This window comes from Leptidea sinapis, chromosome 8, assembly GCF_905404315.1.
Source record: "Leptidea sinapis chromosome 8, ilLepSina1.1, whole genome shotgun sequence".
In the NCBI taxonomy this organism is placed as follows: domain Eukaryota; kingdom Metazoa; phylum Arthropoda; class Insecta; order Lepidoptera; family Pieridae; genus Leptidea; species Leptidea sinapis.
Genome location: NC_066272.1, coordinates 15649913 through 15712522, shown reverse-complemented (window position 1 = coordinate 15712522; position 62610 = coordinate 15649913). Strand labels below are relative to the sequence as shown.

The window sequence follows — 62610 nt, the reverse complement described above, 5'->3', positions numbered from 1 at the left end:
TATATGTTTTACAATAATTAATTATATGTTTTGCAATTGTCTTTAACATACTTCCGTTCACACTGTGTTGCCAACAAGTTTTTAAACAAGTATAAAACACATTGCGTTCACATATTAGGTCTGAGACATGTTTGATCCAGTCTGATACATTGATAGCGTTCACACCAACATAAAACATACATGTTTCTAACAAGTATTGTTAATTTTACTGAAGTTTATGTATAATACTTATTTAAAACAAGTTTTATACTCTATCCATGCTTGTTGGATAAAGTTTTATGCATTTACCGGACAGACCGCATTTTTTTTTAAAGTGGGAAAGACGAATATAAATGGAGTGGTCGAAGAAACAAACTTTATTGCCAATATTTTAGTATATCGGCTAACGTGAAGATATACTTTCAATAATTTTATAATCGCTTCGCAAGCATCAGTAATGCATTGACTAATTTTTGCCTTTGTTATCCCATGTAAATACAATAAAGAATATGAATCACCAATAGCTAGAATTCTCAAACAAACAGCCAACAAAAAAGCGCGTAAGTACGCTTTCCTTAAAGACCGGCAACGCTCCTGTGATTTCTATAGTGTCAGTGTGTTGGAAGAGACGTGTGCGGTGGTGATCACTTATAACCAGGTGACCCATACGCTCGTTTGTCGTCCTTTTCGATAAAAAAAATAATTGCTGTGCTGGAGTGATTGCATCTCGATAATGTATGTGTATTCTGCTTAGAAATGTATAGCGCAACTGTTTGAAGCAATATCTACTGGAACAAAATTTACTATTGCACTTGAATTAGCTTCTGTCTTCTATTCTAAAATAATTGAATATGTCACGATGTCGTCTCCTCAAAAATGACCGTGACCAGTAGTTGCGTGTTTTTCTTGCATTTGCTTCATTTTGTATGATGTAGCTAGTAGTCAATTGAGCTATATTCATTAAACTTCAGGACTGACGTGTCTTAAGTATACAAATTTAGCCACAAATCCACAACAAGTTTAAAACATGATATCATAAATATGTAGACAACTAGTAGATGATGATTTCAACCAGCAAGTTTCAGACAAATTTTGTCTGCAACAAGTTTTATATTTTTGAGTAATGTAAACATTGTATAAAACTTGTATTTAAAATTTGTAGAAAACTTGTCAAATATATCATGCCAAGTGTATAATACCTCGGTGTAAGCGAGGGGTAATAATCAATTTAATATGTTTACGGACGAGTAAAACGAGGTGAATAGATTTTTTTTTAATGGAATAGGAGGACATTCGAGCGTACGGGTCATCTGTTATTAAGTGATCACTGCCGCCCATAATCTCTTGCAACACCAGAGGAATCACAGGAGCGTTGCCGGCCTTTAAGGAAGGTGTACGCGCTTTTTTTGAAGGTACCCATGTCGTATCGTCCCGGAAACACCGCACAAGGAAGCTCATTCCACAGCTTCGTGGTACGAGGAAGAAAGCTCCTTGAAAACCGCACTGTGGAGGACCGCCACACATCCAGATGGTGGGGATGATATCCTAACTTGTGGCGTGTCGTGCGAAGGTGGAATTCGGTGGCAGGAATCAGCTTAAACAGCTCTTCGGAACACTCCCCGTGATAAATGCGGTAGAAGACACACAATGAAGCGACGTCTCTACGCAACGCCAAGTGATCTAGCCGTTCACTGAGCACTAGGTCCCCGACAATTCAAGCTGCTCTGCGTTGTACGCGGTCAAATGGATCGAGCTAATACTGGGGTGCGCCAGACCAGAGATGACAGCAATACTCCATTTGTGGCCGGACCTGCGCTTTTTACAGCGCTAGAATGTGGGCCGGCTTGAAGTATTGCCGTGCTCTATTTATGACGCCCAGTTTCTTTGAAGCCAATTTGGCTTTGCCCTCCAGATGGCCACGGAATTGGCAATCGCTCGAAATTTCGAGACCCAGTATTCCAAAACTAGGTGAGGCTGGGAAGTGTTGTCGAAGAGCGGTGATACGACAAATGGGGTTTTTTTAGTGGTAAACGCGCAAACTTCAGTATTCTGGGGGTTAAATTGGACAAGGTTCAATTTACCCCATATTCCGCGACCTTTTCAAGAGAGGACTCGATAGAAGACGCAAGTTTCTCCCGGCACTGGTTGACGATTTCCCGAGAGAGACCTGCATGGCCTGTGTATACGGCATCACCAGTGCTGTCGTCTGCATAGCAATGAATGTTCGAGGTGTTCAACATATCATTGATATGCAGAAGAAACAGCGTAGGAGATAGCACACAGCCTTGCATAGCAGCCATGCCTATTATAGCAATAGGCCTGTAGTTTGCCGGATCCGAACTGTCTCCTTTTTTTTTGGATCGGATGGACAAGGGCTGACTTCCATGAGTCAGGGACTACGCCTTTGGAATAATAGTGCCGGAATAAACGCGTTAGCACCGGCGTCAACTCAGGGGCACACGTTCTAAGCACGATTGGAGAACTGCCATCCGGCCCGCTCGACTTCCTGACTACCAAAGAAAACAGAGCTCGCCTAACAGTTTTCTGTGTGAACTGTATTTCAGGCATAGAGCTCTGACATCGCGGGATGGTCGGTGGTGTTTTTCCGTTGTCGTCAAGAGTCGAGTTGGAGGCGAAAAGAGCGCACAGGAGATCGGCTTTCTCTTCTGCCGTATGGGCCAGGGTGTCATTCCTTATGTGCAAAGGCGGCATGGACGGCTGGCTGAAGTTACCAAGAGCAGCTTTCGACAACGACCGGAACTTGCGTGTTCAGGTCGGGTAACTGGAAAACTGCTCGCCGATTTTGACGACGTGTTTTGATTTTGCACGGGCGATTTGCCGCTTAAAAAATCTGGATGCTCGGTTGTATTTCCTCTTAAGAACTATGCAGTTCGGATCCTTTGTGCCCAGCGCCGCAACCCAAGTTCGATACGCCTGTTTTTTGCAGTCAGATGCTGCTTTAACTGACGCATCGAACCAGGGCTGTGATGTCCCACCGATCGGTACTACAGAGCTTGGTATAAAAATATCCATGCCCTGTAGTATCACATCGGCTACTGCAACGGCGCAGGCACCTGGATAATCTGAAGGGAAACAAACCCTGCCCTAAGGGTAGGATGCAAAAAACGAACGCATCCTATCCCAATCTGCTGGCTTGTAGTGCCAAATGCGGCGGGTCGCTGGTGGTTTGCGACGTGGGCGTCGGATAGGCACTACACTCCTAACCAGGCAATGGTCGGACGTTCTGAGAGGGGCGTCGACAAAGACCTGGTAACCATCAGGATGTGTTGTCAGAAGAATATGAGAGAACGTGAGATGATCGGTTTCTGCGTTACCACTATGGGACCTGTAAACACACGCATAGATGCGGACGCGGTCCTCTAAATCTACGCGGAGCAGTGTGGACCCTCAAAATTGCCGAGACGGCGACAGCAGATATCCTCCCTAACGTACACACATACCCCGGCATGAGGCAAAATATTGTGCTCAATTTTGTTCCCGGGGTACGTTAAATATGAAGTATCGCTAGGTCGAGATATCTGCTTCTCCGTAAGGAAACACAAGGCCGGCTTCTCCGTCTCAAGGTGGTGGTGGACGGCGTTTAAGAATGAGTGAATTCCCCGATATTGCAAAAGTCCACGTTGAGTGTGGAGCGGGGTGCCGTGGTTTTACTGCCTCGTTTGTCCTTGTTCATGCGCGGTTCTGTGCCCTCCCCAGAATAAGAAGGGCAGCCCGGGCTAGAGTGCTCGGGGAGGGATTCTCCGGCTATTCTTTTTATGCCCCGGGGAAAGTACAGGGCATTTTGTTTATTCCTGACTCTTAAAAAATATTCACTGAATAAAATAAAATTTACTTAATCAATATAATTATGCTAATGCTTAGTTTTTACTTTTAACCTCATTTAATCTAATAAACATTGGCAAAAAGTTAATCGATTTTTCAAGTGGAATTTTTCTCTACATCTTATAGCGAGATTGTTCTCAATTTCGTTACATGAACAGTTTACATCACGAGGACCAGCGGTACTATTTGACTGAGCATGCTGGCTACAAAATAAATTATTTAATTTAAATTACGAATCTTTTATGAATTTAAATCAAATATGCTACATTTTGAATACGAGTATTATATTTATTTTAAGTAAGTTGTTAATATAAATGAGGAAAACTGTATGGCCCAGAATACTCACTTGGGGAGCTCCTAAACCAATGTTAGAGTACTGACTTGTATACTGTTTACTTTAGTACACTAGTTTCTGATTGATAGGTAATCTTTAAAAAGTGCAAGAGGTGATCCTCTTATACCTATATATTCCAGTTTATGTTCAAGGATAGCGACAGACACTGTGTCGAAAGCCTTTTTTAGATCAAGGAATACGGTGAGGCATTTATTCCCTTTATCCTATTGATCAACTATTAATGTACTCAAAGCTGTTATTGCATCTTCAGTAGATTTATTTTGTGTAAAACTGAACTGATAATCTGATAAAATATTGTATAAGATAAAAGATAAGTCTTTTATTAATGATTTTATCTAAGATTTTTTGTAAATGTTGTTAGAACCGATATTGATCTATAATTACTAATATCATCTCTATCCCCACTTTTGTGCACCGGAGTAACAATAGCTTCTTTCCAGGCATTGGGAAAAACACCTTTGCCGAAGCAGAGGTTTATAAGATGTGTAATTATAGGCACTAGTTCGGTTTTCGCCAATTTGATAAATCTGGTGGGGAATCCGTCACAAGCACTAGAATCCTTTAAGTTTATGAGGGTGGGCTCAACCTCCACGACATCTGTGTCAAATAAGACAAACGAGTTTGTCGGACTGGCGTCAAAGTTTGTACATTGTTTCCTTAACGACATGGTATAGTAACTCGGTTGGCTAAGTCACTTCCAATAGTAGCAAAATAATCATTTACATAATTTATTGATTCAATAGGTGTTTAACTTTAAGTAGTTGCGAGTTGTCAAACTCCAGTGTTTTCGAATAGGTAATGTTATTAATAGTATTCTATAAATTTTTAGAGTTTTTAGCAGATATTTCTAGTATTTGTCTCTCATATATTCTTTTAATTTTTTTTTATTAGATTATTACAATAGTTACGGTACAGATCGTAATCTTATTTGCAGTTTGTTTCTATTTCGGATACAGCGTAATAAGCCCGGTGTCTTCAATGGTTTGATAGTACGTTTTGACATTATAGTTCACGATATATGATTGCTTTTTGCTTAAACGCTTCAAACATATCTGTTGGCTAGGAATTAGATCGGCTCCTTGCCAGTATCGACTTACGTAGGAGCTACGAACCCTCCAATTGTATTAGTTTTTCGTATAAGCACCTTATTTTGTGGGTGTAGTGATCATAGTCTTATAGTATACGCTCATTACATTTTGTATGATTATGGTGCGATAGAAGCAGACGTAAAAACGAAGCAAGAATATTTTGTTTTAGCAATAATTGAAATGTAATTATGTGGCAAAATCATTAAAAACATCAAATTAGTTACACAATCTTGTTAATATGCGCACTTACCTAAAATACGATACTCCATCATTTTTTGGTTTGGATGTGCTGTTATTTGGACAGATTTTCGCTTAGCACTTCGTCATTGCGTGGAGTTGTATTCAAAGCGCGGTTGAAACGCAACTGAATGAAAACTCTGCCTAATAGAAGCGTAAGCAGAGTTTGGCTTCAGAAAATTTTGATCGTGACTGTGAGTCTAGTTGTTTATTGTACGTCAGTGGATATCAAATTACAAACAGTGCCATGTCGCTACATATCTGAGAACCTAATATTTTTCATAAAAAAAATTGATCATTTATAAAAAAAAGTGATATTCATTAGTATTACAACCATAGAAACACACTTTATCTTGCACTGATTTACACGAAATTAGGGGAAATCATTAAGGGGACTTATAGTCCTATTCTCTAATAAAATCCCTAAAGAATCATAATATCAAAAACTTAGAATAATTGTATTACGGAAAATATGTCATAGAATATTATTTAGCAGATAAAATGCATGGGATTAAACAATAAGACGACCCATATAGCCCAGTGGTTAGTGACCCTGCCTACTGAGATAGAGCTCCAGGGTTCGAATCCCGGGAGGTGCAAACATGAATGTCATCCATATTTATATGATGAATATGTTTTTTTCCGAGTCATGGATGTTTATATTATGTATTTATGTAAGTATATTGTATTAAATATATCGTTTTCTTGCACCCATAGTACAGGCTATGCCTAGTTTGGGGCAAGATAAGTTGATAAAAAGAGTGTCAATATTTATTTATTTGATTATAAATAGGTATTACTAAATAGTTTTTAAGTTTGGCACTGTTGAGAATATAAGAAATTGTAGGTATTTTTTATGTCGTTATAAATGTTATCTTGTTATCCTATTTTTGTTGAATAAACTATTTGATTCATTTGAATTTACAATAGGCAAATAAGGTAAATATATATAACACGGAACTGGTAACAAATATGTATAATATAGTAGTCACGTATATATTTATATATTTTATTTTGGTTTAATGAAATATTACACGAAAAATTTGAAATACATTCTTTTTTTTTACAATACTTCTTCTTCTTTAGAAGACTGATTATCTTCACTATTGCAATCATTTCTAAATGTAATATATCATTATTACCTACTTGCATACACTTCTCTCAAATTATTTGTTTTCAATGTAATTAAATAGTAAATAATATAGCCAAAAACCCAACGAATACGCCATTTAAATGAATAACGTAAGTCAGTAACTAGTAAGAGACATGCGCTTTAGGTCCGAGTCCAGAAAATTATTATTAAAATTTTAAAGCTTTCTTTACGCCTGCGCAGTACCAAATTGTATCGTATTGATGAACGAAAATCAGTAGGCGAATATCAGTGAGGCAGTTCAGAAAAGGGAGAAATTGTAATTATAACCGGCAGCCATGGCCGGGAACGTAGGAATGGAACAATTGATTCCAATTGTTAATAAGTTGCAAGATGCTTTTACTCAATTGGGCGTTCATATGCAATTGGATTTACCGCAGATAGCAGTCGTAGGTGGCCAATCTGCTGGAAAAAGTTCCGTACTTGAAAATTTTGTGGGCAAGTAAGTAAAAAAAGACTCGCTTGAGTAGTATGTAGTATTATTGTCTTAAGATCCAGCAATTATGGTAGGTAGGTAGGGTTAAATTGTAGTTACATGATAGCAGTTTTATTATGTTGTGCGACATCTGCCAAAGAACTTAACATATACATGCTTAATGAAGTTAATGAACACAAATTTAATTATTTCGAGTAATAAATACATAAAAATTTAGAGTAAAATTATTTTTATAACTAAAGTGTATTATTGGCCTATATATGTTGCGCATGTCACAAATTATTGATTGGACGAACCTTGAAAACATTTGTTTCTTGAATGTACACAATTATAATAGTATTTAAGCACTAAAAGTACTTATACATTGCTGTAAGCAGTTGGTATATACTGAAAAAAAAAATGTTTTAAAAATACATGTGCTAGTAGGTACTAGGTATCATTCGTGGTTTAGGTACCTAACCTGTACGTAATGATTAGCTCGGCTTATATTTGATTGTAAGGCTCCTTTGTGTGTTTTACTTGTATTGAGATAGTATTATCATCTTCTATCTACATAGACAGTACCAACCAATGATAACTTAATCTTAATATTGTTGCGGGCATCAAGAAATAGGAAATATATAAAACACACAAGGATTGTTATTATTATTTATAATAATGGAATGGGATACTAGGGGAACTTTCAACGCATAGTAACATGGTCTACCTTACAGAACACAGAGTTTTATGGACTTTTGAGCACTAATCAGAAACAGATCCCTGAAAAATAAGCTGTCCTTTAATGTCGATTATTATTGGAATATTTAGAATTATTGTAATACGTCATACGTATTGGTTGCTTAAGCAGAAATGTTATGCAGTTGTTAAAAATATTATCATGGTTTTTAAATATGTCGTTTATTCTGAATTGCATTTCAAGTCAACATTCTCGATAGATTTGTGTATGTAAGTTACCGAATTTAAACGAGCTAAAAACGACCACTTAATAAGTTAATACTTCTATTTAAAAAAATATACTTTATATAGTTATTGTATATTAATTATAGTATATTGTGCATTGTTTTTGTTCGTATGGACTCATCAGTCATCAGTCAAATTATATTGTCGCTGTCGTCTTACGGGCCTCGAATCGATTTACTGGATTTATTATTGTCTATAGATACATACCTATTCTATAGTCTAATGACTACTCTCCTCTATGGTTTGCAAATTGACAAATTCAGATTTCAGTGATGATGAGTTGAAGTAGGATGAGCAAGTGCTAATATTATTCTTTGTGAATATTTATGTATATCAGTAAAAATGGCAGGAAATTTTGGAATGCAACAGCTAATACCCATTGTAAACAAATTGCAAGATGCATTTGTCCAAATGGGTGTGAATATGTCATTAGATCTTCCACAAATTGCGGTAGTGGGTGGTCAATCCGCAGGAAAAAGTTCGGTATTAGAAAATTTTGTTGGCAGGTGAGATATGATTGATTACATGGTTAGGCAATTAATTAATTGTTTTTACATTGCTAAATGTATAATTTATAAAATATGAAAATTCAGTGTGTACCTACGTGATATATTTGACAGAACTTATTGATCATTTGTTATGACTGTTTCCTGTGTGTGCAATTATAAATCAAATAACACATTCAATAATCTAATCAGATAAAAAATACTTTAAAATCGTAAGTAAACATAAAATCAATAAAAGGCCTCAGAAAAGCTTATTAAATGGGAGGTGACAGCTGTTTATGAAATGTCAAAGTACCTAAACAAAGAAATTATAATGTTAGGTCCACATTATATTGAAAATGAAGTAACCAAGAAGTAGCATTAAATTATCCAACGCATTTTTCTCTGAATACAAAATGAATAACTGTGAGTTGACTATATTTTTAGTTTTCCTGAACATCACTTGTAACAGATGTGCATTGCATTTTTTTGTAATGTTAAGGTAATTGTAATCCAGACGTAAAACACAGCATGTTTGGGTAAAATCATATAGAGTAATAATAATAGGCCAATCAAACATACTACTATTAATTGAAAGGTTTTAAACCCAGAGATGATTTAATATAAATGAATACAATTAATAACCTGGGTATGTCACTAACCACCTTTCACCTTCGCAAGACATGCCACAAGTTACAATATCATCCCCACCATCTGGATGTGTGGCGGTCTTCCACAGTGCAGTTTTGAAGGAGCTTTCTTCCTCATACTACAAAGCTGTGGAATGAGCTTCCTTGTGGGGTGTTTCTGGGACGATAAGACATGGGTACCTTCAAGAAAAGCGTGTACACCTTCCTTTAAGGCCGGCAACACTCTTGTGATTCCTCTGGTGTTGCAAGAGAGTGTGGGCGGCAGTGATCACTTAATACCAGGTGACCCGTACGCTCGTTTGTCCTCCTATTCCATAAAAAAAAACCACTGGGCTATGTGGGTCTTTTACTTAAGACTGAAGAGTGCTGTTCCAACTCAATTAATAAATAAATAAATATTATTATGTATGATAAAAAGGGAAGAGAAGAGCAGGATATGGTAAGCGATACCTCCTGCCCATTACAAAGCAGTGCTACTTAAGATTCTTGAAACCAAAATTCTGGGTGGCACTACAATTGCGCTTGTCACCTTGTGACCACCAACATTCGATGTTCAGTCTCATTTGCCAAGTGATTTTCCTAGCTACGGCCACCCTTCTGAGTGAAACACAATAATGCTTACACATTCTTCATTGCTTCATAGCAGAAATAGGCATCATACATTATTAATTAATTTCTATATTTTAGAGATTTTCTGCCACGAGGATCTGGCATTGTCACTCGGAGACCTTTAATTCTTCAGCTTATTCATGGAAATGCAGGTAACCCTACTACTTTTTGCTGAAATATATATATTGTATACAATCAAACTGTACATAGTAAACAAGTTGGGACCTATTATATTGAATGGAATTATTGCTATTCCAATGAAACTTGAGTTTCCAAACAGAATTTACTTCAGCATGTTATCTATTAAAAGGTTTTTAAATTTTTGGGATTTTTTATACAAATAACAAAATCTAACATTCATTGTGATTGAAAATGAATTTTAATGTCACCTCACTAATGTTAATAGAAGCAGTAATAATATTTATAGTATTAATTCCATTCCGTCAAACCACATCATTATTAATGTGTACTGTCTAACACTTAACAAATCTCAGTTTGTGCTCAATTTTATCTTCAAAACTTGCCATTTTACATATATATTATACAGTATGGAAATTAATCTATTTTAATAATAATTAATCTCTTTACTATCATTTCTTTTGAACAGAATATGCTGAATTTCTCCATTGCAAAGGCAAGAAGTTCACCGACTTTGCAGAAGTGCGTGGTGAAATTGAAGCAGAGACAGACCGTATCACAGGATCCAACAAGGGTATTTCACCAATACCCATCAACTTACGTGTATACTCACCCAATGGTATGTACCGTTTTTATTGTACTTCTTTTTACACAATAATAAAATTTTATGAATGTCCCACATGACTCAAACCCGCGTCCTCACATGTTCCATGCGAGAGCTCTTAACAACTGAGCCAACTGTTTGATTGACATATTGTTGATAAATGTTAGATAGTTAGATATTGTATGCTTTGTCCAAATCTCAGGTTGTGGCTTCATCTACAGGATCTACTTTACTGTTTAATTTAAATTAAGTTATTTGACAAGGGAGGACAACTCTTGCAATATCATACAAAATAGGCAACATTCACCAAATATAAATGTTACTGCTATAGATAATCATAATATAAAGCTCATAAATATTGTTCACCAGAATATACAAGGTATCTCAAGTAAGGAATTAGAAATTGAACTGTTTTTGAGCTGCTGTAATATAGATATATTATGTATTACAGAACATTGGCGTAAGAGTCATCAGCTCCAGTTTAGTTTTAGAGAACATAAAGTAGTCAGTTCGTTTTGTAGAAGTAGGGCAATACATGGAGGTTCCCTAATTATTATTAATAATAGATTAAAATGTAAAAATAGAAGAGATATTGTTAATCTCTCTATAGAACAACTAATTGAGATAGCTTGTATAGAACTAGAGCAATTTATTACTGTAAGTGTATACCGCCCCCCCACTGCATCATATGAACAATTCCAACATAGAATGGAGGAGGTACTATCAAAATTTAGCAAAACTAGCAAGTCAATTATAGTGTGTGGAGATTTTAATATAAACTTGCTTGAACCTTCGGCCAATTGTACTAGCCTTAAAAATTTATTTCAAAGTTTTAATTTGTTCAATGTATTTTGGGAACCTACTAGAATCACTTCTACAACAGCAACCTGTTTAGATAATATTTTTACAGATGTTACTATTACTAGTAAACTCATAATTAATAATCTTCAGTCCGACCATAGTGGGCAACTTATAAAAGTAAATACAAGATTGGACAATGTTAGACCAAAAAAGGTGACGATTATACCAGTTACGGGTAGCCGTCTTGAGAGGTTTAGAAATAATTTGGTAAATACGATACCATTTTTACACTGTGGTGAAACTGCTAATTTTCACTATAACTTAGTCTTCAATTCCTTCTGTGAGGAATTTGACAGGATTTTTACTCCAGTAACGGTGACAGTAAACAACAAACATAGTTTCAATGATTGGGCAACAATGGGTATCCACAAAAGTCGTAAACGCTTATATGACCTTTATTATGAGAAACATTACAATAATAGTGAAGAATTTAAAATATATGTAAAAAAATACTCCAAGCTTTTTAAAATAGTTTGTCATGAAGCGAAAACACGTTTCATTGCAGATAAAATTAAAAACAGTAATAATAAAGTAAAAGCGACTTGGAGTGTAATTAACAATGAAACTGGTAGATCGAATTGCCGTAACACCTCTATCTGTTTAAATATTAATAATCGCGTTATAAATTCGGAAATAGAAATTGCAAATGAATTTGATAAATACTTCTCCGAAATCCCGATTGTCACGACCAAATACCTTAACGCTTCGCCAAAAGCAGCATATGATATGCTTAAATTACACGTACCAGTATCTTCTACTGACTTGAAATTTAAGTATGTTACAGGTAGCGATATAATAAAAATATTCAAATTAATTAACCTAAAAAATACAAAAGACCTATGGGGCCATTCGACTAATATTGTTAAATACATACTTGACATTATAGCACCTGAATTAGCAATAATATTTAATGAATGCATAGATGAGGGTGTGTTCCCTGACCTCATGAAATACAGCAAAGTTATACCTTTGTTTAAATCGGGCAGTTCTTTTGACCCTGCTAATTTCAGACCTATTTCAGTGCTGCCTGTTTTTAGTAAAATTTTTGAAAAACTTTTGCTTCAACAGCTACAAATGCATTTTTGTAAATTAATGAACAAAAATCAGTTTGGTTTCACTAGGGGTTTATCAACAATTAATGCGGGTACTAGACTCATTGAGCACATCTTTGACGCCTGGGAAGAGTCACAGGATGCATTGGGCATTTTTTGTGATTTGTCAAAAGCATTTGACTGCGTCCACCATGAAACTTTACTCCTAAAACTAAAGCATTATGGAGTGAAAAATAGAGCCCTAAATCTGTTAAAATCATATTTAAGCGAAAGAGTTCAGATAGTCGATGTAAATGGCAAACGGTCTTCGGGTAAACCTGTGCGAATAGGTGTTCCACAGGGTTCTATTCTCGGTCCTTTCTTGTTTCTTATATATATTAACGATCTACCGTTTGTGGTGGATGATAGCCATGAGATTGTATTGTTTGCTGATGATACTTCACTTATTTTTAAAGTGAAGCGACGTGCGGATATTGATGACGAGGTAAGCAATGCACTCTCAAAGATAGTGCGTTGGTTTGAGACGAATAATCTGCACTTAAACAGTAAAAAAACAAAGTGTTTACGGTTCATTACACCAAACACAGCGGAGGTACAAACCAACGTACTTATAAATGACCAGAGATTGGAACTTGTGGACACTACGGTCTTCCTGGGTATCACGTTAGATAAAAAGCTTCAGTGGGGTCCACATATTACCCATCTAGCAGATAGACTCAGCTCTGCGGCATATGCAGTTAGAAAGATTAGAGAGTACACGAATGTTGCGACCGCTAGATTAGTGTACTTTAGTTATTTTCACAGCATCATGACGTACGGTATATTACTATGGGGTCATGCTGCTGACATTGATATAGTGTTTGCTCTGCAAAAGAGAGCTGTTCGTGCTATATATCAGCTTGGTTATAGACAGTCTCTCAAAGAAAAATTTAAAGAAATAAATATTATGACTGTTTATTGTCAGTACATTTATGAAAATTTAATATATGTTCACAAAAATCGTCACCTTTTTGCTCTTAATAGTGATTTTCATTATTATAACACTAGAAATAAGGGATTGCTTGTAACTAATTCTAGTAGGCTTCATAAGATACATAATAGCTTTAAGGGTAAATGTATACACTTCTACAATAAAGTCCCAGCCACTGTTCAGGCATTGTCTATAAATAAATTTAAATGTTTTATAAAAAAATGGCTCTGTCGTAAATCCTATTACTCCACTGCTGAATATCTAAATGATCGGACAGCCTGGGACTAGATTGTGATTATTTTATAGCAACTGTACAATATTGTATATTTTTATTGAAAAGAGCGCAAAAAAAAAGAATGCTGGGAGAGTTTCTTGCGCCGCTTCTTCTCTCTCAGAGCGCCATTTGTTTCCGAAGCGGTAGTAGTATCTAGTAGTATAAGAAATGACATCAAAAAGAATTCTAAAGGAATCAATTTTGAGAAAATAAATGCCTTTTATGCCTTTTTATGCCTTTTGTTGCTAACCTGCTCAACCCCAATATTTGCATATCAGGAAATTGACTTGAGAAGTGGCTCTTGCAAATCTAAACTATTTGTTATGTTTTAAAGTGATGACCTTCACTTCTGGGATTAATTACACAATTAACGTTTGAAAACAAAATTTTATGTATTATGTGGGACTTGAGCCCGCGACCTCTCGCGTTCCGTGCGAGTGCTCTTACCAACTGTTCAAGTGACTTCTTTTTCCAGATCGCAATAAAAAAGCTATTTGACTTCATCTTAATTTTCAATTTCAGAGGTAATTTTATATGGATATTTTGATTGTTTATACTTTTATGAACTGGATCCCTCTTAGATTTCTACTTATGATTTTAGTAAAAATAACTTTGTTTGTAACCAATTAGAATTGAACAAAAAATAAATGTTACTACAATCTTGCCAATATATAGGTATTTCTTAGTCAAAAAATATACGTTTCGGATAAGTAGTTACCAACATATCATATACATAAACCTTCTCCGAAACACGCTACAGCGTGTGCATACATAAGATACATCTTATGGTATAAGTATTATTCCGATTCGATCATTAGTTTTCGCAGTATTACCGAAGGAAAATACCGGCTCTCCATATATTAATATAGTATAGATTATCTATAATTTCTAAAAATATTCATTTATTAAAGATTAAAAACAAAAGAGTATATAATATTTTTTTTTGTGTTATATAAGTATGTCTAATGATAAAAAATTCAGGTACAAATAAAAATCTCAGTATATTCGCTAATCCGATGCCAGCAAATCCTATCTGTAATGTCTAGTCCAATCAAGCTACTCGTTACTACCATATTAATTAAAATATGTGAATTATAATAATTGTAAGAATCACCGGATGAAACCGAACAGGACATAAAACTATTTCCTTGCATTAAGATTTCTATAAAACAGTCTTACGCCTCATTTACGGTGACGGGGCGCGTCGGCCCGCACTGAATTCCAGTGGGAGGTTCCTTTCCGCAGGATGCTGGCTAGATTATAGGTACCACAACAGCGCCTATTTCTGCCGTGAAGCAGTAATGTGTAAACATTACTCTGTTTCGGTTTGAAGGGCGCCGTAGCTAGTGAATTAATGGGCAAATTAAACTTAACATCTTATGTCTCAAGGTGACGACCGCAATTGCGGCACTAGCTCAGAATTTTGGACTTTTCAAGAATCCGAAGCGGCACTGCATTGTAATGGGTAGGGCGTATCAATTACCATCAGCTGAACATCCTGCTCGTCTCGTCCCGTATTTTCATAAAAAAATCGACATTTGGCGTTGTATGAGTGCGTTTACGGAGAAGCGATTTTACACGCGTTTGCTTGAATTGGCGGTCGAGCCCGCGGATGGCATTAACACGTCTCACGCGGCGTTTATCGCGACAGCGCACGCAGCGGCAATGAATGAAGCGATGCCTGTGGCGGAATCTTCTGCCAGTCTTCTTTGGAACACATACGTAGTCACCGTCACATTTGAGAATGATATGAATTTTTTTAAAGAAATTTCTATGTTTAAGAGTTGATGATTTAATAAAAGAAGTGCCCTCCCATCCATTGCTAACCTAAAACTACTCGGTTTGATTCGGGATGATGAGTATCATTGATTTTTGAGATTTGATGATGATGAGTAATTCGGGTGCGCCGGAGCAATGCCCGCCGCGTGCCAACAGCGTCGTATATTACTATATAAGTTTGTGTTTACGCATGCGAGGATAAGGGCCGCCACACCGTAAACAGAAAAATCGTCGGACGCGCCTCAAGACGCCACGCCGCGACGCACGAATCCGTAAATGAGGCCTTAGAAAGCTGGGTTAATGAATAGTACCAAACCTCAAAAAAGAGTGTGTGTGTGTGTGTACTTATGTATGCACGCAAGAAGTTATACTTCTTTGGCCTAACGAAGCAAAAATCATTAAAATGATTTATTCCTCGTGCTATTCTACGTTTTTAGAAAGAACAATTTAGAAAAATCTTGCAAAGACGGCTTTGACACTTAAATATTAAGTAATGAATACGGCTGTATGGGCTTGAACCCTTTGCCTGTCCTAATAATGGATGAAGAAACTAAAAAAAAATAACGAATGACGCCAGCGTCAGAAAATTTTAGGAACCAACTTCAACCCGTTACTTTTATGTTTTATGTTCATCATTTTTTCATAATGCGCCTAAAAAAGTATAACTTCAAAACTCTTAATTCATTCATGTATCCAAAATGCTCTTTTTCTGGTAAATATGACACGCTTTTTATTAGCTTCACCCTGTATGTTTGTTTGTTTGTAACCGACTCATTTGGCCGCGATTTTGACCCACTTTAAACGGGCAGATTTAGTTGAAATTTCATAAATTTTCCAAAGATTTTAGCAACACATTAATTTGATTAAATTGTTCTATTTATCAATTTGCGAAATAAGATTTTTGTTAATTGAGGTTAATTTTAAGCTTCAGAATAAATTTTCAGATATTTTAGTTCGGTTTTCTATAAAAAGCATGTTTTTTAGTTTTTTTTAACAACTATTTATAGGCACTCATGATTGTAATATAATAAAAATACAATGTGGCATGATATGATAATAAAGGGGTATTGTACGGGCGTATGTTATTGTTTTTTTATTGGTAAACTAACAATGAGTGTACAGATAACACAACAAGCGCTGCGGAGAGTAATTAAATTAATTGCTATCACGGTCCTGATATGGGAGAGCATTTGTCGGAAGTCGGAGTCAAGTATTTTAATGGGGTCACTCAATTTGTCGCATTAAATCCGTGCATCACATTGCCAGCGGTTGAGAGTTTTTTTATTTTATGTAAATATGGGACGAGACGAAATGGACGTTCAGTTGATGGTAATTGATACCCGCTGCCCATTACAATGCAGTGCCGCTCAGGATTCTTGAAAAACTCAAAAATTCTAAGTAGCAATACAATTGCGCTCGTCACCTTGAGACATAAGATGGTAAGTCTCATTTGCCCAGTAGTTTCACTAGCTGCGGCGCCTTTTGGACCGAAACATAATAATACTTACACATTACTGCTTCACGGCAGAAATAGGCGCCGTTGTGGTATTCATAATCTAGCCGGCATCCTGTGCAAAGGAGCCTCCCACTGGTTTTTTAAAATATGTAATTAGTTTCACCATAGTATAATATACTCCGCCTGGTATTATCTTCCACAACGGCCTAAGACTGCTTAGGTCACAATAAGCGTTACCATTGATTGTCCATTTTAGTTAATTTAGGTTTTTTCTCATTGAGTTAGTGAAAATAAAATAAATTACTTAAGTCAAAAACACATTATATTCTATTCTAAAGTAACTGGCGTATCGCTAGTGTAAGACGTAGGTGTTAACTGTTATCCATGCTAAAGTAATAAACCTGGCCTGTTGTCATCCATCGCCTAACAACATGAGGCCTGGGTTACCGAGCTCTGCTCGTTATGAGAACTGCGAAAAACAGATTTGCAGAGACGAGTCCTAGCTCTATCGGTTTTATTCCCCCATGTAATATTTTTTATCTCAATAGTTAGAATCGACTGTATAATATAATAATAATAATATTGACACACTTTTACACAAATTATCTTGCCCCGAACTAAGCATAGCCTGTACTATGGGCCTGTACAAGACAACGATATATTTTATACGATTTACTAACTTCAACATACATAAATACATAAACATCCATGACTCGGAAATAAATATCCATATCAATCATATAAATGATTGCACCTACCGGGATTCGAACCGGCGACCTCTAGCTTAGTAGTCAGGGTCACTAACCATTCGGCTATGTGGGTCGTCTATAATATAATATATGCATTCGACCAACAGGCTTTTATAATCATAATGTTTTATATGATGATTATTACAGCCACGGTTCGCGTATCGCCCATCATAAGAGGTAGGAAATGACGTCATGTTCGAGGGAAACAAGTGTAATCTTGATAAATAGTTGTTGATGACGCATCTGACGAGGGATCTAACGCTTTTTGATAATTAGTATCGGACAAAGTACTAGAACATTCGATTTATTACATATAGCGACCAGAAGACGCAAGTTTTTTTTTATTATGAAAATAAGGGACGAGACGAGCAGGACGTTCACCTGATGGTAATTGATACGCCCTACCCATTACAATGCAGTGCCGCTCAGGATTCTTGAAAAACCCAAAAATTCTAAGCGGTACTACAATAATTATTGCGCTCGTCACCTTGAGACATAAGATGTTAAGTCTCATTTGCCCAGTAATTTCACTAACTACGGCTCCTTTCAGACCGAAAAACAGTAATGTTTGCACATTACTGCTTCACGGCAGAACCCTACGTGTGACATCAGGGTGTCAGTTTTAACTGAAGGTCTGTTGCCCACATAACAAGCATTGTATGACAGTAAAAAAAACATATTTTTCTCCATCTACATACATTTCTCTCGGTAAATAGTATTCTGTTATTTAAAGTACTATATTAGGACTCACTGGGCACAAATTCAAGAAGTATATTAACGTTTCTTTGACAAAGAAGGCTTTTACTATACTTAGTAGAGTAGTTATAATATAGAGGATAATGATGCATGATTCTTGTCGGGTTCTGCGCACGCCACGAACTGATGTATCTTCGAGAGAGAGCTTATACTCCCTTTGGTGCATATATATATATATATATATATATATATATATTTATATATTTATATTGTTCTTGAGTCTCGCTTTGTCGTATCCCCTCGATTCGAGATCACTCCTCTTACTGCCACAGTCTCTGTCTGTCTGTATACTCGGCGTCGATATATCGCGAGACGTTCGGCCAAATTGGCCTCTTAAAAGTACAGTCAGGCAAAAAAGTACTAAATTTCAAGCCATCTGCATCGCCTGGAAGTTAATAATAATTATTAGTATACTAATAATAGTAAAATATTTACCCAAAAGGGTGATACAAACCGTAGATGACAACTTAGAAGTAAGATAATTTTATTGTAAATTTTTTTGCTTGGAATTGAATAAAGCCTTATTATAAATAACTGTGATAATCAGAATACGAAAAGCAAACCAAATTGTTTATGTGATGCAAAATCCAAAGTACGTAACGAGATTGCGAAAGATTATGAAGATATATTAATGATAATTCCGGCTGCGATTACGTACACTATATTATGTTCTAGTGACCTAGATGATCAGTCTACTGGGAAATCATTAATTACGGAGTTCAAAAAATATACATAGTTCATTCATCATCAGCCGGAAGACGTCCACTGCTGGACAAAGGCCTCCCCCAATCATCTCCACGATGATCGGTCCTGCGCTGCTCTCATCCAACGTATTCTGGCGCTCTTGACCAGATCGTTGCTCCATCTTGTGGGGGGCCTTCCAACACTGCGTCTTCCTATACTTGGTCACCATTCGAGGACTTTTCTGCCCACCGGCCATCTGTCCGTCGAACTATGAGCGCTGCCCACTGCCACTTCAATTTTGCAATCATTTGGTTCTACTACGGATCGCCTCATTTCTGATTCGATCTCGCAGGGAAACTCCATCTGAGCGATCATGAGCTTTCTCATCAGGCCTATAGTAAGCGACCACGTCTGCGTACTGCAACACACACTGGTTGAAAACCTTCGTCCTCAGACACTGTGGTATTTGGGATCAGAAGATTTTACGGAGCTTACGCTATATAAGGTTGCTAATGATAATGAAAACAGTTAATGCCCACCGAGGGTATCGTATAATTCTTTATGAATATAATATATATAATAACAAATGTATAATTTTCAGACTTTTCCCTATAACTAGTAATATGAGTAAACAGTTAATTGTTGTATGTCAATTAATAAATATGGAATTCATGTAAAAATAAACATATAAACAGGAAAATGAAATAACAAGTGATGGATAAAATCACAAACACTTATATATTAATCTTTTTGTATTTTTTTTACATTTCTCGAGGACCGATGACAATACATTGATTTGATAAAGTTATTCATTTTTTCAATTTAGCAAATAAGATTTTTGTTCATATATATAATTTTCATGTATCGTCTATAATGTATGAATTGGTGTTAATTTTAAATATCAACCACTATCTTCAACCGATTTATCTATTTTTAGGAAATTTTCGAATACCAAAGAGAATTTTTGATTTAATAATGCAAATTATAGTTAAAAAAAAACACGCTTTTATAAATAAAGCAAACAAAAAATTATGTATTTTTTTGTTCGATTTTCTATAAAAAGTGTGTTTTTTTAACTACAATTTATTTTATTTTATTTCATTAAGCATTAGTATTATGCAATAGCGACACGTTTTTTATTATTATTTAAAAGACCAATAGCATAAATATTACAAATGAGTCTTAAAAATTAGTATGGGTGAATCAACTATTTTACCCACACAAATGATACGTCAGAGATATTGTTTTGAAAAAAAAATCACATTAATATTCCCCTATACTGATTTGCTTAGGACATCAGAAATATCATCTATTTAAATAACCTTGAAGTTAGCAGCGACGTGTATTTATATTTAAGATAGTTTTTTGAGAATACGACGACTCAAACTCTCAAACCTGTCACCTGAGTTACATGCATTCAATGTTACACAAATAGTAAATGAAACACCAAACCCTTAATCATTTTTGTCTTTTTACCCTGGGATGCATAATCAAACAATTTGGCATAATCTGTCTTCGTATTATTCTTAAATTAAAGTAAAAAACTAATAGACATTGGTCTCTTGCGTTACCTTTAGACAAATAATTACAAATATTTCTTAATAAAACTTAATACATAAACATTACAAATGCAAATGAATTATGTATGAAAGCTTGCTAATTGTTAGAATGACGGACTGGTAAGTTCAAAAATGTAATAGAAAAAAATAGAATATTATGATCGAATATAAAAATTTTATATTGGGGACAATAGTAACTCCAAATACAAATTTGAGTAACGCCTGAGACATAGTATTTAGCTATTGGTTTAACTAATGGACGACACATAATTGAAAAAACTAAACTCAATAATAGGGATAAAATATTACAATAATCATAACAAATCAACAATAACAATAATTTCAGATATTATGTCGCATTTCGAAAACATCAATCGTTGTTTCAAATTTACATTGCCCTTTTTCTAAAAAGGTCTTTCCCTATATCGCCTTTCTTTTTCGGCCGTCGTTAGTCGCTCTTTCAGGTAAATCTATATTTTTGAATATATTATTTTCATGTTATATTTATATGTAAAATAAAATCAAACAGACGATAAAAAAGTAAAAAAAAAATGATCTTTTTAGTCTTAATTAACAAAGGATTAAAGATATCATTATTCATTAAAAATTAAATAGTGTACTCATCATATCATCATAATCATCAAATCTAGCTGACATGTTTTAGGTAGATAGAGGTACTTTGTACCTGGATTAGTTGATAATGCAGGTAGCTTTCACAATATTTACAAAATAAATTCCATTTTACTTAATGTGCTACAAGCCAGTCTCACTCAGTACGTAAATGTCTTAGGAGTTACCAAGATTGTCTATGGAGTTACCACCAATGTAACTCAGTATACAAGTAACTCCGCAGACAATCGGCGTATTTTTATGAGAAGAGCACATAATAATTTGATTATGGTATTAAACGTTAGCTTTAATAAAAACCATGTGATAGGTACTACGAAAACATCTGATTATATTAAACAAATAATAAACTTAAATCGAGAAATCGCGGTCACTCAGCAGACGACACAAAAAGACACGCACACCCTGATAACGTTCTTCGCGGACTAGCGACTCGACGGCTCCATCAAAGGACACCGCCGCACCATGCGGGCAAAAGCAAACACAAATGAAGCTACCTGCGGCAAATTGTGCCATCTAAGTGTTTCCGCGTAAAATTTACAAATGTAACTCAGCATACGAAGGTAAAATTATTCGAGTAAGGGACACGGCTTAGAGATTTTTTTATAAAAAAGTAATGTAGTCCATCTCTATTTTGTTATGCACACATTAAACTGTTACTTATTGTCTTTTTGTATAATTAAAATTAACCGGAAGCCAGACGTATAAGTTAATTTAGAATGAAAGTTCAATGGTGAATGTGCTCTTAGGACAAGAATATTTTGTATGGTGCCAGTTTTTTGTGTACTGAGTTACCATACATTTTCATGCAAATAATATATTTTCGAGAACATAACCAAGTTCCCACTGTGCCGAATAATCTGGGATACTCTAGGTATACTTACTCATTATATATGTAAATATAATAATTTAGCGTATTTTAATAAGAATTGGTTGGGGACAGCAAAGTGTGGGTAAGATAGTTGATTCACCCGTATACATATAATAGCCAATGAAAGGTCTCTCTATAGAAACAAAAAATCAACTAATGAATTTTCAACTTAAATTACTTTAACTTAATTTCACTTGGGTAATGTCGGGGTGGAGTGCTAGTTAGTAGTTATTCAATACAGCACTTATAATAATAACACGGTGACACTTACTTTGCATCCTCAAGCGAATCCATTTAGCCTCAGATTGTTTTTGCCTCGTTTTCGGCCAATGAACTGTCTGTGTTCGAACATTCTCTATTGTTTGATGGCTGATGAACCACTCTTCTATGATCAATGAAGTAGGCATAATAATATGTTCGTGTAGTAAATAAATTTTTCAACACACTTGCTCGTAAAATGGACCTTATTACATCGTTTTTAGGGCCATAAACCGAACTATAACACACACTTGCATAATAATATGACACACTAGTGCATATAATTATACCTAAAAAGTTAAGTTAGTATCTAATTGAAAATTATATGTGAGTAAACAGATTCATTTACTCGTAGTACAGTTTTTTTTGTAACAACAAAGAGGTTTTATGCCGCTGAAATTCCATTTACACTTTTGAAATAAGTATTTGTACAAAAAAAAATCATTTTTTAATTTCAATTTATTTGTAATTCACAATAATTTGTTATCAAATGTATGCATTTTATCACTGGGCTATGAAATCAGGCACCTTACAATTGGTGTGTGCAAAAAAAATTTCCGCCCATTTCCCATATCCCTACTAATTATACACTTTTTATTAGCTTCACCTTTATGTTTGACCCACTTTAAACGGATAGATTTCGTTCAAACTTTGTAGATTTATCGAGGACCGATGACATTACACTAATTTGATAAAAAAAAAATAGTTTAAAAAAACTACAAAACACGCTTTTTATAGAAAACCGAACTAAAAAATAGAAAATAAATAATAGAAAAAAAAAGAACTAAAGAACACGCTTTTTATAGAAAACCGAACTAAAAACTAGAAAATAAATTTTAATAAATTTAAATTAAGAATAGTGTTCAAAATTTCAATAAATATAAAATATTAATGGTGTGAATAAAAAAATATTTTATTTTAAAAAAAGCGTGGGTGCTTTTTAAGATATTATCAAAATGATAATCACTCTACTCATATCTGTCAATAAAATATTTATAACTATTGACACCATGCACCCCACGCTTTTTTTAAAATATTTTTTTTTATTCACACTATTATTAATTTATAGATATTTATTGAAATTTTAAACATTAATTTAAATTTATTAAAATTTATTTTCTATTTTTTAGTTCGGTATTCTATAAAAAGCGTGTTTTTTAGTTTTTTTAAACTATTATTTTATACTATTACAAGTGTGTCAGCATGCAGCCAGCCTGTAACTATATAAATACATATCACTAATTATTAACTACACAGCGAATATGTACGAAATCTGTAGATATAAAGCATTTACACGATAATGGAAATTTTATACCTCAGCAACCACAATAGGTACAGACCCCGGCATATCATTAAGATAACTAGGCAGTGTCTACCTCGTTATGAACCTAAATGAATATAGCACTTGTGTTAATGTTAATGTAGTTTAATTCGGTTCCGTTATTTTATAAACAAACTTTTATTTAACACCCTTTCATAAAATGTATCCTTACACTAATTTCCAAATACCTACGGTAAGCAATCTTTTCATTATCCAAAACTCAACTACGACTAGTTAGATCTAAAGTCCTTACTTAAAAACCAATGCACGCCCCTGAGACCCCCATAATATATCGTTGGAAAGGTCTTGATGAGGAAAGCTTGTTGGGGTTTCTAGGCGGTCGAGATTAAAAGCTATTCATGTTCAAACATTTCCCAAATTGAAAATGAGGTATGTTCACTAGAAGGTCGCAACAATGGCGGCCATTTTGAATTAATTGCAGCATTTTTTCTAAGTTTTAACTACCATTGCATATGTTTAACCATGATGTATACATGGGCAGGAGTCACACGAGGGACGAGCAACACCCGGTTGGTGTACCCGTTGACATCTTTAGTACCCCGTCCGTCAGACGTTGGTAGGTCTGTCACCCCGTGGCACGGTCGCGCACGAACTTGTCTGTTATAGTATATTAATAAATTGCGTTATCAAACTATTATCGGTAGGTGGACTTGTCGATAGAAAAACTGGCTCATTAAACGGGCTATAAATCGTAGCCGGTAAGTTTTACAAAAATGTTTTAAAGAAATATAAGATGCGAAATTTAAATTTCTACTATAATCTTCTCAATAACTTTTGCCTTATAGTGCATAGTTTCCGAGAGATGGGCCAAAAACTTTTTTTTGAAATGGTGCTTAATGTGTAAAAGGGGTTTCACCTGCGCTATTACAGAATCTAAAATCTCTGCAGTCTCTGTGGCCTAGGTTTTTTTAAATGAAAATTAGGGACGAGACGAGTAGGACGTTTAGCTGATGGTAATTGATACGCCCTGCCCATTACATCGCAGTGGCGCTCATAGGCGCATAATCCTGAGGGATTATTGAAAATCCCAAAAATTCTGAGCGGCAGTACAACTGCGCTCGTCACCTTGAGACATAAGTTGTCAAGTCTCATTTGCCCAGTAATTTCACTAGCTACGGCGCCCTTCAGACCGAAACACAGCAATGCTTGCATATTACTGCTTCACTTCAGAAATAAGCCCCGTTGTGGTACCGATAATCTAACCGGCATCCGGTGGAAAGGAGCCTCCCACTGGCAGGATTGGGATGTGTTTTTTTTTATCTGCACTTTAAACGCTTCCGGGAATAATCTGAGTATGAGGTATTAGTCATGCGTTTACGCAATTAATTGAATACGTCATCTTTTTGTAAGTAGAGTTTGAAATATATGGACGGACTCGTTATTGAGATTAGGCATTAAAAGGCATTTATTTTCTCAAAATTGATTCCTTTAGAATTCTTTTTGATGTCATTTCTTATACTACTAGATACTACTACCGCTTCGGAAACAAATGGCGCTCTGAGAGAGAAGAAGCGGCGCAAGAAACTCTCCCAGCATTCTTTTTTTTTGCGCTCTTTTCAATAAAAATATACAATATTGTACAGTTGCTATAAAATAATCACAATCTAGTCCCAGGCTGTCCGATCATTTAGATATTCTCCTCCTATAGGCCTCCAACACTTGAACCGCTCAGCTAAGCGTACGGATAATGCAAGATTCAAAAATCTTTATAGTTCAATTCTACAGTTTCGGCGCCATCTACCGGATGCAAAACCTTAGATCTTTTATTTATACGTCTAGACAGACTGTAAAAACGTCGAAAAAAATTGAGGTTGAAACTTAACCTTTATTTTGAGCAATGTGCGCAGCGTGCGTGACACAAAGTAAAATACAAATCTCGAGTGTAATACGTAGCTTGTCACGCACACTAAAGCAATAAACCTGGCCTGTTTTCATCTAGACGTATAAATGATCTAAGTGCATATCATTGCTATGGATAGCTTCTCCATACCACAGTAGACATATATGTACCAGTATGGAAACTAAGCCTTATTGATAAAATACTTACCTAGACGTGCGTATGCTCAATTAAAGAAATAGGGCTGTAAGATTATTTTTCTAACAGACTTTAAAAAAAGAGGAGGCTCTCAATTTCAATGTATTTTTGGAACGAAGTTCCTTATTGGGCGTAAAAAAGAATCTACTAATTATAATATAACAATTAATCATTTATAACATACTATTAACCTTATAGTTAAAAAAACGATAGCTCCGGTTTTGATGGAGCCGAGTTCAAACAGCCGTATAGCCGTATAAGATCGTGCAAGACCGCAAAAACCGCTTAGGGGCCTCGCCGATGCGCATGTTTGTGTGAGTGTGTCATTTCGTACGTTTGTAAATTTCCGTATTGTGCTACATAATATGTCTACCGTGTACATACGTTAGTTATAGCTATTTGGCTCTAATATATCATTTAATTAATAGAACTATATATATAACATCGACGTTCACTTGATGGGAGGTGATCAACAGCTCTGCCCATAATATCAAGATCACGCTGAACGAATTAGTTTCATACACAGATTATTTAAAGCGTACGTAATGCGCTGATAATAACGTGGAATATAAGCGCGTTATACGTTTGTATAATGTTTTAAAAGATTTACACTTTTATTACGTAACCATTACAAGGGTTAACATTCTGTTTACCTTTTTTTAAATAATATCTAGCTGACCCGACAGACGCTGTTCTGTCAATAAAAAAAAAATTAACAAAAAAACAACCGACTTCAAAAACACAATTCCAAAACACTAGATATAATATGCACTGAAAAAGTATGAAAATAATTGCGTATTTTTATAAAATCTAATTAATTCATCTTCGTAACAATAATCGTTACTAGAACTAGATTAATTAATTAGATTCTATAAAAATACGCAATTATTTTCATACTTTATTACTTACTACACGTGATGTACCAGCTTTCAAATAAAAAAATCGGTTCACCCAGTCCAAAGTTATGACGTAACAAACATAAAAACACCATACCAACGAATTGAGAACCTCATCCTTTTTTGAAGTCGGTTAAAAAGATGATGTGCCTATGTATTCAGAAATAATGTAGTCTAAAGCCATTGGAAATGAATGATTTTATAATATGTATCAGTAAAATGATAAGGATTAATATCGTATTTGTGAGAACAGCTTTTACATTACCGCTTTAAAATTGCCAATTTTGAAAGTATTAAAATGGATATAGTTTCTTATCCTTAAGAGATAGACATATGCCATTGTGGACTTTTCTGTAGAACTACATAAGATACACAATTCCACGCTACATTATTTTGTTATATCTCAGAGGGTTCTAGATAGTGTTTTCATTGAAAAATCCCAGAAGGCAAATTTTTTTTGACACCTCTAACAAATATCGTTGTTAAGTTTTTGTTTACAAAAATGTGTGCAAAAACTTAACAATTATGTACATTAACCTTCTCCGAGAATCACGTTATCTATTGGTGAAAACACTATGAAAATCGGTGCAGTAGTTTTTGAGTTCGCGGACTTTGTTTTATAATATGTAGTGATGACACACCTTGACACAAATTATATTGCTCCAAACTAGGTATAGCTTGTTCTATGGGTACAAAACAGCTACATATTTAATACAATATACTTACTTTAACGTAAATACTTATAAAAATCCATGACTCGGAAACAAACATCCATATTTATTATATAAATGTTTGCACCTACCAGGATTCGAACCCGAGACTAGCTATGGGTCGTCACTATATGAGAGGGCGCATACGGGCAAGAGGCTGACGTGATACGAACTGGAAAGTTCGCACCACCAGGGGACAAGAGATGTGTAACCGGCTTTTAAGTTACCAGTAACTAATCTTTAAGGTCTCTAAGTCATATCGGTTCTGAAAAACAGCAGCTGGTAATTGATTCCACAAAGTGGCTGTGCGAGGCAAAAAGCCTCTCGCAAAACGCTCGGTTGTAGTATACCAGACGTCAACATGATGCACGTGGAAATCGCCTTTCGCCAAAATTGCAAAAAACTTAGCCATATCTCTACAATAAATTTATCTTACTTCTTAATTAATATTTACGGTTTGTATGCACCCCTTTTGGGTAAAACACTCATCCAAAGAATTCTATTCAGTTCTGATTATTGCTTTTTCTTACCAACTTGGCCCCGCCACCGGTACTATTTTATCTTATTCATATTTAATCAAATCAAATCAAAATCACTTTATTCATGTAGGTCACGGAAATGTCACTTATGAATGTCTAACAAATATTTTTCTTATAACCATTTGTTGGTCGAGATAATGAGAAGAAGTAGCAAGAAACTCATTGCCACTCTTTTATATCAAGATTTACATTTCATCTATTTACAAATCATTTCAATAACAATATAATATGTAAAATGGTGCAACAAACATCAAAAAGTCAATACCTTAGTTGAGTAAGTCAAAAAAGTAAATGTAAATTAATACAAAAGTTATTGAGTACAGTAGCTACATCATCCACACATAAGTAAATAAATAAAGGTATTCTGTGAGCATTTTATAAGCGATTATAATTCTTAATATACTCTCTAGACTCTATTAAAAACTACTTCAGCCACTTCTCTGTCGTCATCATCACTTATTTCTTGTTGTCTACCACTTTTCCTTTTACCTTATTTTATCAGTAAAGTAAGCGCTCCGTGTCTTACTCCAGTTCTGAACCTGACGCTGATCGACCTGCCCGGACTGACCAAGGTGCCCATCGGCGACCAGCCCGTGGACATCGAGCAGCAGATCAGGAACATGCTGCTGCAGTTCATCAAACGGGAGTCATGCCTCATCCTCGCAGTGACCCCCGCCAACACCGATTTGGCCAACAGCGATGCCCTCAAACTTGCCAAAGAGGTCGACCCGCAAGGTGAGTGCAGCTCATCATCATTTCAGCCAGGAGACGTCCACTGCTGGACTTAGGCCTCGCTCAATGATTTTTCCTTATGACAGTAAGGGACGAGACGAGCAGGACGTTCAGCTGATGGTAATTGATACGACCTGCCCATTAAAATGCAGTACCGCTCAGGATTCTTAAGAAACCCAAAAATTCTGAGCGACACTACAATTGCGCTCGTCACCTTGAGACATAAGGTGTTAAGTCTCATTTGCCCAGTAATTTCACTACCTACGGCGCCCTTCAGCTTTAACACCAGTGCTATATTTATTTAGGTCTATAACGAGGTAGGCACTGCCTAATTGCCTATATGATATGCACGCCCATGCTTATTAAGCTTACTAACACTTAGTTTTCCACTAGTGCAACTCACAGTTCGGTAATGACCTTGCCGTAACGGGGCTAACTGCTGATTACACGAACTCATAATAGTCTGCGTTTGGTAATTACTGTGCTCAGATTATGTGCATGTAACAACAGTCGTTGTAATATTATTTACCACATGTACTTAAAGTATTTATTTATCTTCATTTATTCGCAATTAGAATAAATACCTGGGTACATGGGTACCTTCAAGAAAAGTGCGTACACCTTCCATAAGGCCGGCAACGCTCTTGTGATTCCTCTGGTGTTGCAGGAGAGTGTGGGCGGCGGTGATCACTTAACACCAGGTGACCCGTACGCTCGTTTGTCCTCCTATTCTATAAAAAAAAAAACTCTGCATTACCTACTCTAATTTTATACAAATTCGCCGAACTTTAGAAATTTTAAATTAATAATAATATTGACACACTTTTTACACAAATTATATTGCCCCAAGGTAAGCATATATAGCCTGTGTTATGGGTTACAAGACAACGATATATTTAATACAATACACTTACTTAAACATACATAAATACATTTAAACATCCATGACTCAGAAACAAACATCCATATTCATCATATAAATGCTTGCACCTACCGGGATTCGAACCCGGGACCTCTAGCTTAGTAGGTAGGATCGCTAACTACTCGGCTATACAGGTCGTCACAATAATATAATCCAGCATTATATTAATAAATAATAATTATATATATATTAATTCCGCTTATTTTCACAAAATCACTTACACATTACTGCTTCACGGCAGAAATAGGCGCCGTTGTGGTACCCATAATCTAGCCGGCATCCTGTACAAAGGAGCCTCCCACTGGTAAATTAGGCATGCAGTGGTTACCCTTATAATAACTATGAAAGTATTTCGTAGGTCTGCGAACCATCGGCGTGATCACAAAGCTGGATCTGATGGACGAAGGAACGGACGCGCGAGACGTGCTCGAGAATAAGCTGCTGCCACTCCGACGAGGATACATCGGCGTCGTCAACCGATCGCAGAAGGACATCGACGGACGTAAGGACATATCAGCCGCGCTCGCCGCTGAAAGGAAATTCTTCCTCAGGTAAGTGAGTTGTAGAGACTGCTGATGGAAGTAAAACTTACAAGTTTTAGTATTCAAATGTATAAAGTCTTAATTACCACATTAAATTCATTTTAAAACTTATTTCCAATTTTATATTAATCAAACAAAAACAGTATTTCAACAATGCACAGGTATATACACACATTGTACTTTTCACTTCATCCATTCAATTTCACTTATAAGATATACACAGCCCTAATGTTGCACAATACGTCAGCTGTATAGCTACAAATATACTGCTATAAGCATTTCGGTGACGCGAACTTACGAGATTTCACCTATCCAAAAATGTCAAACGATATATGTACATTTATTTTTTAATTATTAATTTATCGCGTGCGCCAGTCATGAGCATGTCGCGAACCCATATGATTTTCCCCTAGCAAAAAGAGCCTATCGTGGCTAAAGAAGTTATCATTTCAATAAGTTAACACACTCGTAAGTTAAAGTCGGCAATGTATATCTTGACCCCATCAGTCGCTTCATAGATTCATCAGGCATCAATATTTGGATTTCCAAGTCGGTCAATTTATTCAGTCCCTTAGTCCGTACGCGTCGGTCCTTCTGTCTTAGGCCGTCGCATGGAAACACAATGTATATTTTTTTTATTAAATCACAACGTGTCTGACAAGTAATATATATTATATTAAATTAGATTGCTTAGAGCGATGGCCAAGTCTATCTCTTTATTTATAACCTAAAAGATTTTAATATTGATAATATATCTATAGGAAACTTTGACTAGTTATTATTCTTAAAGTACTGGTTCAAATTGAATGAAATTTACCGGGTGTATACAATGTCCATTTTATTAAAAACGCAATGAAAAGTTACTCTTAAGTTAAATTACTTCTCCCTGTCAAGACAAAGTCTTAAAATTGGAATAACACAGTATGTGTTTTGACACAGCCTTCTTGTTTACTAACAATTCAGGCTCCTAGTTTTATCCACAACGAAGTTAATAAGGGGTCAAAAATGGCCTGAACTGCTGCGAGAAAAGGATGGTACGTGTCGCATGTTTTTGCTCAACTTGGTTATATAATGAATATAATAATAGTGACGGGCGTTCAGAAATTAAGTTTCAAGGAAAGTTACATACAATACAATGGGTATGCAAAAAAAAAACTATAAGATTAATATACTTTACAATACAAAGAAAAGTACAATATGTATGATTTGTGTTAGCTGTTCGAAATGAATGTTTGCTTATCTGTAGATATAATAAATAATACATCACACTATAAATTATAATCAATCGAGTCGCTTGTGTATTAGTTGTTATATTTAGTATTTAAATTACGACCTAATTGATAAGGCTAATAATAGTTAATAAATATTTAAAAATTTAATGGGCACCCATTTTTTTAAGTAGTGAGATTTGTATCAAGGATTTTTTTTCATAATTAAAATTTTACAATACGTCTTTCTTGTTGATTAGTTTGATATTATTTCGTGGTGGTAACGTTCAAAGTTTATTTTATACGCTCATGAGAAGCTTATTGATGGTGGTGCGAAAGTGACGCACGTCTCTATTTGCACATTTCATTGGCGATTAATATTGTTTCAGCAATTTTAAATCGTCACGTTTGTTACATAATTTTGTTAATTTATAGGGCCACCTACCTGAAATATGACACTCCATCCTTTTAAAGTTTATAAATATGTGCCGGTATCTGGACAGTTTTTCACTGCACACTTTGTCATTGCGTGGCGTTGTATTAAAAGCGCAGTCAAAACACAACTAAACGAAAACTCTGCCTAATTGACGCGTAGGCAAAGTTTTGCTTCAGACAATTTTTGAGTTTGATTGCGAGACTAGTCCTACCTCCTCTACCTTAAGCATTTTTTATACTTAATCAAATACATTTTATTAATCACACCATTCCTAATAAAAAGTAAAAAATTAATTTTTATTTTTTAGTTTTGTTTTTAATTATTATTTGTTTATTTTGGTATTAATTGTAATAAGTATTTGTTACTTATTCAGTGTTTTGTATTTTATCAACTGATCTGTTATTATGCTCATATCAATGACTGATAACGGTAGCTGCAGCCCGTGATGTCGACCGCGTAGATGTTATAAAGCAACAAAATACTATGCCTGCATATAGCCTGATGTTGTTCCCACCTCTTAGTTAATCATAAAAAATTTGACAGACAGACAGATAAATATATTAGCTCCTTTTATGACTTCAACTCTGATTAAAACTTATTCTCTAGTTTATTTGTAATCTTTAGCGAATTTTCTCGAAATTGTGATATACATAATGTCATCATCAGTAACGGACATAGAATTGTTATGCCTACTACCCGGTAAGGGGGCGTGCATTAAATACGTGAGCCATTTTTGAGAATTTTTCGACCCCCCTCTTGATGAGATAACTTAATAATTTTCTCAACTCCCTCCCCCCTCCTTTAATTTCAAGCGACATTCTTCAAAATTTTTGTATTGGCTGTAACCGTGTTGGATAATTGAGAAAAAAAAAAACAACTAAATACTTTTATTGAATACTATCAAAGCCTGTGAATATTACCGTTATTTAAAATCACATTCATGAAATTTAAATAATTAATATTGAACAAAAATTAAGAAAATATTTATTCTAATTCAGTCCATAGAGACTCGTTTTACATTTTACACCGTTTGCTGCTAGAAAAATAATAACCTGATATTTGCCGGTCCGGGGTGTTCCCCAAAGTGAGATTTGGAAACATTTAGGTTGATTTTAATTAACTGACGACCCCTAAAATGGAGTTAGTAAGTCTGTTTCTTGGTTGCTTCTACAACTTGATCCCAGAAATATACAAAACAGAATGTGGTAAATGTTACTATTTTCATCCTTGATAAGAACCGGGCGTGGTTATCTCGAGTGTGGGGCTTATGTTATAAGTTGATAATGATAATAACAGATCATAATTACCTACGACTTAATCTCCCATCTAGTGTTATCAGCAACTATGTCATGATTCATTGCTGAGTTTCCTAACTGTATGAGTAGAATCTCCGGTATGTGATAACTCGCGCATTCGTCATTCCACTGACCATCAACCATTTCACCGGATGCAACGCAGAGCTGCTAAAATTGTTGGGAACCCAGTGCTCTGTGAACGGCTAGATTACTTGGCGTTGCGTAGAGACGTCGCTTCATTGTGTGTCGCACGTCTACCGCATTTATCACGGGGAGTGTTCCGGAGAGCTGCTTCACCTGCCTCCTGCCTGCCTCCTGTCTGCTTCGCACGACACGCCACAAATTAGGGTGTTCCTGCATATTACGGTGTTCAAGGAACTTTCTTTCACGTACAACAAAGCTGTGTACACATTTTGTTGATGATGTATTTTGTTTCAGCAATTGATATGTAATTACTTAGCAACTCCATCCTTTTTATGTTTGGATATGATATTATTGAAAAACCCAAAAATTCTGAGCGGCAAGAATAAATTTTCACTGTAAAATCTCTAAACGCACAGTTTGTACCAACAACATATCTAGACATAATCGTAGCTGTACTAACCTAGCTTACCACTCCTGTATCAATCGCATTTTGTTGCCAATTTAATATTCAAAATAATCAGCAACTCAATTTATTGAATTCTACGTCAACCTGCTTTCGTCGCAATGTCATTGACTCCTTGCGCAAGGGAGCTCACTTATAAGAAATAGAAATTATTATAATTTTTATTACACCAGTTAAAATAATCTGTATGTCTCCAAATATTTTGTACATGCCAGTTATTGATATTTTTGCTGTCTTTTAGTTGTAAGTCTCCTTGTTGATATTTTTACATTTGTGCATGAATATTGTTGCTTTGTCAAATAAAGTATAAAAAAATATACTATCGAATTCATATTCAAATATTTTTATTCAAAATAGCATGTGACATCACTTATTGAAATTCAACTACTACCACCCATTCCAAAACGAATGCCTCAGACCTGAGAAGAATGGGCGCAACAATCTCAGCGGGCTTTTTTTTCATAAAAAAAACATGTTTACTAAGTAGTATTGTACTATTAAATTTATTTTTTAGTAGCCTGAGGGCGGTCGCTCCATTGCCATCCCATCCTAATCGTGTTGTCGTGTGTCTCCAGCCATCCGTCATACCGTCACATCGCAGACCGGCTCGGGACCCCGTATCTTCAGCGGGTGCTGAACCAGCAGCTCACCAACCACATCCGTGACACGCTGCCTGGCCTGCGCGACAAGCTACAGAAGCAGCTACTGACCCTGGAAAAGGATGTCGACCAGTACAAGCACTTCCGACCCGACGACCCCTCCATCAAGACCAAAGCTATGCTGCAGTGAGTATAACTATTGTTAACCAAAAAAATAATCCCACACCCAGTTTGTTACTTTAAAGTGATATCCCTCACTTTTGGGATTAATTATTCAAATTTAATTTTTAACCAAAATTTATGAACGATGCGGGACTCGAACCCTCACTTGATGAGTGAGGGATATCTCTAAAATAACAAGATTTTTAGATTTGAAAGAGCGACATCTCAATTCAATTTCCTAATATGCAATTATTGGGGTTGAGCAGGTTATCAACTACATAACTAGTAAAGTAGATCCTATAGATGAAGCCATAACCTAATGGTTGAACAAGAAGACGTCCACTGCTGGACAAAGGCCTCCCCTAACGATCGGATATTCCGGCGATGTTGACCATATCATCGGTCCACCCTCAGGGTGCGGGCTACTAACACAGCGTGTTTCGGTACGTGGTCATCATTCGAGGTCACATCAGCTGTCCGTCGACCTAAGTGTCCGCTGCCACTTCAGTTTCGCAACCATCTGCGCTATGTCGGTTACTTTGGTTACAAATTTTATTCTATTGAATTCTTATCTTCTATTCTTTATTTTTAAATACAGAATGATCCAGCAACTTCAGACGGATTTCGAGAGGACCATCGAAGGTTCTGGATCAGCGCAGATCAACACCAACGAGTTGTCCGGCGGTGCCAAGATCAACCGGCTCTTCCACGAACGGTTCCCTTTCGAGATCGTCAAAATGGAGTTTGATGAGAAAGAGCTCAGAAGGGAGATAGCCTTTGCTATTAGGAACATTCACGGTATCAGGGTAAGTGAAAAAAGCAATTGTGTGGTTATGTGAAACTATAATGCATATTAAACTTTTTTTCACAAAATGACATATCAGAAATCAGCATAGAAAAAAAACAAATGTATGTATTATGCGTTATATATTCATGAAATAAAAATATAATGTGACAAAAAATACTTGTCAGGTGTGGGGTTCAACCTACTCTTTCGGGAACCAGAGCTTAAATATGGCACCTCAGGCCGCGCGGCCAGACTGATTTTAAAGCAGTAGCAGTCGAAATTAATGATACAACTTATATATACGACGACCTATATAGCAGAGGGGCAAGCGACCCTGCCTACTAAGCTAAAGGTCCCGGGTTCAAATCCTGGTAGGTTCAAACATTTATATGATGAAAACGGATGTTTGTTTCCGAGTCATTGGTGTTTATATGTATTTATGTATGCTTAAGTAAGTATATCATATTAGATATATCGTTGTCTTGCAACCCATAGCACGGGCTACGCCTAATTTGGGGCAAGAAAATTTGGGTAAAAGTGTGTCAATATTATTATTAACTTCATCCCTACTTCACTACAATCGGCCGCGGTAATGCGATTGCGATCTCAGACGGAGATACAGCAAGATGAAAAGGAAAGAGAATCTATTCTGACTGAAGCCGATTTTAATTTTCAAGTGGTAAATTGTTAGCCACGCATGGAATTAGCGTTATTTTATGACAATAAGGGTCGAGACGAGCAGGACGTTCAACTGATGGTAATCAACTCGCAACAATCCTACAATACAGTGCCGCTTAGGATTGAAAAACCTTGAGCGGCATTACAATAATTGCGCTCGTCAGCTTGAGACATACGATGTTAAGTCTCATTTGCCCAGTAATTTCACTAGCTACGGCGCCCTTCAGACCGAAAAACAATAATGCTTACACATTACTGCTTTACGGCAGAAATATGCGCCGTTGTAGTAGCCATAATCTAGTCGGCCGGTATTATCCCAGATCCTAAAGAAGCGTTGAGAGCAAAATTTTAAGAAATAAACATCTTAACTGTTGCCTCTTAATATATTCTTGATAATGTTATGATTGTAACACGTAAGTGAATTTTCTTGAAACTATCTTAATCATAATGTGGACACTAACAAAACATAAACTTATAATTCCTACGAAGTAGAGTTAGTATGGCTTTTGTGGGGCAATGTATATGCTTTCAAAATATGATTCCAGAATCTACAATATAAATGTATTTCGAACTCCAAAAGAATTACACAAATAAAATTTTAAAAACAAACTTTTATGACTATACGTCACTCGAACGGTTAGCTCAGTTGGTTAAAGCACTGGCACGGAACGCCAGAGGTCGTGGGTTCGAGTCCCGCATAGTTCATAAAACTTTGTTTCCAAATTTTTTTGTGTTTTAATCCTAGAAGTGAGGATTAACTTTAAAAACATAATAAATTGTTCAAAAGAAATGTTAAAAAACGTTTATAATTTATATTATGGTACTCTCTTAATGATGCCACAGAATTTAAATATCTATGTGTTTCACAGGTTGGTCTATTCACTCCCGACATGGCGTTTGAGGCCATCGTAAAGAAGCAGATATCACGTCTGAAGGAGCCCTCACTCAAATGCGTTGATCTTGTCGTTCTGGAGCTTTCGAATGTGGTCCGCGTTTGTACGGAGAGGGTACGTTAGTTTAAATTTTAAAAATACATAAAATGTTAACTGTAGCGTCTCAATATATTCCGGATAGTGTTTATGTTCAATAAAGTCATTTCATATCCTATTTTGAATAATAATATTTGAATTTGAATATGAAGGCGAAATTACAAAAATCCAATAAAGTGGCATTATATTTTTGAAGGAACATACTTCCAACGATATTGACTCGAAATACATTTAAAGTAAATAATTATCAATTCACGGTAGTTATAACGTAGAATCCTAAAGTCTGTATATTCGCAATGCAAACACTTTAATTTACCAGCTGAGGTTAGTGGGCGTGGTGTATATTCGCAATGCAAACACTTTAATTTACCAGCTGAGGTTAGTGGGCGTGGCGTACCGAACGCTCATTGGCCAGGTAATGATCATAACATGTGGTAAACAATAGCTACTGGTTTTTACTTTTTTTTCTCTTTAATTATTTGACAAACCAACAATATTCATGCAGTAAAAATATCAACAAGGAGACTTACAACTAAAAGACACAGCAAAAATATCAATAAGTGGCACAAAAGATTTATAGACATATACAGATTATTGTATGTAGTGTAACAAAAATGATAATAATCTCAAATTAGCTCACTTACGCAGGTAGTCAATGACATTACGACGAAAGCAGGTTGACGTGGAATTAAATAAATTGAGTTGCTGATTATTTTGCCTACTGGTTACGTTTGGACTTATATGTGTTCTTAATGTGGCGTCCGAAATCGTTCACCCCTTTATATGGCGTGTATTGAGACTGACTGCGTGTTCTGTTTTCAACTTCTCTTTTTCAACTAATTTTTATTTTATCTTATTTTATGAAAATACGGGACGAGACGAGCATGACGTTCAGCTGATGGTAATTGACACGCCCTGCCCATTACAATGCAGTGCCGCTCAGGATTTTTGAAAAGCCCAAAAAGTCGGAGCGGCACTAAGATGTTAAGTCTCATTTGCCCACTAATTACACTAGCTACGGAGCTCTTCAGACCGAAACACAATAATGCTTACACATCACCGCTTCACGGCAGAAATAGGCACCGTTGTGGTACCCAAAGTCTAGCCGGCATCCTTTGAAAAGGAGCTTCCCACTGGTCATATAAATAAAATGTTTTATGTCCCGCACAGATGTCCCGCTACCCACGGCTGCGCGAGGAGACTGAACGTATAATAATGTCGCACGTCCGGTCGCGGGAGCAGCAGTGCAAGGAACAGCTGGTACTGCTGATAGACTGCGAGCTGGCCTACATGAACACCAACCACGAGGACTTCATCGGGTTCGCCAAGTGAGTGATGTGATGATGCTGCACCGAGGAGAACTTTTGCTTCCCTTTCGTAGACTATAGCTGTTTTATGAAAGAGGATGACAAATGAGCGGGCGCCTGATGTTAAATGATCATCGCCACACAAATTCTCTAATAACGCCAGAGAAGGAGAATCACAGGAGCATTGTCAGTGTATTAGAAAGGTTTACGCGCTTTTTTTGAAGGTACCCATCTCGTATCGTCCTGAAAACACCGCACATGGAAGCTGATTATACAGCTTGGTTGTACGTGGAACAAAGTTCCTTGGAAACCGGAACCGTTACTTGGAGGAACGACAGACATCCAGATGGTTGGGAGGATATCCTAACTTGTGGCGTGTCGAAGGTGGAATTCGGGTGCTTTTATGGTCGCTGTATGTTAGAAAGAATATCTTATAAGAATACGTCTCCTGTGCGCCTGTTTTACTTGGTGAGTTTGATGACCAAACTAGCCATTCCAACTCCTCAAGGTAGTTCAAATATCAGATGTCACCAATGAATTCGGGGAGTCTTAGGTGTCCCCAGGTGTACAGCTCGGTATCTGACCACACCCCCACATTCCAGAGTGATGTGTGCTGTCTCTTCTTTCCTAATCAAACCTTGAACAGTGAATTTCCACTGCACCTTCACTAAACAGAGCCTTGTTAAAAGAAACGTGATCCTTTAATACATCAGTTATGATTTGTTATGTTTTTAAAGTGATAACCCTCACTTCTGGAATTAAATGAACACCTATCGTCTTAGTCTTAAATATTAATTATTATCTACACACATCAAAAAAGTCTAAGCAACATGTACTAATTTAAATTTTAGGATAGTTTATCACATTATAACGTCGTATTTTATTTTAAAATAATATTTTTAGAGTCCTATGATGTAAAAATAACAGCTGTTGTCTTAAGTTCTTTTAATAACAGAAATTAACAATATTAGAATATACTGCAGAAACTAAGGTACATAAGCAACTAAACATTTTCTAACAAAATGAAATTTCTTAAAAAATGAATTTATTGTGAAAGAATAGGATAATTTAATTCAAAGTATGGCGTCCTCTGCCATTCAAAACTTGCCGGGAACGATTATTCATTGGATTAATGAGACTGTCTATGTCATCTTGCGGTATTCGCTTCCAATGGAATTGTAGCAAATCCTTCAGCTGTTGTCACTCCGTCCAAGTCCTTCAAAACACGTCTCTGGAGCATGTCCCATGCGTGCTCGATGGGGTTGAGGTCTGGCGATTGTGCAGGCCAAGGCAATACCCGGACGTTCTCAGTTGCCAAGTATTGACTGGTTCGCCGAGCTGTATGTTAACGCGCATTGTCATGCATTAACGTAAAATCGGAGCCAAAGGTTTGTGCAAACGGATGGACATAAGGTCTGAGAATATCCTCAACGTAATTTTCAGCGTTCATGTTTCTATTTACCATACCATAACTATTGAGCCGCTGTATGGATGAACTTCCTAAATGCACTCATGTGCATTTAGGAAGTGGGCCCGGAAATACTGAAAGGCTCATGCCTTTCAGTATTTCCGGGCCCACGGTGCACTCGCACCCTTCTTGTATCAGGGCTAAACCCGAATCGCGACTCATCGGAAGACATAATTTTATCCCATTGTTCCTGGGTCCATGTTCTGCGTTCTCTACACAATTCATTTCGACGAGCGCGATTCCCGTGATGTATCGGTGGGCACCTAATTGGGCTTCGAGCTCGTAGGCCGTACTCGTGCAGTCGATTTCGCACAGTTTGGGGACTTACATCAACACCACTTGAATTTTTTAGCCTCAAACTTATCCCTCGAGCGGTTAACATCGGCTGGCGTCTTGCAGTCAGTTGTATGTACTGGTTTTGCCGAGTGGTTGTACTCCTTTTACGGGAAATGAATTTCCAAATTTCCTGAATGCTGTTCAGCGGGTTCCTTTGTATTATTGTAGCGCTGCCAAAGACGACAAATAAAACTTCTATGAATGCCAAAATGCCGAGATACCTGAGATTGATTACTTCCCGCTTGCAACATCCCTACAGCTTTTTGCATTTCATTTGCCGACAAATGACGTCGCTCCATGATGTAAAGAATATCTAACAATTCAATTTTGTCGCTAACTTTTTTTAAATGGTTGGTAAAACTATAAAATCAAGACTAAACGTAGCAATAAAAAACGCACTTAAATTCAAACAAATTCCTTTTCATTTAATTTTATGAAATAAACAAAACATAATCGAATTTTTTTTACAACCAGCCAGTATGTCATCAATAACAAAAACGTTTACATACCTATGCACTTTGAGTGAATAAAGGCTTAGAAATCAATTAACATAAATTTTAAATTTTGTAATATCATGCATGTTGCTTAGACTTTTTTGATGTGTGTATATAATGCAGATGTCTCTTTGAAAAAGTAATATTATCATGGTGAGTACAATATGTTATCTTTATTTGTCTAAAATGACCACGTTTTGTCGGAGTTGTTACAGACCGACGTGAGTAAAGCACTCACGAAACTTACGAAAGTCTTAATAATTTAATATGTTTGTTTTATTCATAGTGCACAAAATCAGTCGGAAAATGCAGCTAAGTCAGGCCAAAGATCACTCGGTAACCAAGTGATTAGAAAAGGATACATGTGCATACATAATTTGGGAATAATGAAAGGTAATCTATTCATATTTTATTTTTCAAAACTTACTAATAATCACTTTTGCTGTCTTATATTACACAAATACTTTTAATTATCAACTATGCCTGGGCACAGGTCATCATCAAAAGAATGAATAGTATTGGCGATGTTTTTACTCGCTCACACTCACTTACTTTATTGCATTTTGTTGAGTTTTTTTTCCAAACTTAGCAAATGTGAAAAACAAATTATCTGATATAAGAAAAAAGCAGTTGGGCAACCAAATACTTTGATAGTACACAAATTAAATTTGTACCAAAAATTATGAACGATGCGGGATTCAAACCGCGCGTCTCGGGTTCCGTTCCACCGCTCTTTCTCACTGCGCCAGTCGTCCCAGTGACGCATGATCCGTAAATCTTGGTATGTTTGATCACTTTTGTGTTATGACACAACTGGTTTGGTTGGGTTAGTACAGTCAGCATCAAAATTAAAGTTACAAGTTAGTACCTCCTCCTCGCGTCGGTTTCCTCAGTGCTTAGGGTCGTGATCATCTCGACAGAGTACTTTGTTGCGTATTATTTGCCGCCATCTGCCCCTATCGGAAGCAGAGTGTAAAGCGTCGTGGACAGTGGTTTCAGTGGTGGGGCAGTGCGAATCTGATCGGTCCATCGCATGGTCAGGCCAAGGTCCTTCCTCTTGGTCTTCTTCCCTCCACCTTCCCTGTTACCATCAGTCTCTCCAGGTTGTCTTCATCCCTTCTGGCGATGTGGCCGAAGTATTCTAGTACCCTACGAAAGATGGTAGAGAGCCTAGTCACAATGCCCAGCCGTTTCAGGATCGACACATTAGTTCGGTGTGCTGTACAAGGTATGCCCAACATCCTTCTCCAGCACCACATTTTGAAAGCATCGATTCGTTTTCGGTCGGCTTTCTTTAAAGTCCATGTTTCAGCGGCATATATGAAAATGCAAAACACCAGTGATCGCACAATATTGGTCTTGGTTTTTATGCTGATGGTTATACTCTTCCATATCTTCTCTAATTGTGACATGGCGCCTTTAGCCATGCCGATCCTACGACGAATCTCTCCCTCGCAAGAACCATCGTTGCAGATTTCAGAGCCCAGGTTAGTACAATGTTCAACAATGTTTCTCGATGATGTTCGTGGTACGTGGTCGCTAAATATGGGCTTTATGAAGAAGCTCATGGTCGCTCAGAGGGTAATGGAGAGGGCTATACAGGGGGATGGAGGATGCTTGCAGTTTACCTGCGAGATCGAATCAGAAACGAGGAGATCCGTAGGAAAACCAAAGGCACTGACATAGCTCAGATGGTTGCGAAACTGAAGGAGCAGTGGGCAGGGTAAATAGCTCGACGGACAGATGGCCATTGGGGCAGTAAAGTACTCGAATGGCGACCACGTACCGGAAGACGTAGTGTTAGTAGGCCCCCCACAAGATAGACAGAAGATGTGGTCAAGATCACCGGAACAGGTTGTATGAGGGCAGCGCAGGACCGATCATCATGGCGATCTTTGGGGGAAGCCTTTGTCCAGCAGTGGACGTCTTACGGCTGAAATGATGATGATGATGTACTATGAGTTGGTAGTAATATGTAATGGTCTGCGACAAGGAGGTTCCCGCGACTACTGGTTCGTGCTGACGTCGGAGAGCATCTCGTGGTTCAAGGACGAGGAGGAGCGCGAGAAGAAGTACATGCTCCCGCTGGACGGGCTCAAGCTGCGGGATCTGGAGCAGGGATTCATGTCGCGCCGGCACATGTTCGCGCTCTTCAACCCCGAGGGCAGGAACGTATACAAGGTGGGACTGTTTATATTAGATTATTTATACGTCTAGATAGACTTAAACTGCTGTGAAAACGTCAAAAAAGTTTAAAATTATCCTCTATTTTGAGCACTAACACAAAGTGTCATACAAATCGCGAGTGTAAGACGTAGCTTGTAACGCACACTAAACCAATATTCCCGGCCTGTTTTTATCGGTTTCCTAACAGCAACAGACTGTAATCTAGACGTCTAAATTATCCAAGCTTTTTATATTATGTGTATAAAGGGTTATTAGTAATTAGACGTATTCCCATTAGGAGGTGATACGGGTCATTAATAGCAATACTCGTCACCACTTAATTTTTTTTTTTTTTTTTTTTTTTTTTTTTTTTTTTTTTTTTTTTTTTTTTTTTTTTTTTTTAAATAAATCTGAAGAAAATATTTGATTTAAATTGATACATTTGTTTTTGAATAAATTTTTGAAGTTGCAATTTTACTTTATTTGAAAAGCTCAAAACTAGATAACTCAGAAATGGTTTACTTTTGCATAATGCATCCATATCCAACCTCCTAACGGGAATACGTCGAATTAGCAATAACCCTGTATAATTATCTATCTGACGGGGCAAGGCCGGTCACACGGTCAGGATGTTTGTGGTGATCCATTGTAGGGCGTTGTGGCAAGTAAAACTCAGTGGTATAGCAAAAAATGTTACAATCGTAAAAAAGAACGTGGTGCTTCTGACATGCGCGTGCACCGAATGTTCGATATTTTTTTTTATTTTTTTACTAGGGCATAGGAGGACAAACGAGCGTACGGGTCACCTGGTGCTAAGTGACCACCGCCGCCCACATTCTCTTGCAACACCAGAGGAATCACAAGAGCGTTTCCGGCCTTTAGGGAATGTGTACGCGCTTTTTTTGAAGGTACACATGTCGTATCGTCCCGGAAACAACGCACAAGGAAGCTCATTCCACAGCTTTGTAGTACGTGGAAGAAAGCTCCTTGAAAACTGCACTGTGGAGGACCGCCACACATCCAGATGGTGGGAATGATATTCTAACTTGTGCCGTGTAGTTCTTCGTACTCGCTTTTTGGGCACGACTTTCTTATGATAATAGATATCATAAGAACGGTGTGTGGTAACGGAATGTATAAATCTCGCTCCCTTAAAGAAGTCTGATTTACTTGAAAATTTGCCCACGTATCACGGGCCGATCTAACAATACCTCAGATAATTTATACGTTTAGGTGAAAGCCTCGAAAAAATAGCGGCGAATTGTAAGCCTCAACGCACGCATTCTTAAACAAAGTAACTTACGTATGGCGAGTGTTGAGACGTAGCTGCCACGCACACTTAAAGGTGTATTGACTATAGATTAAGCTGGACCATTAGACTTTCAACTTAAAAAATTAAGAGCCGAAAAGAGAAACACTCATAAGTAATGCTATAATAGTACAAAATAAAAATAATACAATATGTATCAAACTAATGATTATGAATTTTATTATAGGATTACAAGCAGCTGGAATTGTCTTGCGAAAATCAGGATGACGTGGACTCCTGGAAGGCCTCTTTCCTCAGAGCTGGTGTGTACCCGGAGAAGACATCTGAAGCATCGAACGGCGATGAGGTGAGTGACCATACGTGTTACTTTTTGCCTGTTGTATTTTCTTTCTTTTAAACTCTTTGTATTTCTTTCTTCCCCTCCTAGCGTATCTAGCCTATATATTGCTTTATAATAATATTATATGTACTAATGTATTTAATTTGAGGTCATTTTGTAATAATATATTGTTTTGCCATGCAATTCAGGGTGAAGGAAATGAGGTTTGTAGTAATGGGCTTGCTATTAGTTCCGTTCACATCGTACACTTACAATATACTAGCGTATATACAAAGCGTGTGACAGAGAATAACATCGCTGACGGAGATACAGCAAGGCAGAAAAGGTAATCGAATCTACTGTTAACCAGTGGGAGGCTCCTTTGCACAGGATGCCGGCTAGATTATGGGTACCACAACGGCTCGTATTTCTGCCGTGAAGCAGTAATGTGTAAACATTACTGTGTTTGTTGTGAAATTGCTGGGCAATTGAGACTTAACATCTTATGTCTCAAGGTGACGAGCGCAATTGTAGTGCCGCTCAGAATTTTTATGCTTTTCAAGAATCCTGAGCGGCACTGCATTGTAATGGGTCAGGGCGTATCAATAACCATCATCTGAACGCCCTGCTCGTCTCGTCTCATATTTTCATAAAAAAAAATTTTTGATTGACAAGTCGTAAACAGTCAGCAATGCTTGGCATAAGCTTCTTAGTACTTTGAATATTAAACTATTATCGAACTGTCAGGTCGTCTGTACGCTTATATATTCTAAGTCTACGGTTCATATAGTTTTTTTTAATTAGAATGTGTTATTAATATTTACATATTGTTTTATGTATTCAAGGAGTATGTAAGTGTTATTCCGAGGAATATTGTGTTGTATCCCTATTTATATTTTCCAGTTAACGCACACTTATATGTAGTTTTAGGGTGTCTAGTCTTGGCTTATTATAAAAAATCAGGTCTTGGTACATGAAAATTGAGTGTTCGCGCATGCGCAGATGTCGATAATAAGTTTTTACTTGCGGCTTTTCGAGTTTTCGTTACGTGCTAGCACGCAAACCTGTATGAGTGTGATTTGATAAACTACTCAAGATCTGTGCCCGGGCCTGGTTTACGCTAATGAAAATGAAACATTTGTTTTATTAATGATAGAATTGAATGCAAAACGATCTTTTTTAACTGGTTTTAATAGAGGCAGCTTTTTGGTGTTATTATAACGTTTTGAACATATTTAAAATCTATATATTGCGCTTTACTTATTCGCTATTTATGTCGCTAATGGTTTTGGCCAAAGCTTGTGCACATCAGACATTTACTCATTTTTTTATCCCCAAAGGTTTATCTATGTCTGATATAGACTACCCGATACTTATTCATAAAAATCTGAAAGCGGAGCAGGACAGTCCATGAAAGAGTGGTTTTACCAATATCGCGTGCTCACTCACACTTAGGGATGGTTTTATGCACTAGGTTTGTGAATGTAAACTCAGCGTCGTCTCTGTAGACTAGCATAGCAAATAATTTCACTGCTTATATCATTGTGCATTTGTTCTGAATGGATTTTGCAAATTTCGGTCTTAGCAACTATATATCCACGTAATTTGATTAATATGACAACACCGTCATAGTAATATACAAAAAAATAAACAATACATTTTATCCAGTACAAATATAACATTTCTTTCTCGTTCCCAATTGCTACTACTGTGGTATGAACTATGAACGGAAGGCATTCAACGAAAAGTGAGAATCAGATACGAACTGGATATAATATATTGAGTATCGCTAGCAGTTTGTCGTAGCATGATATCGTTAATGGAAAAATATATATTTTTCCTCTGTTATTACATCTGTGCTTGAATATTTTAATTCGGTACAATTTATTCAAGATACTTGTTGGTCGGCCGAACTCATGAGGAAAATCAATTGAAAAACGGGATTGAATTATACAACACTAATTAAATATTTCTCACCAACAGGGTGAGAAATATTCGGTACAATTTATTCAAGATACTTGTTGGTCGGCCGAACTCATGAGGAAAATCAATTGAAAAACGGGATTGAATTATACAACACTAATTAAATATTACACACCAACAGGGTGAGAAATATTTGTTGGGAGACTAGTAAAACATGATATTTTAAAAGTTGTTTTCGTTACAAATTTTTATTTATTTTATAATTGGTTTTTTTCCCCGATGTTCGTTTCGTTGCTTAATTTTGCATTTTTGTCGACTGTGAATTTGTTTTTTTTTTATTTTTAGTTCTTACTGCCTTTCCTGAGGTTAGATGGAAGTAAAAAAGTAAGTGGAATGAGTTTCTTGAGCTTTTTCCAGCTTTGAACTTTAAAATCCTAATTCGCGTGGCTCCTATTTTTTTTAATGGGCGATGCTTTGTGACGGTAGTGATAGAATTACGCATGCGTTTTACTTTTGAAATACTTTTCGAAAGGCAGTATTTTGTTGTTTAAAAGATGGGTTTTATTGAATTATTTTGAGAATTTGCTTGCATGTTATGTAAGGTGGCGTTTTAAATCATAATCATTAACTGTTTTCATAAAATCACGCAATCAATGTATTCCCAGCCTTTAGATATCAAATAAATAATATAAGTAATAATCTTCACGCGCAGCCTGTTTAGAATTGGGGCTTGAATATTTTGTTGTTTTCTGCGATCAGCAAGCTGTTAGAATGACGTCATTGAGCCATACTTAATTGTTATTGCATATACATTACAAAACACAAACATTGTTCTTAAAATTCAATAATGCTCTCCATAGTCCTTCTTTAATTATATCTTTATCTTTGAATTCATTGTGAGCAACGCCTCTTGTTAGTATATATGCAGAATGCACCTAAAGCCCAACAGCACGGCATAGAGGTGCTAAATGCGTCTTCCTCCGATGAATAGATCCACGCTAAACGCCCGACCGACCTGGTTAATCGGCAACGTCAAACTCTGCTTCAATTAATTCGACCAGTGATCCATCTTTCCACGAGGCATCCTCCATTAAATAAAGGTTTCACTCGTTATGATATCACTGCTGCTGTGTGGTCGGCCGCCGATTGGCTCTCGAGAATTTTCTATGAAATAATTAATGCTTGTAAGAATTACATTGGTCGCCGTAGCGGGTTAAGTACAAACAACACAATCTCTACTTCCCGGGAATAATGTTCACGGAAGAAGAATGGAAGGAGAATCTATCTTGTCACTTGTAGTGCCAGAAGCGTGGTTAACTCAAATAATTGGGACTTACTATACGCGATTGCAAAATGTTCCGTTGATTATACTGCGCAGTACGTGCTTGCGCGTGCGCATTTTAACCATGGTATGGTATGGCATGGTATAGGGGCTCCTGTTTCCGCAATTAAACCACTAGCATGGGTCCATTTTACGTGCAGTAATGGCCAGTTACTCCAACCATCCCAGCTCCTTTCAGAAGTTCAGAATATTCCTGGGGTGTTCACAGACTTCTTGGAGCGACCTCATATCGGTTAAGGTTTTTGCCCGTTGGTTGGCCACCCCCTCACATTCCAGGATTACGTGAGCAACCGTTTCGTCTTCGGTCAGACAGCCTCTGCACTTAGGACTGTCCGTTACGCCGATTGTGAAAAGGTTGTTGTTTAGTGATATGTGACCCGTTAGGGTGCCCACCATTATACGGATGTCATGTCTGTTGAAGCTGATAAGTCTACGTGTCAGTTTGGGCGATAGTGCATGTATCACCTTCGACTGTCTACAGCTTGAGACATTCATCCATCGGGTGTTGTGTAAGTCGTTGGTGAGAGAGCGTATCCATGAGCGCATTTGGCTGAAGGGCATTGGCAGAAGTGGCAAAGGACCAGTCACTATATTTGCCGATGCCCGCCTTGCAAGCTCATCCGCTGCATCATTACCCAACGAACCACTATGTCCCTTGATCCATTGCAGAGTTACCTGGTTATAAGAGGCCACTTGCTCCAGGGTTTGGTGACGTTCGTGTATTAGTGCTGAGTTGTGTGTGGTACCCTTCAGCGCTGTTAGTACCGCCATACTGTCAGAAAGAAATCTAATGCTGTGGCCATGTACCATTTTAACCATGACTATGGCTGCTGCGTTTCCATGCAAGCACTGCGTCAACTGCCGTCTCGTCTTCTATGAGATGTTCCCGTAGGGCAATCCTACACGCAACCATAAATGGCAACTGCATACCTACACCCTCTCTGAATAATACAGATACCCCGGCATTAAATTATGCTTAATTTTATACCCGGAGTCTGTGGAATGACATTGCTGTTTGTGCCGTCTCATGGTGATTGACTGTTCAAGTTGTTTAGTCTCCTGATGTTGCCATTAGTCCATGCCGAATTCCTCGCGGAAGGCAAGGTTTTTACCCACTCTTAGGTACTACTGGTACATGAAAGTTTGGGTTACATTCTTGAAGCAGCGACCCAGGTCAGCTATTTTATACCGGTTTCTGTGTAGTTATAAACCATTATGAGTCTTCTTTGCACATGATGCGGGCAATACGCGCAAGCATTTTTGTGTTTCAGCCTGATCACACGTAACATCCTATGGCTAAAAGTGGACGAGCGATAATTTGAAGTCTGCTTTTGGGTTTCTCAAGATCCTGCATTGTAATAGTTCGGGTATCACTTACCATCGGGTGAATAGTTTTTGCTGGTCTCCTCACTATTTTTTCCATAAAAAAGGGCTTTCAAGGTCTGATCTTGTTGTTATCGTAATACTTTTCGGGACTTTACCAAATTGAGGTTCCTTATCGCCTTTTGCGATACATACTACTCGGCGGTCAAAATATTTCTGTTTGCGCAAACCATTTATATTACATTATCTTCATTGGAGAGGGCAATTATTCTTAAAAGACGGTCCGGTACCGAAATGCCCTGGCTCCTTAATAATATAAATGTATATAGCCTGTAATTGGGTCTGCATCCTTCTTTTTTAATTTGAATGTCAATTCTGGTCGTAACTAAGATGTTAAACCTGTTGGCAAACCTAATAAATGAATAAATAAATAAATTTAATTCAGTTTTCTGAAACACACTTGGAATATTGGTTTCATAGGTAAAGGATACTTTTCACCTCACGGTACTAACTCATTTTTCCCCGTTACGTGAAAAAAGATACTGTAGTACCGAATTGTTTGATTTCAGAGTTCAGATTCATCTGGCACGAGCAGCATGGACCCTCAATTGGAGCGGCAGGTGGAGACGATCCGCAACCTGGTGGACTCGTACATGCGCATCGTCACCAAGACGACGCGTGATCTGGTCCCCAAGACAATCATGATGATGATCATCAACAATGCCAAAGATTTTATCAACGGAGAACTGTTAGCTCATTTGTATGCGTCGGGTGATCAGGTTAGGAAATTGAAACACAGAATAAATATTAGTACTAACCATTGACGTACAATAAACCTCTAGACTCACAATCACGCTTAAATATTGTCCGAAGCAAAACTCTGCCGACGGGTTTATTTGGCAGTGTTTTCGTTCAGTTGTGTTTTGACCGCGCTTTGAATACAACGCCACGCAATTACAAAATGTTTAGTGAAAAACTATCCAAATAACAGCATATCCAAACATAAAAAGGATGGAGTGTCGGTAAGTGCTTCTTCAAATTAACAAAATTGTGTAACAAACTTGTCAAAAAAAATATTCTTGCCTCGTGTTCGCGTCCGTCTCCCGAGTGACGTGTGTTAATACTTCTAATGAGTGTATACAATAAATACACTTTGAACATTACTGTTACGAATTAAGGTGTTGATTTGAATGAATGTTTTAATGTTATCTGTATAAGTTAATGTCAACACCGCTCGGACATTTTTGACGACCTGTTACTAGGCGATTGGGAGTCAGTTGTTTATAGTACGCCAGTACGTACGATATATATTTTGCACAACATAAAAAATACTAATTGTATATAAATCGGAAAATTATGATTACCGACGATAGGAAATTCCTTCGTTGGATATATTTTTATTGCGGCTATGATTTCTACAGTCAAAAATGGCACTATAAGGCATATTTTTATTTTTTTAAAAGATAATTATGCTTCACTTGACATTAAATGACTGGTCTCACTTGAGCCTCGAGTAGGTACATTTATACAAATACAATTGCGGCAGGGTAACGCCTGCATGCCACTTCCACTATATTTTTATGTTCCGTGTTTTTATCGCTAAAAATTCAGATATGTTTGACTCCAAAGTTTTTTTTTGGAAAGCAACTTCAAAAGTTTTTATTGGATATTTCAAATTATATATAAATATTTTATTCGGTTCAAAATTTTCTTCAACTCCTTTGTTTGTTGCACTGTATTGTTTGCGTCGGAATATTTTCATTGAGTTATGTTGTAATTGACTCTAAGAAACCAATTTTTGTAGATGTTGAGGTATGACCGCGTCTTAACATTTAATTTTGTTTCGGCAGTCGCAAATGATGGAAGAGTCGCCAGAGGAGGCGCAGAAGCGGGAAGAAATGTTGCGGATGTACCACGCGTGCAAGGAGGCGCTGCGCATCATCGGCGACGTGTCCATGGCGACCGTCAGCACGCCGGTGCCGCCGCCCGTCAAGAACGACTGGCTCGAGAGCCGGCTGGACGCCAACCCGCGTCTGTCGCCGCCCTCGCCCGGCGGCCCTCGTCGCCAGGCGCCCCCGCAGCAGAGTACGTCCCGGTATCTTATATTAACGACTGGCTCGAGAGCCGGCTGGACGCCAACCCGCGTCTGTCGCCGCCCTCGCCCGGCGGCCCTCGTCGCCAGGCGCCCCCGCAGCAGAGTACGTCCCGGTATCTTATATTAACGACTGGCTCGAGAGCCGGCTGGACGCCAACCCGCGTCTGTCGCCGCCCTCGCCCGGCGGCCCTCGTCGCCAGGCGCCCCCGCAGCAGAGTACGTCCCGGTATCTTATATTAACGACTGGCTCGAGAGCCGGCTGGACGCCAACCCGCGTCTGTCGCCGCCCTCGCCCGGCGGCCCTCGTCGCCAGGCGCCCCCGCAGCAGAGTACGTCCCGGTATCTTATATTAACGACTGGCTCGAGAGCCGGCTGGACGCCAACCCGCGTCTGTCGCCGCCCTCGCCCGGCGGCCCTCGTCGCCAGGCGCCCCCGCAGCAGAGTACGTCCCGGTATCTTATATTAACGACTGGCTCGAGAGCCGGCTGGACGCCAACCCGCGTCTGTCGCCGCCCTCGCCCGGCGGCCCTCGTCGCCAGGCGCCCCCGCAGCAGAGTACGTCCCGGTATCTTATATTAACGACTGGCTCGAGAGCCGGCTGGACGCCAACCCGCGTCTGTCGCCGCCCTCGCCCGGCGGCCCTCGTCGCCAGGCGCCCCCGCAGCAGAGTACGTCCCGGTATCTTATATTAACGACTGGCTCGAGAGCCGGCTGGACGCCAACCCGCGTCTGTCGCCGCCCTCGCCCGGCGGCCCTCGTCGCCAGGCGCCCCCGCAGCAGAGTACGTCCCGGTATCTTATATTAACGACTGGCTCGAGAGCCGGCTGGACGCCAACCCGCGTCTGTCGCCGCCCTCGCCCGGCGGCCCTCGTCGCCAGGCGCCCCCGCAGCAGAGTACGTCCCGGTATCTTATATTAACGACTGGCTCGAGAGCCGGCTGGACGCCAACCCGCGTCTGTCGCCGCCCTCGCCCGGCGGCCCTCGTCGCCAGGCGCCCCCGCAGCAGAGTACGTCCCGGTATCTTATATTAACGACTGGCTCGAGAGCCGGCTGGACGCCAACCCGCGTCTGTCGCCGCCCTCGCCCGGCGGCCCTCGTCGCCAGGCGCCCCCGCAGCAGAGTACGTCCCGGTATCTTATATTAACGACTGGCTCGAGAGCCGGCTGGACGCCAACCCGCGTCTGTCGCCGCCCTCGCCCGGCGGCCCTCGTCGCCAGGCGCCCCCGCAGCAGAGTACGTCCCGGTATCTTATATTAACGACTGGCTCGAGAGCCGGCTGGACGCCAACCCGCGTCTGTCGCCGCCCTCGCCCGGCGGCCCTCGTCGCCAGGCGCCCCCGCAGCAGAGTACGTCCCGGTATCTTATATTAACGACTGGCTCGAGAGCCGGCTGGACGCCAACCCGCGTCTGTCGCCGCCCTCGCCCGGCGGCCCTCGTCGCCAGGCGCCCCCGCAGCAGAGTACGTCCCGGTATCTTATATTAACGACTGGCTCGAGAGCCGGCTGGACGCCAACCCGCGTCTGTCGCCGCCCTCGCCCGGCGGCCCTCGTCGCCAGGCGCCCCCGCAGCAGAGTACGTCCCGGTATCTTATATTAACGACTGGCTCGAGAGCCGGCTGGACGCCAACCCGCGTCTGTCGCCGCCCTCGCCCGGCGGCCCTCGTCGCCAGGCGCCCCCGCAGCAGAGTACGTCCCGGTATCTTATATTAACGACTGGCTCGAGAGCCGGCTGGACGCCAACCCGCGTCTGTCGCCGCCCTCGCCCGGCGGCCCTCGTCGCCAGGCGCCCCCGCAGCAGAGTACGTCCCGGTATCTTATATTAACGACTGGCTCGAGAGCCGGCTGGACGCCAACCCGCGTCTGTCGCCGCCCTCGCCCGGCGGCCCTCGTCGCCAGGCGCCCCCGCAGCAGAGTACGTCCCGGTATCTTATATTAACGACTGGCTCGAGAGCCGGCTGGACGCCAACCCGCGTCTGTCGCCGCCCTCGCCCGGCGGCCCTCGTCGCCAGGCGCCCCCGCAGCAGAGTACGTCCCGGTATCTTATATTAACGACTGGCTCGAGAGCCGGCTGGACGCCAACCCGCGTCTGTCGCCGCCCTCGCCCGGCGGCCCTCGTCGCCAGGCGCCCCCGCAGCAGAGTACGTCCCGGTATCTTATATTAACGACTGGCTCGAGAGCCGGCTGGACGCCAACCCGCGTCTGTCGCCGCCCTCGCCCGGCGGCCCTCGTCGCCAGGCGCCCCCGCAGCAGAGTACGTCCCGGTATCTTATATTAACGACTGGCTCGAGAGCCGGCTGGACGCCAACCCGCGTCTGTCGCCGCCCTCGCCCGGCGGCCCTCGTCGCCAGGCGCCCCCGCAGCAGAGTACGTCCCGGTATCTTATATTAACGACTGGCTCGAGAGCCGGCTGGACGCCAACCCGCGCTTGTCAACGTCAATAGTCAATACAGTTCAGGTATTTGGGACACCGAGCAATGAATAAAATCATACTCCGCAGACAAAAACAACTAGACTTGGATCGCCTACCGGCTATTCCCAATTTTCTGTTTATCTCTTACTTGAGATATAAATCGTAACTATCGTTGACTTTTCTGTCCCGATAAACTTATCGACGGGAACTCACCTTATCCGGACACGCTGGCCGTCAGTGGGACGACGGATAGCTCACCAGCGATAGAGGTTAGGATGGAAATCGCAAATCACGCGTCCCAATATAAGGCGGTGAGAATGAGTCATCGGGTGTATTTTATATAGTAATTTATCTCTATCTGTAGATAGGATATTGGGAACGGCCGTCAAACTATACACAGTTTACATGTTGATGTAGTCATGAGGCCCGGTTTACATCGACAACACTCGACTGTAACTCTGTGTTCCAGGTGCCCTGGGCCAGCGAGGCGCCCCGCCCCCGCCGGCCGGCGCCGGCCGCCCCGCCCCGCCGCTGCCCTCGCGACCCGGCCCCGGCCCCGCGCCCGCCGCCCGCCCCGCGCCCGGCGCCCTGCCCGCGCCGCTCATACCCACGTGAGTGACATGGACACACACAACACACACACACCGGCCGCCCCGCCCCGCCGCTGCCCTCGCGACCCGGCCCCGGCCCCGCGCCCGCCGCCCGCCCCGCGCCCGGCGCCCCGCCCGCGCCGCTCATACCCACGTGAGTGACATGGACACACACAACACACACACACCGGCCGCCCCGCCCCGCCGCTGCCCTCGCGACCCGGCCCCGGCCCCGCGCCCGCCGCCCGCCCCGCGCCCGGCGCCCCGCCCCCGCCGCTCATACCCACGTGAGTGACATGGACACACACAACACACACACACCGGCCCCCCCGCCCCGCCGCTGCCCTCGCGACCCGGCCCCGGCCCCGCGCCCTGCCCGCGCCGCTCATACCCACGTGAGTGACATGGACACACACAACACACACACACCGGCCGCCCCGCCCCGCCGCTGCCCTCGCGACCCGGCCCCGGCCCCGCGCCCTGCCCGCGCCGCTCATACCCACGTGAGTGACATGGACACACACAACACACACACACCGGCCGCCCCGCCCCGCCGCTGCCCTCGCGACCCGGCCCCGGCCCCGCGCCCTGCCCGCGCCGCTCATACCCACGTGAGTGACATGGACACACACAACACACACACACCGGCCGCCCCGCCCCGCCGCTGCCCTCGCGACCCGGCCCCGGCCCCGCGCCCTGCCCGCGCCGCTCATACCCACGTGAGTGACATGGACACACACAACACACACACACCGGCCGCCCCGCCCCGCCGCTGCCCTCGCGACCCGGCCCCGGCCCCGCGCCCGCCGCCCGCCCCGCGCCCGGCGCCCCGCCCGCGCCGCTCATACCAACGTGAGTGACATGGACACACACAACACACACACACCGGCCGCCCCGCCCCGCCGCTGCCCTCGCGACCCGGCCCCGGCCCCGCGCCCGCCGCCCGCCCCGCGCCCGGCGCCCCGCCCGCGCCGCTCATACCCACGTGAGTGACATGGACACACACAACACACACACACCGGCCGCCCCGCCCCGCCGCTGCCCTCGCGACCCGGCCCCGGCCCCGCGCCCTGCCCGCGCCGCTCATACCCACGTGAGTGACATGGACACACACAACACACACACACCGGCGACCCCGCCCCGCCGCTGCCCTCGCGACCCGGCCCCGGCCCCGCGCCCTGCCCGCGCCGCTCATACCCACGTGAGTGACATGGACACACACAACACACACACACCGGCGACCCCGCCCCGCCGCTGCCCTCGCGACCCGGCCCCGGCCCCGCGCCCTGCCCGCGCCGCTCATACCCACGTGAGTGACATGGACACACACAACACACACACACCGGCGACCCCGCCCCGCCGCTGCCCTCGCGACCCGGCCCCGGCCCCGCGCCCTGCCCGCGCCGCTCATACCCACGTGAGTGACATGGACACACACAACACACACACACCGGCGACCCCGCCCCGCCGCTGCCCTCGCGACCCGGCCCCGGCCCCGCGCCCTGCCCGCGCCGCTCATACCCACGTGAGTGACATGGACACACACAACACACACACACCGGCGACCCCGCCCCGCCGCTGCCCTCGCGACCCGGCCCCGGCCCCGCGCCCTGCCCGCGCCGCTCATACCCACGTGAGTGACATGGACACACACAACACACACACACCGGCGACCCCGCCCCGCCGCTGCCCTCGCGACCCGGCCCCGGCCCCGCGCCCTGCCCGCGCCGCTCATACCCACGTGAGTGACATGGACACACACAACACACACACACCGGCGACCCCGCCCCGCCGCTGCCCTCGCGACCCGGCCCCGGCCCCGCGCCCTGCCCGCGCCGCTCATACCCACGTGAGTGACATGGACACACACAACACACACACACCGGCCGCCCAGCCCCGCCGCTGCCCTTAGAATGTCCATGTTTGTAAGAAACTCACATTACAAACTTTTCTAGGAAAAACAGAAAAACGGACAAAGACGAGTTAATGTCGCGTCGATATATAAACGATACAAATTATCGCTCTCCATACATCGTTACTACTCAGTAGCATGTTAATAGTACAAGGTAGCAGTTTAATACCAATTCAATTAAAGAGTCAACTCCTTAATTGTACGGCTAAAAACGTTCAATGCTGTAGCGACGCCTACAATCAGACAACTTCATGCGCGACCGTCCCACGGGGTGACAGACGGTGTCAGAGACGGGGTTTTAAAGGTGTCAGCGGGTAGCGTAAACCCCTTACCCGCTGACATCTGTTGTTACCCCGTCTGTCACCGCGTGGGACGATCGCCCACTAAGTTATGCCACAAAAATATTCTATAAAATATATACTGCTATTTACATAAATTAAAGTGGTAAATTTCTTTCAAAAAAAAATAAAAAAAACACTAATTTAGTAGAATCGTGTTGTAGCATGAGTACACATAAACACGTGTATCTGAGTTCGTGTAAGTGACTTGGTTAAATCGAGTACCGGTACGCAATACAGCGAACCGGTACTTCCTAAGCGTCGCGGTAGGAAGGGGACGCCTTCTAGCCCGGAAGGAGGCTCACTATAAAAAAGATAATTGTAACAATGTCATAATATTTTTGTCCGTTTATCTGTTGGCAGTATATTTGCCGTCTTATTCATAATAACGCCATTCGTTGAATAAACCTATATAAACTACGATAATTGTCTCAAGTTAAGATGAAGTTTGACAGAGTTACAAAATACTTTATAGATAGAATAGTTTTATTGAGTGAATGTCGGTATTATAGAAGATCCAACACTAAACATTGCCAAGAAATGAATTCCAGTGAAAGTATATTTAATTGTTTTGTGAAAAACGCTACGAAATAGCTTTTATGCTTGATGGACACAATGAACAAATTACACTTACACATAATTTTCTTGTTCATAATAATTGCTATGATATTTGGTGGTGGGTTAAGTCTTGCAGAGTAGATAACACATAGAAACAAAAATTGTTATTTTTAAAGTGATCTCTCACTTCTGGAGTCAATTATAAAAATTAAATTTGTAAACAAAAATTTATGAACACAACTTGAGAGTTAAATAAGATATATACCAAAATTTACGACCTATGCGTTGGGCTAAGTTGGAAAGAGCGCTCGGACGGAACCCGAGACTTCGTGGGTTCAAGTCCTACATCATTCATAAATTTTGGTTGCTAATTTAATTTGTACATAAAAACAAATAATATTAACTTAAACCTATCGGAGTGATTAATAAACTTTAAAACCAGGTTTCCTCATCAACCTGGTCTTTTCTTATGTTATTGACTCTTGATACTTTATGGGGTTGGTTTAAACGTGCAATAAACTGCTTTTATGCTTTGCTTACTTCGGGTTATGTAACAGCCATAAAAAAAACATTATAAGTGGGTTCGTATTTGTACTAATGTGTGTAGTGGGATTTTTTGGTGACTAACAGAATTGAGGCAACGTAGATTGTATGTTGTGTTCGCAGACGGCGCTAACCTTGCGGATACGAACTGTGCAGCTAAGGTACTAGCTCCTGCCTACTTGTTAACTTAATACATTTGATTTGACCGACCCGAATCCTATACAGGATGTCCCACGGCTGTGCCACATGGAGGGTTATATCCCCAACTGAAATATTGGAAACTAAACATTTTACTGAAAGAAAACCTTATTTTAATTTAAAAAAACATTAACCATCCATAACCGGCAAGTGCCCCCGCGTCGCGGTATGTCATTGATTGGCGCGAATTTGGCGAACGCGCGCAGCGGCCTGTCAATGCGAATTATTTGACGTGTATTAAAATAGATTGCTTATAATTAGGATGATATGAGAGAATGTATAAAAAAGCTATTGAATCAAGCTATAAGACCATGCAAAATAAACTATCTTATAAACAAAATAAAGGTCAGAACTTTGTCAGGGCGAAGTGTGCCGTTCGGCACTTAAAACTACACTACAGGCACTTGTATATGAAAGATCTAGTGTCGAAGGGCATTTCCCGATTTTGGAAGGCGTTCATAGATTTTTAAATAACTGCCTGGATTTACTGGGAATCGAATATAATAATTTCAGTTGTATATCCTTACGACAATGTCAGCTTTTCATTTTTGTGAACAAATACTTACATCAAATATTATAATTTATGGTCTTCCTTTTATGTCTTATGCTATGTTATGTAGCAAAAAAATAAACCTTACGATGAAGCCTTTCGATCCGTATGATAAGGCTACAGGGTATTTTTCCTCGTGTAGCGGGTTCGATTCCCGGTTCAATCAGGTAATTATTTAAAAATCTATGAATGTAGTTTAAATTGTTTTTTTTTTTAATTCAATTAAAGTCTTCTTGCAGTTAAATGCTATGTCTGCAATATTAAAATTACTTCCCCCCCCATGTGGCATAGCCGTGGGACACTCTGTATAACATAAACGTATATTTTTTTAATTTGCATACGCGACCAAGGTTTAAATAAAGAGAATTCCATAGAATATATTTTCTCGTCGATGTTAAATGCGTCTATAATTATTATGATATGAATAATGCTATTATTAAGTTGTTATTGGAATATTTTGTGTGTATCTAAATGAATTATGTTATATTTAATTGTCAATCAACAATTGTAATAAGTTAACAGTATTCTAACAAAGATAATATATTATATATAATTATACATATGTTACATATTATTATTATTAGAAATACTAAATGTGAAAACTTATGAAATGTCTGAAACAATATTGCTTCCAAAGATTATTCAATACTATATTATATTAGTATGTTTTGTAGGAGGTTGTAGTAAACACTTCTTAAATCTCACGTGGACAGCTAAATAACTAATGATTATTGTTTGAATATTCTTTCAGTGTATATTTTTGAATAGATAATTGCTTTAAAGATGGCGGATGTTATATATCCATCTCACTCGCACGTTGCTAGAGAAGAATAGTGTGCGAATGAGATGCGTGTAAGCACCGCAACCTATAATTTGTTTCAATAATGCAGTGTTAATATTATAGTGGACAGCAGAGTTTTGGTTGTGTTTTCGAGCTATGAAACTATCCAGAGTGTGATTTATAAGCAATATTTCGATATTAGGTGTCTCTATACAGTTTAAAAGTTTCCAATGCTAACTATATAATAATACATTGTACATTGACGTACTATAAACAGCTAGACTCCCAATTGCCTATTAAAAGTTCGTCAAAATGTCCGAGCGGCGTAGTATATACGTATACATTAACTTATACAGATAACATTAAATTAACACCTTATTTCGCGGCACTAATGTTCAAAGTCTATTGTATACGCCCATAAGAAACTCATTGATTATGGTGCGAAAGAAACGGACGCGAACACGACGCAAGAACAATTTTGTTTTAGTAATTATTGAAATGTAAGTATTTAGCAAAATTATGAAAATCGTCGAGTTAGTTACATAATTTTGTTAATTTAAAGAGCGCGTTTATCAAAAATACGGTATATGGACAGTTTTTCACTGAACACTTTGTCATTGCGTGGCGCTGTATCCAAAGCGCGGACGAAGCACAACTGAGCGAAAACTCTGTCTTTTTAGACAGAGCGACTTATAAGACGCGTAAGCAGACTTTTGCTGCAGACAATGAGCTGATTGTGAGTCTAGTTGTTTATTGTACTTCAACGACAATATAGTAGGTACAATTTTATTTAATAAACTATTTTGTATTATTATGTCGTATACAGAGCACTGCATGTAATAACTAACTAGTGTGTGGTCTTCACAAAATTTATTTCTATTTTTTTTCTTACACTGCTAATAAAGCATAATGTAATTGTAATGTTATCACAGTTGCCCTGTAAGAATTTCGCTTACTTGGCTTTTTTGTGTTTAATTATGGCCGTTACATAACCTGAATTACTTACAGAGAAGCTGTGAAAGTTTATATTTTTTTTTCTTAAATGTACTCCCATCGACTTTATAACCTGTAGACGCTTAATAAAGAGTGCACACCTTCCGGTAACATATTACCTGACCAATTACGATGCGCTCCCGCTTACGTCAGTTGTATTACTGAATTGTTTGCATTGTGAATATATACCTATATATTTAATACCTATTGAGAGTCTACTGGGTTGTAGGGTCGTTGATCAATACCCTAGTTTCTAAGTGTATCAAGTCAGAAATAGGTTCTTATGTGGACCTGTCCCCGTACAAAGAATTATTTATAACGAGAGTCAGCTTAAGCCCTCCCTTTTCTTTCTGTATAGAAAAACAAAGCGTGCTAGAGAGAATACATAGATTATTTCAAAAAAACTTTTTGTTGGTTATTCAACTATTGTTAATTGGCACGGAAATATCTTATTTTAAACACTTTAATATTGAAACAGCAATTTGTCATTTATTCATACATGAATTTCGTAAGATTTTAGACTTGCTACACTTTGGAACATATGGATCGACTTCACTTTGGTTATTTGCAATATTTAATAATTATTAAAATGTCAATTATTGGTTGATAATGTCATTGATTAAGGCAAATACCCGAACTTGTTATGGCTGACCTATCGAACACAATAAACAACTTCGTAATGCTTGGCTCTCGTGGCACACCATGGTGCGGCAAGTATAGCCAAAACTACTTGCGCGACCGTCCTATGGGGTGACAGACGTTGGCGGAAACTGGGTACTAAAGATGTCAGCGGGTAGTGGGTGGTGGTGCGGGGAAGAGTTACGTGTGAGACTGTAGTTAGTGGCCCGGCCCACTACCGTCTGTCGCACCGGGGGACGGTTGCGCACGAAGTTGTCGGATGGACAGTAATAGGACAGGAACCAGTTACTCCAACTTTAAATTACTTCCTGTCCCCTACTCTGTCATTTAATTCTGTAGTGCCAAAGGTAAGATAGAGTCATAACGTTTTAAATTTGGAATAACTTCGAGTTTATTAATAATATCCCCCGTGTGTATTTCAGCTTACGTATTCCACCATCAATTCTGAAAAGCGTTGTTTAGGGTCTGTAAATATAAATCTTCTCTCCATTTGAAGTTACCTGCTTTCTCTGTACAGTTACATAGTTGCGCATTGCAACACTTTTAAATTGACATATTAAATATTGATATGGGTACTCTTTTTGCAAATAGCCACCTAAATTACCATATTATAATCTGTCAAAGATACGTCAGTGAAAAAAGTATCAAATGTATTTTCCACTTGTGAACGTGTATAGACGTCCCGGGAGCGCGGCGGTCGCCGGAGCCTTCAACCAGCTCCCGCCTCAGACGCGGCAACACATCAACCAGGCCGTGGGACAGGCCGTCACCAACGCAGCTATGAACGAACTCAGCTCCGCCTTCGCGAGATTCAAGTAAACACTGCTTATCTGTGTTCGGACTGTTGTGGTCAACGGACATATGTTGTCTTAGATCATTTATACGTCTAGATAGACTATTACAGCTGTGAAATCGTCGACAAAAGTTGAGTTAAGAGTTAACCTCTATTTTGAGCAATGCACGCACCGTAACACAGTGTCATACAAAGCGCGAGTGTAAGACGTGACGCGTCACACACACGACAGCCTGGCCTGTTTTTATCGTTTGTCTAACAGCAAGAGACTATCTATACATATAAATTATATAAGGCACCTTGTATTGATTGATTACCGAAGTGAGACTAGTGGAAACTGACTCACTGCGTTCAAAAAATTAATATACACATTTAGAGCTTGCCTTTAAAATATGTTCTAGGATTTTAATTTAACCCTCAATGTGGCAAACACACTGGCATAACGATTGCTGTGAAATAAAATAAAGCTAATAATACAGCGTGTCGTTACAATGGCGACAGTAAATAAACACACGGATAGAGCTACTTAATCGTAATCAAAAAAAATACAAAATTCAACATAATAAATAAAATTTCCCTAATATTATTTCGGAACACCTGTAAGTAATAGATAAACTAGTAGCCGCGCTCTAGCGTTGGCACTGACAACAACTTGGTACCTACTTGTGCGACCACTTAAGGGGTGATTAAAATTTTATAAAAACATTATTTGTTTGTGCGATGGTTTAAAATTTTCAATTATTTACTTAAATTTTAAGATTTTTTTTTATGATTAAGATTAAGTAGCTTTAGCCGTGTATTTATTTAATAGCACCAAGTTATACAGCGTGTATACTCCAGTGTATCAGAACGAACGCTGAGTTTATGAATGCTGTGTATTCTAACGTTCGCAAACTATTAACCCATTTCTGGTAACATATGGTCAAATGTCAAAGAAAAGAATGAAGAATTTATAATTAACTAAATTCTCTTTTTTGATTGACAGTTTTAAGTACTAATGTCATACAGTCGCTGCCTGTGCTGTATAATGAAAGGTGTGTGTGCGTTCAAATAGAAAAACTAACCGAAATATCCTTACAGTATCTTAAATTATTTGCTGACTTACCGCATGTCAGCGTTTATTGTATGGCTACAGAATTAGAAGAGAAATATTATTTTTGAAGCGAAAACATCCTCAGCATCGGTGCGATTTGAAAGTCGATGAAACGAAAAAGCGACAGCAATAAGAGACAGTCACATAAATTCATAAGATTTAACGTGGGAGAAAAAATGAGGAAACATTATACAGTGTTTTGGAACCAGGCGATCATAGTTGAAGAAGAGATTGTCTTGTGTATAACACGAGTATACATGT

The 62610-nt window shown here is 39.3% G+C and overlaps 1 protein-coding gene across 1 annotated transcript; it reads left to right on the top strand.

Annotated features, from left to right (window-relative positions):
* The first annotated feature begins 8332 nt into the window (after nt 1-8332).
* Nucleotides 8333-61116, top strand: LOC126965659 (dynamin). The gene is made up of 17 exons (XM_050809365.1): nt 8333-8554; nt 9871-9944; nt 10400-10549; nt 28484-28687; nt 29965-30157; nt 34270-34479; nt 35054-35261; nt 36790-36927; nt 38080-38237; nt 40801-40907; nt 42508-42695; nt 44177-44296; nt 46538-46576; nt 49427-49636; nt 50708-50942; nt 53831-53972; nt 57426-61116. Exons 1-17 carry the CDS (start codon nt 8391-8393, stop codon nt 57433-57435), a joined length of 2550 nt encoding a protein of 849 aa, XP_050665322.1. The 5' UTR covers nt 8333-8390; the 3' UTR covers nt 57436-61116.
* Nucleotides 61117-62610: the final 1494 nt, after the last annotated feature.

Bases quoted from the DNA above. Each gene is read 5' to 3' on its own strand.
- LOC126965659 (XM_050809365.1), top strand. From the start codon at position 8,391: ATGGCAGGAAATTTTGGAATGCAACAGCTAATACCCATTGTAAACAAA. The intron at 34,480-35,053 runs GTGAGTATAACT...TTTTAAATACAG, and splicing joins AAGACCAAAGCTATGCTGCA to AATGATCCAGCAACTTCAGA. The intron at 40,908-42,507 runs GTAATCTATTCA...GTCTGCGACAAG, and splicing joins TAATTTGGGAATAATGAAAG to GAGGTTCCCGCGACTACTGG.